The 72,089-nt window shown below is 30.7% G+C and overlaps 6 protein-coding genes across 11 annotated transcripts; 3 read left to right on the top strand and 3 right to left on the bottom strand.

The window, feature by feature from the left end:
- The first annotated feature begins 10,387 nt into the window (after positions 1-10,387).
- On the top strand, positions 10,388-11,074 carry LOC127252822 (uncharacterized). Its single transcript, XM_051277152.1, has 2 exons — positions 10,388-10,952; positions 11,061-11,074. The coding sequence occupies exons 1-2, from the start codon at positions 10,388-10,390 to the stop codon at positions 11,072-11,074; spliced, it is 579 nt and encodes a 192-aa protein (XP_051133109.1).
- Positions 11,075-19,598: 8,524 nt separating this feature from the next.
- LOC127256420 (probable polyamine transporter At1g31830) lies at positions 19,599-22,852 on the top strand. 5 transcript variants are annotated; one of them, XM_051282438.1, is made up of 3 exons: positions 19,599-19,726; positions 20,745-22,172; positions 22,834-22,852. In XM_051282438.1, exons 1-2 carry the CDS (start codon positions 19,724-19,726, stop codon positions 22,164-22,166), a joined length of 1,425 nt encoding a protein of 474 aa, XP_051138395.1. In that variant the 5' UTR covers positions 19,599-19,723; the 3' UTR covers positions 22,167-22,172; positions 22,834-22,852. The 5 variants fall into 5 exon arrangements, with proteins under 5 accessions (XP_051138395.1, XP_051138388.1, XP_051138403.1 ...); XM_051282431.1 differs by lacking the exon at positions 22,834-22,852 and adding an exon at positions 22,523-22,747; XM_051282446.1 differs by lacking the exon at positions 22,834-22,852 and having other exon boundaries at positions 19,726-19,869; positions 20,745-22,367.
- Positions 22,853-23,643: 791 nt separating this feature from the next.
- On the bottom strand, positions 23,644-30,466 carry LOC127253529 (V-type proton ATPase subunit B2). The gene is made up of 15 exons (XM_051278175.1): positions 30,308-30,466; positions 29,534-29,599; positions 28,834-28,889; positions 28,349-28,447; positions 27,912-27,971; positions 26,858-26,973; positions 26,576-26,780; positions 26,166-26,297; positions 25,933-26,070; positions 25,669-25,819; positions 25,498-25,580; positions 24,676-24,723; positions 24,537-24,590; positions 24,366-24,449; positions 23,644-24,258 (listed from the first exon to the last, which is right to left on the bottom strand). The coding sequence occupies exons 2-15, from the start codon at positions 29,589-29,591 to the stop codon at positions 24,073-24,075; spliced, it is 1,470 nt and encodes a 489-aa protein (XP_051134132.1). The 5' UTR covers positions 29,592-29,599; positions 30,308-30,466; the 3' UTR covers positions 23,644-24,072.
- A 24,302-nt stretch (positions 30,467-54,768) lies between these two features.
- On the bottom strand, positions 54,769-60,421 carry LOC127252375 (uncharacterized). The gene is made up of 13 exons (XM_051276531.1): positions 60,100-60,421; positions 59,962-60,028; positions 59,746-59,852; positions 59,472-59,540; positions 59,333-59,387; positions 59,206-59,253; positions 58,965-59,122; positions 58,217-58,455; positions 58,042-58,132; positions 57,109-57,237; positions 56,882-57,035; positions 55,237-55,331; positions 54,769-55,162 (listed from the first exon to the last, which is right to left on the bottom strand). Exons 1-13 carry the CDS (start codon positions 60,253-60,255, stop codon positions 54,977-54,979), a joined length of 1,554 nt encoding a protein of 517 aa, XP_051132488.1. The 5' UTR covers positions 60,256-60,421; the 3' UTR covers positions 54,769-54,976.
- Positions 60,422-60,465: 44 nt separating this feature from the next.
- On the top strand, positions 60,466-62,929 carry LOC127252383 (protein CHAPERONE-LIKE PROTEIN OF POR1, chloroplastic). 2 transcript variants are annotated; one of them, XM_051276547.1, is made up of 3 exons: positions 60,466-61,004; positions 61,757-62,112; positions 62,578-62,929. In XM_051276547.1, exons 1-3 carry the CDS (start codon positions 60,669-60,671, stop codon positions 62,705-62,707), a joined length of 822 nt encoding a protein of 273 aa, XP_051132504.1. In that variant the 5' UTR covers positions 60,466-60,668; the 3' UTR covers positions 62,708-62,929. The 2 variants fall into 2 exon arrangements, with proteins under 2 accessions (XP_051132504.1, XP_051132497.1); XM_051276540.1 differs by having other exon boundaries at positions 60,477-61,004; positions 61,757-62,117.
- A 121-nt stretch (positions 62,930-63,050) lies between these two features.
- LOC127252366 (protein ALTERED PHOSPHATE STARVATION RESPONSE 1-like) lies at positions 63,051-66,928 on the bottom strand. Its single transcript, XM_051276524.1, has 4 exons — positions 65,076-66,928; positions 64,421-64,644; positions 64,120-64,343; positions 63,051-64,037 (listed from the first exon to the last, which is right to left on the bottom strand). The coding sequence occupies exons 1-4, from the start codon at positions 66,028-66,030 to the stop codon at positions 63,203-63,205; spliced, it is 2,238 nt and encodes a 745-aa protein (XP_051132481.1). The 5' UTR covers positions 66,031-66,928; the 3' UTR covers positions 63,051-63,202.
- Between the last annotated feature and the right edge of the window lie 5,161 nt (positions 66,929-72,089).

Genomic DNA, 72,089 nt, shown 5'->3' with positions numbered 1-72,089 from the left:
GAGAGAACTGAGACCGCTTCAAAGAAGAATTGTTCAGACTCAGTTTTTTAGAAACTCTTGTAGAACCAGGATGGGCTCTATGGCCAAAATGGAGCAAACTATGAAAACCGAAGTAGGAATTAAGATTTTGTGTCGGTATGTAGTTCATTTACTAAGAAACTAAATAGTTCAAAGACAAAATGTCCATTGGATAATTGGTAAATATTGTATATTGTTCAAAAAAAAGTTCAAAAGCACACCTATTTATCCTATGCATAATTCATTTCTTTCATTGAGTCATCGTCGTCTCTTCTTTTTATGTAAAGGATTGTCCGGTGTGTGTTTGAAAGAGAAGAGAAGGGAAATGAAGAGTTTTGTGTCCCACATGGGGAACACAAACCATCTCACCCCAATATATCAACTTTTCACTCCATTAAGTGATAAACAACAAATTGGATTGGATATGGACTCAATTGTTTGGGCTTGTGCGTAGGCCTATGCTCAATATATATATATATATTTATATATATCAAAGATGGTCCTTGGGCCGAGGGGATCGTGGGCTTAGCCCAATAAATTAAATTCAATTTTATAATTTCGAATTTAATTTTGAATTTAAATGATAATTGACAAATTCTTGTCAATTATTGGATAAATAGAATTTATTGTGAATTGGTTAAACATGTGCATTAGTGGGATGTAAAAGACTTCCTTCTCGCAACTGAAAATAACACTACCAATAAAACCCTACTCATTCTCAATTTTTCTCTCCTAAAGCTTTCCAAAAACCAAAAAATTCTCTGCAATCAAAATATCTTCCGAAAAATTTCTCTGTTTTCCTAATTTGGTTCGCGGAATCTGTGATTCCGTTCAGTTCGTTCTATCCTGGGAGGCAATTGGTGGCGGCCGAATTCGTTTCAAGGAAATCGCATCTGCGCGAGGCTCAAATTCGATTTGTATTTAACATTGAGTTTCAGTTTTCAAATTTTTTGTTTCTAATTTCGCCATATCTCATATTTGCTATACAAGTCTAACAGATTGTCCCTAAGCGATGTCCCACTTCTAATTCAGAAAAAGAACATTGTCGATGAATACGAGGAAAACATATATGGGGAGAAAGAAAGTATAGTGTATATCATATGTGGAAAAAAAAAAGAAAAAAAAACAGAATTAATATGATATTTTACATGGAACAATAACTTCAAAATTCGTCTTTACATTTATACGAGCGACTGTAAGAAAATCGGTTGCAGATTTCCACCATGGTTGTCACATGTCATTCTCCGACATCAAGTTCCGCACTTCCTTTGTCTTCGCCAACCATCTTTAATTCGATTCAATACCCAAACAGAGTCGATTGTAATTTTATAGGTGAAGGGAGATCTAGAATAGACCCTAGGGCTCAGGTGGAATTAGTTATTAGAGATCCACTTCGTTGCAATTCATAACTCACATGGTGTGTTTACTTGTGGGATTTTATTTTATATTTTATTATTCTAATTTTTTTTTTAAAAAAAATATCAAATCAAACACCTAATTTTTATTTATTATATTGCACTAAAATTAAATTTTACATTCAAAATATCATATGAATACATATTCATATCACATTAAATAATTATTTCTATTCAAAACCGAAACCCAAAACCCAAATCTCACAAGTAAACACACTCAAGTATTTTTCTCCGCCGTCTAATCCGACGATATTTAGGGGAGCAATCTGTCCTCATTGATGGCGCTACAAAACAATAACAAGGAAATCGCGTTCTACATCGCCGCGGAGAATTATTACTTTAAGATTGTCACCTATTTGAGGAATTTATGCGACTTAATAGACGGTAGTAATTAAGGCAAAATCGGATATGGACACCTCCTAGTTCACAGCGGCTAGAGGACACTTAGGTTAGCCATTCTTAATCCCATCTTGCTTTTAATCTTTATATCGTCGTTTGTTCATTTACAGTTTATTAGGGTTTACAAAGGTAATTATTTGTTGGATTTAATGATACTGGTTAAATTTGATCGATTGTTTGTTTCTGAAGACGCTTTGATTACTGGAGGAAATATTGGATGTTGATTGCACTGATTTTTCTCTGTTGGAACCTCCAGCTTTGATTGCACCGTCAATGTCACCTCTGTCATTCACCTCTCTGTCTCTCTCATAAAACCCAACAAACAAATTGTTTAGCACTATATGACTTATGAAATTGGCATTTTTTTTTTTTCAACACACCAGGTACATGCAATGACATTAACATTTTTATCGATCTGTATTATTTGTACAACATCAAAAGACAATTCGAAAAGATGTAGAACGTGCTTTTGGAGTTTTAAAAGCTCAATTTGCAATAATTTGTGGCTCATGTACTATTTGAGATCTAAATATAATTGGAAAAATAATAAAAATTTGTATCATATTAGATAATATGATCGTTAATGTGTACTATTATGATATTTCACAATTTGATCAAGTGGAGACACATGCGAATGAAAATTCGCTTTGATCATACTCACGTGACAGACATATTGATATAACAAAATGTTTATTAAACATGATCCGACTTTGACACCGAAGGACACACAATCAATTAAAATTGGTTTTAGTAAAGCACATTTAAGCTTTTAATTCTTCTTAAAATTGAATTGTATGTTTAAATTTTAATATTTAGTTACTTATTATATTAATTTTATTGGAGGTTGATATTATGGTTATATTCAAAACTATTTTTTTTCCAATAACTTCATGTGTTAATTTTAAATTAATTTAAACTAAATTACCAATAAAATCATACATAAATAAAAAAAAATATATATATATACATATATAGAAAATATTCTAATGTGCATATAATATATTATTTTATAAATTATTATATAAAATTTGTATTAAATAAAATAAAAAATTTATTGACCTGGAATTAAAAAAAAAAAAAAAAAAACTCGGGAAACTCAAATTTTGATTTTACAATGTAAGTCAAAAATTAAATGAATTCTTCATGAATTCTTAAGTTGACGTAGCATTACGTGAAAGAGAGAACATTCGGGAACGCGAAATTAAATTGTTTGTTTATGGTCTAATCCAAATCGGATATCCATGTCTTAGTCTGTGAGTGAGTGACGCCGCATGTGACGTCACTAACTAACACCACGGAGTGCCGACATCGGTTCCTTCGATGCACCGCTGCCTCCCTACCTACGTACCTACGTGTAACCTTATTTGCTTGATATGTCCCTATCAATTTTTTTACACTAAAAAGGACTTGTCTTGTCTTTTTTAATCTCTCCGTTTACACACTGATTTTTTAAAGATTTTTGTAATTTTGTAAATTTGAAAAAATTAATAATAAATTTTATAGTTTATAAAATATATATATATATAATTGATGTGGTTTTTTTAAAATTAATAAATAATATTTTATTCGTCTTATATAATTTTTTTATATTTTTCATTTTCATTTTTTCTAAGTAATTTTTATTTTTTTAAATATGATTATACATTTTAATTATATTTTATACTCTCTCTGTACGGCTCTAAAGATTTTATTTATTTTTTACATTATTGTATTTAATATTAAAAATATTTTTATATTTGTATAATTTTTTGCACAAATATTATTATAATGGTATTACAAAATACTAATAAAAATATTTTTATCATTTTGTATTATATTTTTTCACAATAGTTAATATTCAAAAAGTAATAAATGAGACCGTAGAATCTGACCGATGTGAAAGTAGTATTTTATAATTTTTATAATTTTAATTAAATTATTTAATTATTTTAATATAATTTATAAGTATTTCTATCATATAATTATTTTTACTAATATAGGTAGTAGTTGCAAAGAGGAATATCAAATTAGTTATGTAAACTGGGCCTTTATTTTTATAAATAAAATGAAAATTTAAAACATATACAAGACACTCGAAACTACAGCTATCTTACCCCCAAGTAATTTCTATGGAGTTCTAAAACTGTACAACAGGTAAAAAAAGAAAATTACTACCAAAAAAAAAAAAATTACTAACAAAAAAAAAAGTGAAATTAATTAAAGGCAGGTTTCTTCCCGTAGCGGTGAGTTCTGCGAGTGTAACCCACAGCTGCAGCAGCAATTAAGATTCGCTGCTCCGTAAGGCAGCGGTTGAAGACCACCGAAACGACGTCGTTGAAGCAGTTAAACACTCTGCGAAACTTCTTCTCCAATCTTCTCCACCACAATTGATCATCCTCACGCATAAGCACCATCGACGGTCGCAGATACGCCCAAGCCGCCAGCTGCACCAACGGTTCCTTGATCGGAATCTGTCTCCGCCCGCTCTTCGCCGGAAACGCCGTGCACGGTGGCGATACAGCCATCAGATCCTTCAAGCTCGTGTAATTCATCCCCTGCAAAGCGATTACCTCGATCTCCACCTCTTCGGTGTCGCCGCTGCTAATGGCTGTCGCAAATGGCAAGGATCGACCTCCGATGGGGAAAATTGTAGAACTGTGAGCACTAACTTTGCAGCTTTCCATTAAGGAATTTGAATTCTGATGAATTTTTTGAGATTTGAATTGAGAATTTGAGATCACAGATCAACAGATTGCTGGCTACCAAGAGAAATTTCAGTTTGTGTGTGATTTAACAGAGGGAGGAAGAAAGGGTGCGGTGTAGGGTCCACGCGGATGACACGTGGCTGGAGCACGGGCGCAGGGTACTTTTTTATACTTTTATACCATAGTAAATTATAATCTTCACCGTTAATATTCTGGGTCCCACAAACGTACGGCTTAGAGATCTCCGGCCCCTGGACCGGCTAAACTTAAGTCGTCATCAACCACATTAACCTGCCACGCGCTTTTGGTTAATGATATAATTTATGTTTTGGATAATATACTATTTAAATTAAAATTGAATTAAAAAAAAAAAAATCAATTTCAAACTTAAACAAAACACACCTGGAGTTTTAAAAAATCTTAGAAATTGTAATTAAAAAACTATTTAATTGTAGCATGATGTTTCGTAAAAAGAAATACTATCTCCTTCCGCCTTAGGTTATACTGCCTCCGTCCCAAATACCGTATCTGCAACACTGTAGACACAGTATTTTAGAAGGGGTATAATTAGTAGATAATTAAGAATGTATTAGTGAAAATAATTATCCTATAATATAAATTAAAATTAAGATAAATAATTAGTTTAATTAAAATTAAAAAAATAAAATTAAAAAATTTAAAATGAGATTAAAGTGTGTAATCATTTCCCAAAAAAGGAAAGTGACATGGTATGTGGGACGGACAGAAACGGTATATGGGACGGAGGGAGTATTTATCTTTTGCGTCATTCTATTTAACACATATATATATATTCTAATATTTGAATAATTTTTTGTACATATATTCTTCTATTAGTATTACAAGACACTGATGGAAGTATATTTTTAATTTTTTTTAATTTGTTCTACATTTTGAAATAATAAATTGAGTAATATAAAAATATCAACACGCAAAAAGTAAATGATATTTTTAAAGTCGGACGGAGATAGTATATATTTTCTTTATCGAGATACTTATGTGTTTTTGTTTAATTATATAAATAATTAAATAATTTTATTTATTCACAATTTTATTATTTTTATTTTAATAAATAATAATCAAATTGCTATTATTATTATTTATTTTATTATTTTTAGCATTTTTTAATAATTCTTTCATAATATTTGCTTTATTTTTTTTGTTATCTATTTTATTTTTATATGAAGATAGTATTGTACTCCCTTCGTTCACTTACAATGTTTACATATTTCTATTTTGGAACGTCAAATTACAAAGTTAACATTTCATTAAATACCCCACTTTTTTCCACAAATACCCTTATTTTACATCACATTATTACTTTTACACAAAAAAAATAAGGGCAAAAATGTCATTACACTACTTTTAACTACTCACTATAATTAAAATACTATTATTTCTTAAACACTGCGCCAAAAATAAATGTAAACTTTGTAAGTGGACGGAGAGAGTATTAGTTATTAGTCTCAGGGTTCACCCAATGATGTGTTAAGTATTAAATTTAATTTGTTTTAAGAAAAAAATTGCTATCAATAATAATGACAAATTTTAAAAAATTTTGTGCAAACATTCAAATTTCTGTAATCCCATTTAGTATATAAATATGGACATTTATTAATGTATAATCTAACGAGGTTGTTAGGGTGCTAAATAATAAGATTGTCAGTTGATATATATCAATTATGGTAATATAAGGATAGTTTCGATTGACTTAAAAAATATGTAAAAGGAAAAAATAGTTTATTTTGTATTTGAATAAGTTATTAAATTGTTAAAATTGTACAAAATGACATGTAATATAATTGTATTTTTAATAAATTTTTTATAATTTATTTTTAATATTTTATTAATTATATTTAAATATTTTAAATAAAAATATAAAAAATATATTTTAAAATTTTAGTTATTTATATTTTAAAATTTTTTAATTCAAAAAAATATATAAATTAAAAATAAAATTACAATATAATATTAATTATCATATTTTCATTTTATTTTATAATTATATTTAATAATTTTAGTATAATTAGAAAAATTTATATGATCTTATTTAAATTTGGTATCTCAAATATAATATATAAATTAAAAATATAATAAAATTATATTTTTTATTTTTTTAAATATAATCTATAAATTAATTATTTTTATATTATATTGTAGTACTGTATTTCATATTATTATTATTATTATTATTATTAATAAGGATAAAAAAAATATTTTTTCAACTTCAAAAATTACTTTTGCATTTTTGCAAAAGTTTTCTTAAAAATGGAATTCAAAAGCCGCTGCCAAAAGTCAATTTAAATGGAGCCTTCTTCGGATGATTATTTCAATATATTATATAATTATGAGAATAAATAGTATGATGTTTACTTTTCTTAATTTAAAATAAATTATTTGAATAAATTAATTTTATACCTAGTTAGGATTAATTATTTTTAATTAGTATATTAATAACAGTTTTAATTAATTATAATAAATATGTAATTAAGTTGGATAAATTAATACTATCTTTGTCCACAGAAAGTGTTCTTATTTTCTTTGTAAAAGTCTGTCAAAAACGTGTTCATATTTTATGTATAAATTAATTCTACGGTATAACGACATATTTGAAATTTATATAAAAGTTAAATAGTATTTTGTATTAGTGTGCTATTATTTTTACTATAATAAAAAATATATTACCTCCGTCCAGTTCTAAGGGTCTCATTTATTTTTTGTATGTTGATATTTGAATATTAATAATTATATCAAAAACGTAGTACAAGTTAAGAAAAAATTAAAAAAATACTTCAATTATAGTCTTATAATACTAATAGAAAGACATTTGTACAAAAAATTATACAAATATAAGAATATTTTGAATAGTGAGTACAACGACGCAAAATGTAAATGTGACCTTAGAGGCAGACAGAGGAAGTATATTTTTAGTAGAACTGGTAAAAATGGTGAAGAAAATCACTTTCAATTGAGATTGATGGAGTATATGTTATCACGGATATCATAACATCTCATATGTTAACGTAACACAATATATAATAGATATATATAACTAACCAGACATGTTAATAATATATAAAAACACATGTTATTTTAATAATTATTGTGTGTTAGTGTATTAGAGATAACAATAAGTCAGGTATGGATCGAGTCCAGTTGGATCTGATATCCAGTCTAAATACATATTGTTAGACCCGAGATTCAAATCACATTCGGCTATATCTAGATCCAACTATATTCAAATTCGACTAGAAATATATCCAATAAGACCCGATAAATTTAAAATATTTTTATTTTTTTAAAAAAATAATAATAATAATGCCCTCTCTGCCTCCAACCTTACAAGTTTTGATTCATATATTTTATTGATTACTTCATGAGAACCTGAGAACTAATAGAGTCACCACCCACAAGGCAAAACACCAATTGACTTAAAGTGGGCTTATAAAACCAAATACAAGTCTACAAGTGAAGTTGATCGATTCAAGGCACGACTAGTGGCAAAAGATTTTAAACAAAAGCCGAGTACTTATTATTATGACGTGTTTTCACCTGTGAGTAGATTTCATATGGTGCATATGTTCATCTCTACTGCAACTCAAAATTAGTGAAAAAATTATCAAATGAATGTAAAATCGATCTTTTTAAATAGGTCCTTGCAAGAAGAAATTTGTGTTGAGAAACTGATGAGTTACATAAACATAGGGGAAGAACACAAAATTTATAAATTGAGAAAAAACCCTATATGGTTAAAAACAAGCACCAAGGGCTTGGTACAATTGCATTGACTCCTACTTCGTTGAATCAAGTTTTGTACGATGTCCTTGTGAGCATTCCTTGTACATCAAAAGTACTAATTCAAGGGATATGGTTATTGTGTGTTTGTATGTGGATGATCTCATTACACAGGAACTAATTTTGCATTGATCTTAGAATTCATAAAGTCGTTACATTGCAGACTTGAGATGGCAGATATGGGATTAATGAGCTACTTTCTTAGACTTGAGATAAATCAAATGGAAAATGGAATCTTTATCTCACAACATAGGTATGCATGTGATCTCTTGAACAAATTTTTCATGATGGAGTCGAAGCCAATCTCGACTCCAGTAGCTGACAAAGTGAAGTTATCTAAAGATCCTGAAGGAAAGAAGGTGAACTACTATATTTAAGAGTTTGATTAGAAATTTGAGGTATTTAATTGCTACAAACCCGACATTTCCTTTTGAGTAGGTTTATTGATTCAATACATGGAAGATCAAAAAGTTTCTCATTGTGCTGCTGCAAAATAGATTCTGAGACACGTCAAAGGTACATGCAAAGATGGCCTTCTTATCTTTACTAATAATATTGTTAAGCTTGTCGGATACACAAATAGTGATTGGGTGGGTAATATCGAGACAAGAAAAAACATATTGGGATATGTATTCACCTCGGCTCAGCTGCATTTTCTTGGTCTTCCAAGAAACATCAAATAATAGCACTCTCAATAGCCAATGTTGAATATATCGCAGCAGCAGACTCTGCCACTCAAGAAAATGCTGGAATTTTACAATATAAGCAGGATGTGCGTACAACAAGTCAACAATCTCCTTGTCCAAATACCCAATCCTTCAAGGCCACATCAAACATATTGATATTAAGTATCAATAAAATCATTTTGGTTTGACCATTGGTGTGGTTTACAGCCTCTAAACCTTCTTGTCGCTAGCGATCATTCATAAATAGAAGTTAACTGATTTTGGAATGATGGTGGTTGGGACAACTCTCGGTTGGAATATAGTGGAGATGATCACTCGAGTTTCTTTTGATATTGTGCTATCGGATAAACCTATTTGGAAACCATCCACCTTTGGTAAGTCCTCGATTAAGTCGGCTTGGGAAATCATTGAAAATCACTCTATTTCTTCCTTCATTTTGTTACATTTGGACTGAAAGAAATTATGCAAAGCATAGGGAATCTGATTTTTGCGCTAACAGGATTATTTGGAGGATTCATAACGATTTGCAGGTACTGTCTCGAAGTGGACTCTTCGACAAAACTCATTGGGTTGGCTACAGTGAAGCAACAGAGAAACTTGATATAAATCTGAAAGTAAAACCACGAAGAAATCCAAAGAAAGTCATATGGAAGAAACCAACTGTTGGATAGGTTAAACTGAACACTGATGGTGCAGCATAAAACAATCATGGAAATGTTGGAGCATGAGGTATTTTTAGGGATCACTATGGCAACCCGATTGTTGCATACACTGAATAAATTGGGCAAGATTCCAACAATTTCTCAAAACTCTTGAAAATCCATAAAAGAAAAGAGATCGTAATTGAGAAAATATTAAAATAATTATGAATTGAAATAGACTCAGAGATTTGTATTCAAAAAATCCAAACAACATTTGGTCATTGGCAGTTGCAAGAGCTCATCTCGAATATTAGGATCAACCTAAGGCAGATTCGATAAAAAAAAAATCTCTCATTTTCTAGGAATGCAACAAAGCAGCAGATTTACTAGCGAATCAGGCATGTAACTCAAAAGCTTAACCCATTCTGAATCCGCATGACATACGAGGTATTGTGAAGGCGAGTAATACTACAGATACAGAAGGCATTGGCTAATAACAGAGATTGGTGGCAGTTGTATTTTAAAGTTGTTACTTGCTTTTATTTAATTCCAGAAAGTGTAACCACGTTTTCTTCTTTCACTTGTAATATATATATGTAAAATCTATTCATTTTTCTTACTAACAGTAACACCTTGAACATTCTCTTCTCTGTCTGTTTCTTCTTCTCTCTCTTGATGGTTGGGTTGTTCTTCATGGTATCAGAGCAGGTTCTCCTCTAGCTCTCTCTTCTATGACGTCTGAACTCCTCAACCAAGCTGCTATGCTTGTTGATTCTACAATTCAAAAAATCAGTAACTCTCTCATTCGTGAGGAATTTTTTGTTTTCTTTGGTGACCACCTAGATTTAGCTCTCGTCACTATTCAATTGAGCTCTTCCAACTGGATCGCTTGGAAGGTTGCAGTAAAGGCTGCCTTAAGCTGCAAATTTAAGGAAGGATTTATCGATGGTACTATTACTCCACCGTTAGTGACTGATCCAGGATACAAGTATTGGCGTAGAGGTGATAATTTGGTTTTCATGTGGCTTAAGAATTCTATTGCACCTGAAATTGCCAGATCCTTTGTTCACACTCCTCTGGCTTGTGATTTATGGCTCGAACTTAAAGATTGGTTCTGTCGTGTAAGTGGACCTCAACTTCTTATGCTTAAGAATTCTATTGCACCTGAAATTGCCAGATCCTTTGTTCACACTCCCCTAGCTCGTGATTTATGGCTCGAACTTAAAGATTGGTTTGGTCGTGTAAGTGGACCTCAACTTCTTATGCTTAAGAGGAAGATTGTTAATCTTTCCCAAGGTAACAACATTATCACTGAGTATTTTGGTTCCTTTAGATCTCTTTGGAGTGACTTTCGTGCTTTGCAACATTTTTCTTATTGTGATAACTCTGTGCTGCAACTATTAGGAATTGAAGATTAATGGATGCTATTGGTTCAATTATTAATGGGGTTTAATCATTCTTATGAACATGTCTGCAACCAAATTTTTATGATTGATCTTATGCCCTCTGTGAGTGTTGCGTATGGAATGTTGTGCAACGTAGAGTCACAGTGTGGTGTTCTTGTGTCTAATTCCATCTCTTCTGATTTAGCTATGTCTGCTGTTGTTATTCCTTCTCACCCAACATCTCAGAACTTATTTAAGAAGAAACATTCTAATAGCATCTGTGCTTACTGAAAAAGGCCTGGACACACCAAGGAAACTTGTTTCAAACTTCATGGTGAGCCGGATTTGTATAAAGAGTTCATCAATAAGAAGAAAGGGAAAAGTGTTGTTGCTGTAGTGGTCAATTCAACTTCTAGAAAATAGATTAAATGTGAAGAGCCTTCATCTTTTGTCAATAAATCTGAGATTGAAGATATATTCAAAAGGCTAATGCAGACATCTACTCTTTCTCCAGTTGACTATGTAGCAGGAGCTTATGGTTGCTCAGGTAACTCTTCATTTTTGGAACATCTCTCGGTGTGTGGATCCTTGATACAGGGGGTTCCATCCATTTGTGCTCGTCTATTTCCTTGCTTGTGAATCCTAAGCCTATATTTTCATCCACCAATATTCATCTTCCCAATGCAACTACTAAATCTCCTACTTATTCTGGATCTGTTGTTCTAAATTCCTCTATTACATTATATAATGTTCTTTACATTCCTGGTTTTGTCCTGAACCTTGCGTCTATTAGTAAATTGGTTATTGATTTAGGTTGCCTTGCTAAATTTGATGCCTCTTGTTGTGACTTGCAGGACTTGAGGACTAACTCGACTCTCTTGCATGCCAAGCTTCATCATAATCTCTATATGTTTTACTCGAGCTTATCATCTCAATTTTTATGTTCCACTGCCTACGTTGATCCTTTATTTCATACCTTATTATGGCATGAGAAATTAGGTCATCCATCTTGGAATGTTATGAAACACTTATCTATGGAGCTTACTGTTTTTCCTTCCTCGCCTTATAATGTTTGTTCCACTTCAAAATTTCACAAACCTTGCTTCAATAAAAGTTTTTCTAATGCCAGTAATACTTTTGATCTTATTCAAGTTGATCTATAGGGTCCTTTCTTGTATCCTTGCACCACTAATAATAGTTACATGTTGATATAGTTTATGATTGTTCTAAAGCTACTTGGCTATACTTGTTAAAGCACAAAAGTGAAGTAGTAAGTCTGTTGTCTAAGTTCCTTATTTTAGTTAATACTTAGTTCTCAAAATCAGTGAAAGTTATTCGTAGTGATAATGGATCTAAATTTTGTAACACTGCTTGTGAAGAATTATTTGCTCGGCTTAGGGTAATGCATCAAAGAAGTTGTGTTTAACAAAATGGGAGAATCGAGAGAAAACACAAACATATTACTCAGGTTCTTAGATGTCTGCTTTTTCATTCAGGTTTATCCAAATTTTATTGGAATAAGGTTATTCTTACATCTGTGTATTTGATTAATAGACTGCCCACTCCTATACTCGATTGGAAAACTTCATATGAGATCTTATATAACACCAAATCAGATTTTGATAGACTGCATATCTTTGGTTGTTTATATTTCATGAAAGCTCCTAAATCTCAGTTGGGTAAACTAGATCCTAGAGGATTGGAAGGTGTTTTTCTAGGATACAGTGGGACATACAAAGGTTATAAAGTCCTTGATTTCTCTACTAATAAGATCTATATAACTAGAGATTTGGTGTTCTATGACTCCATACTTTCTTTTTTTGTCCAATGTCTGCCCCCTTGCTCCATCTACTTCTGTTTTAGAGTCAATAATTTCACCCAATATTGATATTAATGATTGTCCCTCTTCAAATTCTTTTCTTGTCTCTGATCCTTCGCCCAAATCCTCTTCATCTATTTCATCTCCAACATCTACTTCAACTCTTTTCACTCATATTTCCATCTCCCCTGTGTCATTGCCCACCAGACCGCAGAGATTAAGAAAAATGCCTTCTAGATTTCGAGATTTTACCTGCACAACTCAAGAGGTGCAACTGTCTGCCTCTACCTCCTTCGAAGAAACCTATTGGGTGTCGACGGGTTTTTCGGGTGAAATATAATCCCGATGGCTCCATTCTAAAGTACAAACCTCGTCTTGTAGCCAAGAGGTATCATCAAAAGTTTGGAGAAGATTATCATTAATCTTTTGCTCCTGTAGCAAAACAAGTTTCAGTCCAATTAATTATTACATTGACTGTCTTCTTCCAGTGGCATTTACATTAATTAGATGTGAATAATGCTTTTCTTCATAAGGATATCACTGAAGAAATTTATATGGTCTGTCTACCTGGATTGCAGGCACCTTCAAATCAGGTTTTTCTACTTAAGAAGTCTATTTATGGCCTCAAGCAGGCCCCGAGGCAGTGGAATACTACCCTCATTGTTTTTCGTTTATCCTTGGGACTGCAACAACTCCATTCGATAATTGTCTCTTTGTGGAGTTCACTGGTTTAGGTCTAGTTATCTTGGTAGTTTATGTTGATGACATTCTAATTGCAGGGAAGATGAACACATAATTATCGATATAAAGCAGGCAATGCATGAGCACTTTACCATAAAGGATCTTGGAGTTGCTTCCTACTACTTGGGTCTTGAATTACGACAGGGTAATGATGGAATTCGTGTTTCTCAATCCAAATTTACTAATGATCTCCTCGAAGAATTTCAGGTGTCTCAAAATTTTCGTGCTCATACTTCTATTGGCACTATAAAGCCGCTGCACCGCGATGGCGTTCTTTTTAGCCAACCTCATCTCTTTTAAAAGTTGGTTGGGAAGTTGATTTTTCTTGGATTTTCTCGCCCAAATTTAAGTTTTGCAGTGCAGCAAATCAGTCAGTTTATGCATGCCCCGACAAAAGACCATTGGCTCACTGCCACTCACATCCTTCAGTACTTGCGCAACACTTCATCGCTTGGTCTTTTCTTTCCAGCCAACAGCCCTTTGGAGCTTACTAGTTATTGTGACTCCAATTGAGGAAATTGTCTTGATACTCATCATTCGTTAAGTAGATACTATATGTTTTTTGGTGGTGCCTTGATTGCATGGAAAACTAAGAAGCAGCAGGTTGTGTCTAAATCATCTACCGAGGCAGAGTATCGAAGCATTGCCGCAGCAACCTCGGAACTCCTTTGGATCCATTATGTTCTTGAGTCGCTTCGTGTCTCGGTTCCTCACCCCATTCCTTTGTACTGTGACAATGAATTTGCCATAAAGTTGGTGTGCAACCCGATTCACCATGAGCGAACAAAGCATATTGACATCTCTTGTCATTTTATCCGTGAGCACTATCAATCAAGTTTTATTCTCCCTACTTTTTATTGGCACTACTGTACAGGTTGCTGATATCTTCACAAAAAGCTTGTGTGCGCCTCTTTTTCTCCGGCATTGTGGCAAGCTCAACTTAGAGGGTTTCTAGGTTTCGCTTGCGGGGGGGATGTAAAGGCAAGTAATACTGCAGATACATAAGGTATTGGCTAATAACAGAGATTAGTAGCAGTTATATTTTAAAGTTGTTACTTGTTTTTATTTAATTCCAGAAAGTGTTATTACGCTTTCTCCTTTCTCTTGTAATATATATATATCTATTCTTTTTTCTTAATAACAGAAACACCTAGAACATTCCCATCTTTGTTCGTTTCTTCTTCTTTCTCTTGATGGTTGGGTTGTTCTTCAAGTATGTTACTTGGAGTTATTCAAATATATAAATGATAAATACCGGGATTTCGATTATAATGAATAAATAAATGTTGTGGTAGGTGTGACATTTATTTGGAGTAATAAATTTGATGGCTGATAGTTTAATGTTCTTGTTTGGTGTTATTTACTTCATAGTGAATCCATCAAGTTGGTTTTGAAAGTTTGTCTAGTGTCTTCAGGTTTGGAGTTCTTTGGCTATCTGCCACCGAGGATTGAGTTCTTTATTATTGTGGGTTGTTGAAGAAAATTAGAGTTGAGGAAGTTTGGGTTCGGCCTGAGTTGTCTGCTTGTTCAATTTGATAGTCGTTGATGGTTTTGAGGTTTTAATGAGTGCCTTGAAGACGTAGTCAATTTTTAATTAAGGTGGTTGACATTGTTTGATTTGAAGGATTTTATTCGTTGATCACTCTTCAGATCATGATCAGTTTGAGTTGGTGTCTCGAGTTGCGTTATGATGATTTGCCACCTCTCGAACTCAGTTGGATCATCAGTGCGGGAAAATTGGTTGGTCGAAGCGGGTCGGAGCTTTGGATCATTTTTTGGGGTGTTGAGTGATCAAGGTTGCTCTGTTGTTTGGTGGAGCTCGAATTTTGATCATCCTAAGTTGTGAGGTGATGGGTTTTGAGTATGGATTGTGTGGTTTTGTATCTACATAAGCCATGATTTGGGCTTTGTATTTTCGATTAGGATGGATTGAAGTTTTCTCCTTTGGGCTTCGCAAGATTGGGCGGTCCAACTGTGCTTTGGGCCGATTGTTGAAGACTCTGGGCTGATAGCTTTTGTTATTTGGGCTTTTTGAATTAGCTTAGGGCTCTAGTTTTATATTGCTAGAATTGTTATTATTATTGTATTTTCGTAACAGGTAGACCATATATTATTTTGGATTATGATATAGACTATTTTGGTTTTTCTAAAAAAATATATCAATAAAATCATAAAGTTGGTAGTTGAAAATCAAATTAGTGTTCAATATTGCTCAAGTGAACATCAAGTTGCATTTGTTTACTAAACCTTTGAAGGCAGAAAATTTTCTCAAGTTAAAGAAGCAAAGAAACGTGGTTAAAATATCATACTTGGTTTAAGGAATTCTATGTTGGTATTAAACCAAGTCAAATTAGTGTTTTCAATAATTTTAGGTGGCTTCGGATCTTCTGTCCGACGGAGCTGCCTGTCGCCCCTGTCGATCCAATAGGAGGGTGACAGGTGGCTCCTTACTTATTTAATTTTTATTTTTATATAAAAATTTAAACTTTTTATAATTTATAAATTTTCCCCTAAATTTCAATATAATTTTTTTTTTCTCTTTGAAACCCTAAATTCCAGTACGATTTGTATTTTTATTGAACAAAACAACGATTTGTTCACTTCTTCCAGCAGTCCATTGTCGTCGCTCGCCGACCAGCCCATCGCCGCCGCTTGTCACCTAGCCTTCTCATCCCAAGTATACAATGTTATTTCTCATTTCTCATCTTCTCCCAAGTACACAGTGATATTTCCCCCTTCCCAAACCGCCCACCATCGGAAATCTTTCGATCGTCGTCCAATCGTCTCATCGAGCTCAGGATGTGTACGATTTTTAAAATTTACGTATCCTTTTATTGATTTAGGGTTTAAACTTTATTGCTTTTGTGCTAATTTTAATGTCGATATATTTGAGATTTTTCAATTTTGGGTGTAGGATTTGTTAATACAGGATTAGATTTTGTTCTTTCAGGCAGTCTATACAATTTTGTGTTGTTTGGAGATAAGTTTGATTTCGAGTGCTTCATTTTGTCTTGGCACAACCCGTGGCATATGAATCAGTATCCCGTTACATATTGCTCTGGGAATTTCAACGCATGAGCGCATAACAAGCCATCAAATTCAAACTTCTTGCAACTAGAAAGAAACAGTATCATCTAAAGAGTTAAAGTTCACAACATGATACCTAGACCTTCTCAAATAAATGACATGATAAACTGTTGTTGTTTCATCCATGCCATTAAGAACCACCGCACAATCATAAGCTTTCCCTAATTCCTTTTGAAAATCCTTAAAAACTTTAGGTGCATACACACTTGCAGTATGTTTCAAGAGTTGAACAGGTAATGAAAAGACCCGAGCACCGTATGTGCTTTAAAATCAGCAATCAACTTCTCATATCGGTGAGATTCAATTAAAATTTTGAACAATTCAAAAATACTCGCAAAGGATTCTTAGAATTCACATACCTTTTGATGCTACTATTCATACTTCTACTACATTCAAAAAATACTCGCAAAGGATTCTTAGAACTCACACTATTCATACTTTCACTACGTTGTGTCGTAGAACCAATACAGCAAGGCTCATTTGTTTTACTCTAAATAACCTCTTCAACCATTCGTTCTCCATTATATCATACTTCTTCAACATTTCATCCCGTTCGTACAGAAATTCATTATCTTTTTCACAATCATAAATACACCTTCCAAAATGATGTGCAAAATCTTTGTATTTTTCAAAAACTCCACTTAAATGTATTGTAGCATTTTGATAGATATGTCAAATACATAATGTGTGACAAGTTTCAGGCCATCTGGTACCTAATGCTTTCGTCATAACATGATTTTGATATGTCAGAATAGTGAAAAACTTTTTTCCACCCATAGTATCTGTGAATGTATCAAACAACCATTCAAATGAAGGAATTGTCTCATCGTATAAAAGTGAAGCACCAAAGATTATTGTCTGTCTATGATAATTGACACCGACAAACAATACAAAAGAACGGCTTTCTCTTTTCTTTCTGTACGTGGTGTCGAAACTCACAATATCTTCAAAATCAAAATAATATGCTTTCATTTTGTTGTATGCCCAAAAGATATCAGTTATCATATCATCTTCATCAATTTAAATAGAATACGAAGCATTCGGATCTTTCTTTTGCATCTCCCGCAAATACTCAAGCACTCCACCGGTATCTCCAATTTTCATATTTTTTGTTCTTTTTTACCGTAAATAATTCTTATAGTCTTTCTCAATAAATCCTAAGCTGTCTCGGCTACCAACTTCTTTAACCATAAGATTATGGGAGAATTTTAGAGTAAGTCCCACATTTTTCCATCTCAATATGCGTAGCATGAATATCATTTATCCTCCTATACGACCTTAATAAATGTGTATCTTGGGGGCCAGTAAGTTAATGTGTATATTGATAAATGAACTGAACAACTTGATATTTTTTATTGGCCGCGGCGCTTTCACATTAATACTTCTTCTATCCTCCTCCCGTTTTTCTTTAGCACTACAAGCTAAAATTCTGGATATGATCTTACCATTTTTATCTTTATGCATTTGTGTCTTTTGATGCCAAAGTCGATATTTTTAGCATAACTTAGATAATATTGTTATGTTGCTTCTATGAATTAAACAACATTCCAATTTGAATTGCTTCGGTCTCTGTTTGAGATTGCGAGCCTAAATTATCAAATTTTATACCTGTAAAGTAAATCCCAATTAAATTAAAAATACCAAATTTCAATCGATTTACAAACAAAAATAATACACAACAATTACACATATAAACCCACATCAGCTAAATTTCAAATCAATTTTTCAAACGAGTAAAATAAAGGCATAAACCCCAAACTTGATACTTAGATGAATGAACTTCAAAAAATAATTTAGCATACTTTTTTGTAACTAGATAGTGGAGATGAGATGGTAATGATGGAAGAACAAAAGAGATTGTGTGACGGTAAAAATAGTGGATTAAGAAGTTCTCAGACGATGTTAAGGCGCAACGATGGCCGGAGGAAGAGGCAGGAGCAGAGACGGGTTGGCTGGCAAGCAGCGGAAACAGACTGGACGGTGAGCGACGGAGATATTTTGCTGAAAAAAGTAACGAATCGTTGTGTCGTTCAATAGAAATAAAGATCGTACTAAAATTTAGGGGTTCAAAAATAAATAAAAATTCTGATGATATTTGAGGACGAATTTATAAATTATAAAATTTTAAGTTTTTATATAGGAAAAATTAAATAAGTAAAGGGGTACATGTCGCTCTACTCGGGGCCACGACTAGCTCCGCCGAACAGAAATCTAAAGCCATTTTAGGTCCTTGTATTTTAATTTATCAGTTTGAGTGATGCTTATATTTTACCAAAAAAAAATTTATATTTTATTTTCTTTTGTTCTTTACTTGCAAGTTCTTTTCAACTCTTTGATATTATTTTGATAAAATAAACTTACAAAATATTGTTTATATAATTATATTATTTAAAATATTTTTGAATCGGGTCCTGATCTAATTAGAATCCATCTTTAAAATCTATATCCGACACAAACTCAATCGAGACATATAGTACTCATTTTTTACTCAATTCAATATCCGAACAATGGAATCTGATCTTAAATAAATGGATTAGGTTCGTATATCCAATGTATTATTGCGACCTGTATCATAGCAAGTTTGATAATTGATCTAGGCTAAATTCAAAATTTTTTATTCAATCAAAAAATCAAATCAAACACCTATTATTTATTTGTTATATTATACAAAATTTTTATCTTATATTGAAAACGCCACATGTTTATATCGTATCAAATAACTATTTCAATTCAAAATTTTATTATTCAAAATCAAAATATTACGGGTAAATACACCTGGTAATTTTTTTTGTTTTTAATATTGAATTCAAACCGTAAAAAACCGTACCAAAACTCACCGGGTGGAATGCCCATGGCCCTGAAAGCGCTATTGTAATCCGACAAATACGTCATTTTCAGAAAAGCGATTTATCGTAATTAATTTGAACAGCTACCGCACTAGGCATTGAGAAGTGAACGTGGCGATCAATGGTGATGGCACGACAGCCGTCTCAGTCACCGCACGGCAGCTCCGTCGCTACTCCTTTCGGCTTTTAATGGTTACTGAGTTTTACCCCTTTGCTAATTGATAAAGTATTTAGTGCACGTGTTGTAATTGATTTATTGATTCACTCAATCGACGGTTTTCGTTTCGTTCGAGCGAATCGTCGAATCCGGGAATGAAAGTGAATATCTTATTCAGGTTTATGTTAGCGACTGCTTTCGTGTTTAATGTTTACGCATCTAAGTTTTCGTGGTTTTTATGGTATTGAGTGAGTGCTGATTTTGGATTTGAGTCGTTTTTATGCGTGATTCATGTGTTCTCATGAGAGTAATCTCCTTTTTGCTATTTCTGAATTGTTGTGGTAAGAGGAATTTCGATTTGGATTCTTGATGAGTGCAGCGGCTTTCGAATCTCGATTTGATGTTCATACGCAGTTGAGATCTTTGGAATCATTCACTAATGTTTGTTTCGAAGGCAATAGATATCATGGAAGTTAGAATTTGCTTTGTGATCTTCAATTTTGTTTGTTTCCTCAAAATGATATATGCGTTAATTGTATCTGTATTAACTCCATTTTAGACTTTGCTTTGTGATCTTCAATTTTGAGCACTTCCTCAAATTAATATATGCATATCTGTATTAACTCCATTGATACTATTTCTTCACACTTGTTCTTGATTTACCTTCGGAAACAACGCCTTTGAGGTCTTCGAAATCAGTTACTAATGTTTGTTTCGAATGGAATAGATATCATGGAAGTTAGAATTTGCTTTGTTATCTTCAATTTCGTTCATTTCCACAAATTAATACAATGCCTTAATTGTATCTGCATTAACTCCATTAACACTATTTCTTCATACTTGTTCTTGATGTACCTTCAGAAACAACTCCTTTGAGGTCTTAGAAATCAGTTACTAATGTTTGTTTCGAATGGAATAGATATCATGGAAGTTAGACTTTGCTTTGTGATCTTCAATTCTGTTCATGTCCTCAAATTAATATAATGCCTTAATTGTATCTGTATTAACTCCATTAACACTATTTCTTCATACTTGTTCTTGATTTACCTACAGAAACGACGCTCCTCAGTAGCTAAGCTAACAAAGCTCAAAATGCGGGAAGCAAATGACGCGGAATATGTAGGTCTAGAGTCAGGAGTATCTCCTAGGTTGGAAAACCTCAATAAGGTATCTATCATACCTCTTGTTTTCCTCATTTTCTATGAGGTTTCAGGAGGGCCATTTGGCGTCGAAGATAGTGTTCAGGCTGCTGGACCCCTTCTGGCCTTGCTCGGCTTTGTGCTTTTTCCATTCATATGGAGCATTCCAGAAGCCTTAATAACAGCTGAATTGGGTACTATGTTTCCGGAAAATGGAGGATATGTAGTTTGGGTTTCAGCAGCCTTGGGTCCATATTGGGGATTTCAGCAAGGATGGATGAAGTGGCTGAGTGGAGTTATTGACAATGCACTCTATCCTGTGCTGTTTCTGGATTATCTGAAATCAGCTGTGCCGGTTTTAGCAGATGGTTTTCCACGAATCACAGCGCTGTTATTTCTAACTTTCGCATTGACTTATCTTAACTACCGAGGGCTAACAATAGTCGGATGGGTTGCTACATTGTTAGGTGTGTTTTCTCTGCTTCCCTTCTTGTTCATGGGAGTCGTTGCAGTTCCTGAACTGGAGCCGTCGAGGTGGTTCGTTGTCGATTTCAATAACATCAACTGGGCGCTATATTTAAACACATTGTTTTGGAATTTAAACTATTGGGATTCGATCAGTACTCTTGCCGGTGAGGTCGGAGATCCCGGAAGAACACTCCCGAAGGCTCTATTATACGCGCTTATCCTCGTTTTCTTGGCGTACTTTTTTCCTCTTCTGATAGGTACTGGAGCAGTTCCACTTGACCGCGACGAGTGGAGCGACGGATATTTCTCGGATATCGGTAAAATCCTCGGAGGGGTGTGGTTGAGATCGTGGATCCAAGTGGCGTCTGCCGTGTCGAATATGGGGATGTTCGTAGCCGAGATGAGCAGCGACTCTTTCCAACTTCTTGGCATGGCGGAACGCGGAATGCTCCCCGAGTGTTTCGCCAAAAGATCGCGCTACGGAACCCCTCTAATCGGTATAATCTTCTCGGCATCGGGTGTGATACTGCTTTCATGGCTCAGCTTTCAAGAGATAGTCGCCGCAGAGAATTACTTATACTGTTTCGGAATGATCATGGAATTCATAGCTTTTGTGAAGCTAAGATTCGACCATCCAACAGCTTCTCGATCATATAAAGTGCCTTTAGGTACTGCTGGGATAATTCTGATGTGCATTCCTCCGACCATACTAATATTGGTCGTATTGGCGCTCGCGTCTTTCAAAGTTATGGCCATTAGCCTCGTCGCGATTTTTGTAGGACTTGTCCTCGAGCCTTGCTTGAAGTACAGCGAGGAGAAGCGATGGTTCAGGTTCTCGAGGGTTCTTGATTATGATCCTACGGAATGACAACAGGTTCGGAATTTACTTACTACTAATTTATGTGCGAGAATTTTATGCGTAGCTTTTGTTTAGATCGGTAGCGTAATTATGGTAGCCAACATTACATTGGTCAGCATGCCGTAGAAACTATGTCGTCTTTATCCTTCGTTGCCTTTGTGTATCAATTTTGAAAAACTTGTTCGAATAAATTTGTTTGTTTTTTCTGTCGTTTTGAGAGTTGAGCATTGTGTGTGTCGTAATTATTATTTGCTACAATATTTTGTGAGATAAAAAATTTATTTGATATAATAGTTTCCTCTTAAAAAAAAATTAATGATAATAAATACTCCGTATCTAAAGCTCCAAAGTGTCTATACAAACAGAGCTAGCCGGAGTCAGGCAGTTTGAATATCCTTTGATGAAACGGGAAGGTTACCGTACTGATTTGGACAAATCGGCTTCATGGAAATTAATTTTTGCCGTTTATATGTTGTATTTATATTATGTTAATACATTATTATTAGTTATATTGTGTGTCGTCTTTCAATGCATAATGTATTGTTGGTTCAGTTATGAATGTTATAATTTAGTGCAATATCAGTTAACATTCGTTTTAATGAAAATTAAAGAACCATTATGCATGCGAATAAGAACAAACGGAAAAAGACAGTGTGAGTTGTCTCGTCGAATCTAGTTTGCAGGTTATATTAGATTCGGTTGGGAGTTTATCCAGAACACACTCGTCAATTCTTACGTTATAACCAAAAAAAGGGAAGAAAAAAAACAACAAAAGACGAGCCATGCATGTCTGCCATTGATGGTGATAGTACAAACTCAGGTACTTCCTTAGGCATTTGTATTCTATAGAAGCTAAACATAAATAAACATGGTAATGTTCTTGCGAAACTAGGGCTTGTGGATTCAAGGTCTAGTTTTAGCCTTGTAAAAGTTCTTTTCGAGTTTAATTTTATTTTTTTAACTTATAGATATATACTCTTACAATATATCACATTTAAATTATTATTCAAATTAAAAATTGCAATCAAAAGAAAATACTATTATAGTCATCGTATTTACTTTTAAAATTTTCAAATTAAATAGATCGATACATTGAAATGCTAATTCAAATCTTAAAAAAAAACAATACACGCACACGCCCAAATAGATATACATGTTAATTGAAAAATTTGAAATACATAATCTAATATATTTTAGATATAAAAGTAATTTTTTAATATAATTTAAAAGAAAAACACCGAAATGTTCGAAAGAGATTTAGAGCCCAAATGGCGGCTGCAGCCTAACATGCGAATTAAATATAATTAATAAATAATTAAAAATATATCAGTGAAAATAATTATAAATTAATATAATTAAAATTAAAAAAAAAATTATAAATTAAATTTTTAAAAATAAAATTAAAATATATAATTTTTTCTAAAAACAAAATATGAAATAAATAAAAATTAACAAAAATGAAAAGGTAGACAGAAAAGTAGGGAAGTAATAACAATAATGTCTAACAGTTATCATAATTATTACTGGCTCTGTCAAAACACCATGATGTTGATTATACATGCACAGAGCAGCACTGGCACAGCCCTAACAGCTCCAAAACCCCCTTGACAAAATAGAAGAATAGCAAATAATAATAATTTAAAATGAATTACAGGATGGATGGATGGATCATCTAACCGAAACCAAAATGTTTAAATATCTGTTGTCTCATTGGTGGACTCGACGTGGGCTCGTCAAGATCTCTCTCTCGACTCTTTATTTTAAAAAAGGTGATATGGAGGAGCAGCTGATAATAACAAATACCAAAAACAAAAACAAACTCATGAAACAAAGAGAGATATATCACACAACCATAATGCCAAAACATAAAACTTCAAACTCTTATGAGTTCACGCAGCTCTGCTCTGCTCTCTCATTAGTTTGTAGAATCCCTGCTGTAGTACTGATCCAGAGTCTTTGCCGGAATACGGTGGAGAAGCTCCCGAGGGAAGATCCGCAGCAGCGTCCATGCCAAATCAAGGGACTGGAAAATGTTGCGGGTGTCGTACGCCCCTTGTGCCACAAATTTCCTCTCGAATTTGTCGAGGAACTCGAGGTATAGCTGCATGCCCAAAAACAGTCGGAATTAAACATCTCAGATTATTATTATTGTTGTTGTTGTTGTACTGTACAATCAACAAAAACCGATATAAGGATTAGGAAACCGACCAGATCTTCTGAGGAAAGTGCTTCTTCTCCGACCACAGCTTTCATTGCTTGAACATCCTTACCAATGGCATAGTTTGCATATAGCTGCGTGCATCGATGAAGTATGATGATCAGAAGAAAGACAAGACAAAAGGGGGCTGAGATTATTTAAGTCTGGTTGTAATAAACTACCTGGTTGGAGACATCAGAGTGATCCCTACGGGTCATGCCCTCGCCAATGGCGCTCTGCAAGACATTCAAGACAACATTAGTAGGGTAGCTTCAATCTGGCCACAGGAGGAACAAGTGTAAATAATATTGTTTGTCTTACTTTCATGAGACGAGACAACGACGGCAACACATTGATTGGAGGATATATCTGTAAACAACATTCAGTCAGCAAAATTTTTGAGGCACTAGAAGGAGCATTTATAGGAATTAAGCTACAATCATTCAAGTCATCTAATAACCGAAGCAAAAAAAGCAATGTGGGACACGGAATTTGCTTTATCCATTTCAATCCAAATTGACATACATCTGGGTATGATGATGCCGTGTCAGAAATTTCACTATATAGAATTGTGATGCACACTCACACTACTCACGCTCTACTAGACCCACAACTACTCAGCTCAATAATACCCTAACTTCGTCCCGTAAGCAGGACGACCTGATGGTGTGGAGGTGGATTCGTGACCGTGAAGTTATGGGTTCAAATCCCGGTCCCTGCAGGTCCATAAAAAAATAAAAAAAACCCTACTTTGCCCCATAAAGGGGTGGCGAAGTAGCGTTAAGGGTGAACTCATGACTGTAAGGTCATGATTTCAAAACCCCTCGACGCCACTTGGTCCGGCTTGCTAGGCATGATTTGCCTACTATGACTTATCTTGCTGACCTAGTTTGCACGCTATTAGGTTTGGCCGAAAATTTATTCAGAGCACACTCAAAAAGTAGCGGGTGCAAATTCCACGTCATAAAAAGCAATAAAAAAGCATTACCCTGACTTCAACCCTAGGATTCGGGCTTTAATCAAACTTCATAAGACAACAATCTTAAATGGTAGAAGTAATCATTTGATTTCAATAAACTTTGCATAAACCTTGGTGTATATGACAAAATCACAGATAACTAGAAAGCATCATCATCTGTTCACCTGTCTATTATGGAGTTGCCTGTCAATGTATATCTGCCCTTCAGTGATATAGCCAGTAAGATCTGGAGTTGGATGCGTAATATCTGACAATTCAAAGCAACAATAGAGTAAGGTTGATTTCAGAACCAGTTTGCTAATATATAAATATATATATATAAATGGTTATGTCACCGTCGTTGGGCATGGTTAGAATAGGAATTTGTGTGATGGACCCCTTCCGTCCTTCAATACGTCCAGCTCGCTCATAGATTGTTGCCAGGTCAGTGTACATATACCCAGGGTATCCACGTCTTCCAGGGACTTCCTCTCGAGCAGCAGACACCTAATGAGATAAATACCCGGTCTTATTCAATCGCAAGAAGATGCAAAGTTGTAGAGATAAAAGGCAGTGCCAGGAAAATACATAAATGTGGAAAGCTCTATGAAAAATATTACCTCACGAAGAGCATCGGCATAAGAACTCATATCAGTTAATATGACAAGAACATGCTTTCCGCATTCATATGCTAAGTATTCTGCAGTCGTCAGAGCAATACGGGGTGTGATGATACGTTCTATTGTTGGGTCATTGGCCTGCCAAACAAGAAGATATTAGCAAAACATGCAAAAGAAACCAAACGTATCGATGAATATTAGCTTTCTCAGCAAAGGTTAATATGTGAACCTACCAAGTTCAGGAAAAGGGTCACTCTCTCCATGGAGCCATTTTCCTCAAAGTCACGTTTGAAGAACTGAGCCGTCTCCATGTTGACACCCATAGCAGCAAAGACAATGGCAAAGTTGTCCTCTTCACCACCACCCTGCAGCAAACAATAAACCAATCACCTCAAATATCAAAAGGCGGACAAGTAAAAGTGCGCCGTGGATTAAGATTCCATAACAAGATAGAAGGATAGTTTCTATCTAAGAAATTGTTTAGATATCTCACAGCCTGATGCATTTAGTCTAAGACTTTAATTAGGAGTCACCATTAAATTCAAACAGTGTACAATGTCATAGTGTAGCAACAAAATAGTACAACAGATGCCAACCTCAAATACGTAAAATCTTGTAGAGAATAGTCATGGTGATTGTATACCTCTAGAAGATTATCAGATTTCTCCAATCTTTTGACCAAACCAGCCTGACGACATATCTGAGCAGCAATTTCATTGTGGGGAAGACCAGCAGCAGAAAAAAGAGGAATTTTCTGTCCTCGAGCAATTGAGTTCATGACATCAATAGTTGAAATTCCAGTCTGTATCATTTCCTCTGGATAGGTTCTCTCACTAGGGTTGATGGAACTCCCTAAACAAACAAGAGTAAATCAAACATGGCCATTGAACAATACACACGGACTATGTCACATTTCTGTTGATACTTGCCAGAAATATCCAAGTAAGCCTCAGGAAGGATCGGAGGGCCATTGTCAATTGGTTTCCCAGAACCGTTAAAAATACGACCAAGCATGTCCAATGAGACAGGCGTCTTTAACACCTGCAATCAAGTTGAACATTTCTTATGAAAGTGGATTTTATGAAAATGAAACTATGCATGGAATCAATTCCATTCAATAAAAGTGATTATAAAGTGGCTCAAGAAAAATAGACAAAGAATTCCTAATTTTCATGAATTTATAAGTGGGTGCCTTGTCCCTATATTATAGATACTCATATTTTATAAGCATAACCCAAATTTTGCATCACACACACTCTCAAACCTACTTCAGAAAACCAGTCACAATATACTAAGTTGTCTCTGATTAACAAGAAAACTCCTAATCCGTCAGTCGCTTGTTCCACGTTTCTTCTCTGAGAAGGAATAAGACTATGAAATGCAAAGCACAAATCCCCGGGTAGAGAAAGCAATGACACAAGTCATTAACTTGGAGGGTTTATGACTGATGTAATGTAGATAATATCTAAGTGGAAGATGTAGTCAACAGTATACAAGTAAAAAGAAAAATCTCAAGAAATGAATCAGAGGCTGGTGCCCCAAAGAATTATAACACTTAACTAATCATGATCCATTGAGAATATCTAATATCCTATGAGAGATGATGTAAGTAGCAATGCAAAAGTAATTCTGACTGTTAATGGGTATATGCAAATAGCAAATTAGACTTGCACTAGCCAAGCAAGTAAGTCAGCTGAGTATCGATTTTTTTTTTGGTGGGAGTACATTTTCAGAGAGGTAGACATTACTATCATATGAAAAAGAAAAGGGCAGAATTATTCTCTTTCTTTTTTAATCTATTAATTGAATTGAACTTAGAATCCATTCATTTCTAGCTAATCTTGATATGAGGATACAACTTACTTCACTAGAGCCCCTATAAAATACCATTGCGTAAACAATTGAGCATGAAACAGCATCAGTGACAAATAATAGTATAACTCCTACTTAAACATGGAAGCGGAAAAAAAATACATCACCTCCCCAGTGAACTGAACTGTCGTATATTTGTTGTCAATTCCAGAAGTTCCTTCAAAAACCTGCCAAAAATGCATGGAAGAAAAAATTATTTTGCATGAGTGTTAAAAAGTACAGAGAATTTGATGAAGAGTAGTCAGAGCGCTGAACCTGCGGAAATTAATATGATATATTATGGGAAAATAGTTAAAACGTTAGAGCACACATTGACATGTCTCTAAAACCTGGAGCTCTAAAATTCTCAATCAAAGGGGCCTAGAACTATATTGGAAAAAAGATGCACTTACTTCAATTAGAGGTTAGAAAAGCTATTATCCCATAATATATGATAATACTGAACTAGTAAATTACTAACAGTAAAATCAGCGGAGGATTGACAGATAGTAGAATGATTGAATCCATCAACAAATCAAGGACGCAAAGTTGTGATGGTGGTCACCTGAACGACAGCCTTTTCTCCATCAACCTCCAAGACCTGTCCACGTCTTGTTGATCCATCTCCCAGGCGAATGTTAACAATTTCCTGGAACTTAGGTCCCTGTAATCATTATAGAAAGATGTTTAAGGGATTCATTTCAGATAAAAATCCATAAAAACTGAGAAGAATCTCAAAACAGTGATACATAGAAAATAAGCAACAACACGGGGCTTGCTTGTTTGTGTTTTCATTTACCTTTTCATACGATGCAAACAACAATACATATTTTTTCTCCAAAAATAAATTAATATCTCACAACATTTTTTCTGTTAAAATATTATATCTAAAACATTTTTCCATTCAATACATCATGTTCAACACTTATTTTCCATTGAAACATTACATCATAAACCTATTTTCCATTTAAATTTTTAATATTCTCAAGACAACCTAAAATACTGAAAATGCCCAAAACAAAAAAAGCAAAACCATGAGTAAACATTCACCTTGACTTTGTCGAGGATAACAAGAGGTCCAGCAACTCCAGAGACGGTTCTATATTCTGCATACGACAATGTGAAAATTGAACCATAATCTTAAAGTACATATAAGGTGGAGAACAATTACAGAAGTAGCAACACCAGATAACTAGATGTTCATGTAATTGTGCTAATTGAAAAAATTAATTCCAAGGATTAACCCTATATAAACAGTACAGTTCATTTATATTGACATTAATAGCTGGATAGTGGATAGGGTTAAGAACAGAGAGCCAAAGTCCTGATATGATAAAGACCAAAAGAAGGTACTAAAACAGAGGCAATAAGCTTTATTCTGTTCGATTCTCTCAGCACATACAAGGAACCTTTGAGACAAAGACAAAAAGATTCTGTATTAAAGGGCATTTTAAGTGCTCACAAATGGAAGGTGCAAAATATATTTTGAAACAAGTAATAAACAAAACATAATAAATAACAAATCTATCATTAAACTCGGAAAACACAGACGATAGTTTAGTCCAATCTAGATTATGAAACTTAAATTGCAAGTATGCAGATATGGGACAGAGAAAAAAAAATAGTAACAAAAGGTAGGTGATTGCCAAAAAATTGAACAATCCATACATGCTGTCATGGAGATATATGTGCATATTCATCAGTATGTTTGATGTGAAAAGAAAAAATTTTAAGTGAATTGAGAACATACCCATCCCAATCTCCAGAGTTCCCTCCTCCATGTCAAGATTGTTCTTCTCTGCACCCATTGTTTAACCTGCAACATCCAAAAAGTTTCCACAACAATACGGAGCTGGTTAATAGTACTAACTCGATAACACTCTAGTTATGCAATTATTTACTACATTGCTCTATAATTTGATCATATTTGATCATTTTTATGTTTAAAAAAAATGATAACAGTATCAATATCTATGGGCAACAAGCCGGATCGAGCTATTTCCTCCAGACAACAAGACCGGTATCAAAACCTAGAACCAGAAATTCCAACGAGGAAGATTTTCCAATAGAAGTCCATAAGCTGTGATTCAGAACCACGCATATCCAATTGACTTTATAGATAACCACAGCAATCATTGATTATAAGCATTCGAGATTCCAAACTGGATCACCATGTACAGAAATCAATCAACAGAAAGTATTAGGATAATCATATTCTCCTTTCCGTCGCCTACTCGCTTACCGCAAATATCCACAGACACATCACACGCCATACAATAATCAACGGTGACAAAAACAAACAGCCAACATTCCATCCAACCAAATCAAAAACAACTAAACCATAAAAACATCCTAACCGGTACAAACAGGTCCAAATCGGTGTTAATATCCGAAAGATGCGACGTCATATACATCGAAATCACAAAGCAAAAACTCAAAATTTATCAAGTCCGAAAAAAAAAAAAAAACAGAAAACAATTGAACGGAAGGAAGATTCCTGAATTGGATCTAGAAAGATGCATACCTTTTCCGAAATTCCCCAATTCTAGTGCGCGAGTCGGAGCGAGGCCAGTTGGAGGAAGAACGATGGATAGTTGGACAGAGGAAAACGTGAACTGAGTGAGATCTGATGGCTGGGATCGAATAATTATATTTTTTTTTTCATTTTTTATTTCAATTTTTTTTTTTTTGTTTTTTATTGGCATATAATGTCAATTATTTGTTATACGTGTCCTCAAGGTATTGATGCGACCACCTTTTTTTCTATATACCGTTTCCACTTACCATTATTTCCTTGTGAGTTAAATGCAAAAGAATAATAATAATAATAATAAATAGGGAAAAAAATTATTTTTGTCCCAATATAATCAAAATTCATTAATTTTGGTTTCAATATAAAAATCTTATTAATTTTAGTTCCAATATAACCAAAATTTATCATTTTTTATCACAATATAACCAAAACTCATCATTTTTTGTCTCAATATAAAATTTTATTAATTTTAGTCACAATATAACCAAAACTCATTATTTTTTGTCCCAATATAATCAAACCTTATTTTTTTTATCATGCAATTTCTTCGAATATAAATATAAAATTTGATTTCTTTATACGTCAACATTTTCTGTCGGTTTATTAACGGTGAGACCAAAAAAGATATGATTTGATTATACTGGACAAAAAATTATAAATTTTGGTTATATTTGGACTAAAATTGATTTATAAAAAATTATATTTGGATAAAAATAATGAATTTTGGTTATATTTGGACTGATGAATTTTGGTTATATTGGAACCAAAATTGATAAGATTTTTATATTGAGACCAAAATTAATGAATTTTGGTTATATTTGGACTAAAAATGATTTTTTTTCCCTTATAAATATTTTGTAGTATAAACTATCTTGACATCAGTCTTTTCCACAGATTTTAAATTTATGTAATTTCCAGTTTTATTAGATAAATTTATATAATTTACATTTTTTTTTACTTTTATATATTATCAAAGTAAAAAAACAAAATACGGTTTTATCAATATACATTATTTTATCTAAGTTTATATATAATTTAATTTTTTCTTTCTATTTTCAAACAAAAATATTTTAAATAATTATTATTGACTTTTCAATTACAAATTTTAGTATTTACAAATATCCAATAGTTTGGTCAAAATATTTTAAAATTTAATATTTTAAAATATTTTTTCGATTTTAAAAAGTCATCTATGTAAATTTAGAAAGTCAACGGAGTCGGTGTAGAGTTTGATAGATTTTATTAATTAATTTAGATGGATTGTTATGGATTTCATTGGATTTTTTTTATGAATTTATATGAATTTTGTAGAATTGTAAAATATTTTTTTATTAATTTATATAATTGTATAAACTTACGTAATCACAAATTTTACAAATATAATATATTTATTATATTTTGTAAAATATAAGTAATATTAATAAATAATATATAATTATTAATGATATAGAAATATTGTAATATATATAATGCTACTATTTTCTATATTATATTTTAAATTTTATAATTTTTATTATATTATCATTCAATATATCAATTTATTTTTATATTTTTGTAAATTTGCATAAAAAATAAAAGTAAAAAGTAAATAAATATAACTAACTGATCAACGAAGAAAATTTATATTAGTTAACTATACTGACAATACAATACAGTGTATTCGATAATTAAAAAAGAAATAATATATATTTATTATGATAATAGTAATTTCCAATATTATATTTATAATATAAAATACATATTTTCAAAAAAAGTTGATAATAATTTATTAATATATTTTATTTTTAAATTATTACTTTTTATTAATATTTAAAATAATATTAATAAATATTCTCATATTATTTATCACTTATATATTATCAACAACAAAAACAACAATAATAAATAATAATATTAAAAATTTTAAAAATTCATCAAAATATTTCCTTACGATGAGAGATTTTCTCATGCACAGATTTTTCTGTCCATTAAAATTCAATGAAATCCACAAACTTTAAAAATATGTGCGATTATTGAATACCTCAAGATTTTTAAGGACTTTTATAAGTTTGGATTGTATACACCCGGTAACAGTTTTTTAAACAGTTTTTCATATTAATTTTATAAAATTAATAGTTTTTTTTAATGGATTTTAACTATTTCTCTATTCATTTTTTATTTTAATTTGTCCCAAAATAAAATATTTATTTTTTAGTAACTCTAATACCTACCTATTGTAATTACCTAACTTACACTATATTACAAATATACTATTACAATAAATTTTTATCTTAAGAATAGTTTAGTCTTTTTATTTTTATTCCTATTTTATTTCAATATAATTAATATTTTTAAAATTTCGTTCAAAAAAACAAACGGATAAATAAATATGAGATGGTTCTTTTCAATTCATTTTTCAACTCGTATTTTTCATTTGTTTCATATTTTATGCTAATTTTTTTTGCTTTTTCATTTTATGTAGAAGCAAAAGACTGAATTCACTATTATTATTGAAGAGACATAGGAAACTATTGATCGGTTTGTTTAGTAATGTTCAATTTTTTTTTATTGTCTTTATTTTTAAATTTTACCTTCCATAATCGATTATAATTTTAATCTATTTTTTGTTTTTGTTGTTTAGATTTGTTTGATTTATTTATTGTTATTTCACAAGGCTAATACTATGTTTTGGGAGAAACTATAATCTAGACGCCGAAACTCATTCGTCCGAAAAAGTAAGTTTTTATTTTTATTTTTTATACTATTTCTACGTAACGTTAGTATTATAGTTTTATATTAATTTTTTTTCTATTTTTTATATGTCAGTGGTTATACACTATTGATATCTAAATACTCCCTTCGTCTTAAATACCGTGTCTGCTACACGGTAGGCACGGTATTTTAAGAGAGATGTAATTAGTAGATAATTAAAAATGTATTAGTGAAAATAATTATCCTATAATATAAATAATTATAAATTAAGATTAAAATAACTAATTAGTTTAATTAAAATTAAAAAAAATAAAATTAAAAAGTTTTAAATGAGATTAAAGTGTATAATCATTTTCCAGAAAAAAAAAAGTGACATGGTATGTAGGACGGACAGAAACGGCAACGTGGACATGGTATCTGGGACGGAGGGAGTAATTTTTTTTCTTTTTATACTTTAATTTCTATTTGCTATTATGTATAAATAATTTTATATGATATATTTTTATATTTTATATTGTCTAATTTATATGTAATTTAATATTACAATTGGTTATAAATATTATCTTATATATATATATATATATATATTTTTTTTTTTTTGTTTTTTTATTGTGTATAAATAATCTAACATAATATCTTTTTATATTTTGTGTGGTCTACTTTAATACCATATTGTTTATATTTTGTAGGATTTAATATATAATGTAGTAATTCTTTTATTGGTAAAATTAATATATTTATTATGATGAATTTTCAAATTATTCAAATATCATTTTCTATTATTTTCATATTAGTTATCTTTTTCTCCTAAATTTTTTTTGATGTTATCGCTTTTAACTTGTATAAATAATTTAATTTATAATTGGATAATACTTTATTTTGTATATTTTACAAATACTATATTCATTGTGATTTTACAAATAATTTTTTTATTGATTTATGTTTAATATATAAATTTATTATTAATATTTACATATAATGTATATAATATTCACTTATATATATTTGAATAATTCTAAACCGTTTTAGTCAATTTCTAAATTTTTAAATGGTTTTTTTAATTAAAAATTATGTAATAATTTAATTAAAATTTTTAATTTCACTTTTGTAATTTAATACGTATTTGATTTTGAAATAGATTTTAATAATTTGGTTGGATATCATAAATTCACAAAAATATATGAGGGTTCATCTGTATTTAAAAAAAAATATACCAAAATACTTGCAACTACAATAAATATATCTATTTACATAATAACGGTTCAGATTATATAAATGCAATCAGAGTAGGCTATTAGCATGTGTCATGAACAACTGCACAAACCCCTAATTTGCAGGAGAGCCATTAGTAAATATTTTAATATATAATATTAATTAAACGGATTATTTATCAAAATAATTAAAAAATTACAAACAAATTATAATCAGACTTTATTAAGAATACTAAACAAATTCCTTTGAGAATTGTAATAGTCATTAAATATTTATAAATTATATAATGATATTAAATTTGTTCAACTAATAAATTACTCACAAATTTACATCCTATTCAATTTTAAAAATTCATCTATTTCAATTGTGCTCTACTTTCAATGAGTTGAAAATTAGATAATTAAATACTAATGTTTTGAAATAGTCATTAAAGGAAAAATCCATAATTTAGAAGTTTTTTTATTCTTATATTTACTTTTTAATATTGTAATTGTATTGTTCTAAAATATATTATGATTTTTAATAAAATATAAAATTTAAAAAAAATATTATGTTATAAGACATTTTTTTTTTAGGGTCCAAACAAATACGGGGCGGCTTTAAATATAATTTTATTATACGAAAATGAGAACACAAGCACAACAACACCCAACAATAATTTTCTCAAAATTAAATATTTTGTCCATAAATATTTTTAAGTGATACCAATAATAAATTGACAATGATATTTATTATTAAAATACATACTAAAAAATGATAAAGTAAATATGCCATCATTTTCGTACTGGTATAGCACTCAGTAGACATCCTTTGTATTTATTTCATAAAAAAAAATAAAAGTCTGCAATCCCTAAGAAACCTCAGTCTGCATGCACCTAAGCAAACGAAAATACGCTAAAAACATAAGGTTATCGGATTCACTTCACATTTTACAATGCTACCTGGATTTAACTTATGCAATGTATGACAATACCACGGCAGACATACAAAGTTATCCCTACCTTCACCATTAATTGACATCATCACATTCTTTTTGTCTCATCATGCTTTATGCTATTTAACGTCACTCTCATAATCAATTGGGATATGCTCCCGGATGTCAAATGTCTTATACAAAGGCATAGAGCTATGTAAATTTCTCATATCCAATTTGCATCTGCATATGAATAATCTCGTGATTGCAAGAAATTTATTTTACAAGTGTGTTGCAAATTGCAAGTGTGGATGCCAAAGTACAATCATGAGCATGGTAGGATGAGTAAATATGTCAAACACAATTCTTGTCGATGCACACCAAAATATTTTTTGTTGCATCCTTCTTTTGGTACTTGAATAATTTCTTGATTGCAATAGAATAATTTTTCAACAATATTAGTAGCACAAATAATTTGTATGCCATTTTTGTTCATGTTTCAACACACGTTATGCATGCTCACATGTGAAAGATTTACAGCAATCGGCACAATATATTTTGTATGTTTTGTTTAAGGCATCATTATTAGATTGTCCCTCTGTCTTCTTTGGTCAGCTTGCTTATAACAACCAACAAATCTTAAAACAACTTTACCAATTTTTTTTCCAATGATTTTTATACTGATTTGAACTTCTTCGCGTATCTGTATCCAATTTTGTTTTCCCATGTAGTATTTAGATATCCTTTTCCAAAACGCAAAATCTTTTTTATCTGTGTTTGTAATGGCATCTTTGCTTGTGTTAAGCCATGCACTGAGAAGAAGTAAATATTCCTCATGACTCCATTTTTTTTTTCATCTCTCTAGTTGGAGTAACGATTTGCACATCATCACCTTGTGTGCAAAATTCATAAATGCCTTCTGAATGTGCATTTCACATTAAACCAGGTGATGGAGGATATGGTAAAACTCCAAATGCTTGAAAATTTAATGGGTAGAAATTTGGTGGAATGAAATAGTAGTGTGAATTATAGAAATTTGAGAGTGCTTAATAATTGAAAATGAGATTTTGGTTTGACGAGTTTTGTGAAGATTCTTTATTTCCAAGTATATTCATGAAACTCGAAAACATAAAAGGATGTTGAGGATTTGAGGAGTTTTAAAAATTTTGATCAATGATTGAAAGCAATGTATGTAGAAATAAAAGAAATAGAGTTGATATGTTACCATATGAATAGAACACTCCTATTTATAATACAAATAATTGTAGCATTAATTGAATTTTCACATCACATCAACTTTTGTCATTGAATTTTTACATCACATTAACTTTATTGTACTAGTTTCTTACATAATTCTTATATTTATCATTGTACTATCAAATCAATAATATTTGATTTTTTTTTATTTAAAGACATATAGATACGAAAAATTGTATCCTAACATTGAATTTTCACATCACATTAATTTTATTGAATTGATTATTATACTAGTTTCTTACACAATTCTTATATTTATCATTGTAGTATCAAAACAATAATATTTAATTTTTTTATTTAAAGACACATAAATACAAAAAATTGTATCATAAAATTGAATTTTCACATCACGTTAATTTTGTTGAATTAATTATTGTACTAATTTCTTACACATTTTGAACTCTTCTTATTTGTAACATCAAATCACACTTATTACTATAACATGTACTACATTCTTGAAAACTGACTATAAATAATCCATCTTCTATTATTTTTACAACATTCTTAATTCTAAAAACAACTTCTAAAAATCTATATTCCATCTCTTTCAAAGAATCATCATTGTTAGAAAAATGTCTAATTCATCTCAATCAAATACTAGTATTGATTCGGATGATGAGGTCGAAGTTATTTCTCATAGGTGGACAATAAACCAAAATATTCAAACAGTTGTGGGGAGATTTTTCAACAATGAAGCGGGAAGTTCTTCTCAAAATCAGAGAAGAATTTATATTGAGAGAAATCGTGAAGAATGTCACAATCTTTTATTTAACGATTACTTCTCCAAAAATTTTGTGTACACAAATGATCAATTTCGTCATAGATTTTTAATGAGAAAGCATGTCTTTTTTCATATTGTCAACCATCTTAGAAATGAAGTGGAATATTTTCAACAACGTCCGGATGCTACGGGAAGGCTTGGTCTATCACCAATAAAAAAATGTACAACAGCCTTATGTATGTTGGCTTACGGCGTTGCTGTTGACAATGTAGATAACTATGTTCGTATTGGAGAAAGCACTACAAGAAAATATTTAATTAAGTTTGTTGAATGAGTTATTTCATTGTTTGATGAATAATATTTAAGAAAGTCAAACACTACCAATCTACAACGACTTCTCTTTGTTGAAGAAGAACGTGGTTTTCTAGGGATGATTGGTAGTATTGATTGCATGCATTGGAAATGGAAAATTGTCCGGTTGCTTGGAAAGACCATTTTTCACTTGGAGATCATGGCAAGCCAACAATCGGTTTAGAGGCGGTGACATCGTATGATCTCTATATTTGGCATTTATTTTTTAGTACACCAAGTACATGCAATGATATTAATGTGTTTGATCAATCTTCGATATTCAACGATGTTTTGAATGGCAGAGCTCTGAAAATAAATTTTGTTGTAACTGGTCACCAATCACTACAAGAAAAAATCATTTTTGTAACAAAACGTTTTTGTCTCTAAATCTACTTTTTCCGTTACTAATGACATTAGAGACGGAATTAGGAATGGAATTACGTTAGCTACGTGAACTTTAGGGACGGAATTCCGTTACAAATATATTATTTTTTTGTAGTGAATATAATATGGGATACTATCTTACGGATGATATTTATCTTCCATGGACAACTTTTATCCAATCAATTCGTCTTCACAAGGTTCTAAGGCAAAATTATTTGCACAACATCAAGAAGCAGCTCGAAAAGATGTAGAACGTGCTTTTGGTGTATTACAAGTTCGATTTGCTATTATTCGTAATCCATCAGTTATTTGGGATATCAATTTAATTGGTAAGATCATAAGGGCATGTATCATCTTACATAATATGATCGTAGAAGATGAAAAGGATACCTACATGCTTTATCCTGATATATCTCAATTTGATCAAGAAGAAAGTGATTGGTCATATTCAATGGACAGACATACTGGTATGACAGAGTATTTAGAAAATCGAATCAGACTTTAAGATCGTGGAACACATTATCAACTAAAATTAGATTTAGTTGAACACATTTGGCAGAAGTATGGTTTTCCAAATAATTAAGTTGTTCGATGTTATTTTAATTTAAATAATTGTATTGTTGTATTTGTAATTATTTTTTTGTTTTTTTATATATAGAATATAATATGCTTACTATATTGAATTTTTATTAAATATAAACAATTATAATTAAATAATAATATTAATATCGATCACAACAATAAGAACATAATAATAATAATAATAAATATTTTTTATTATTTATAAATTAAATTATTAAATAAACAAATATTAATAAATATGTATATTAGAAAAAATTATCATTATTTAAATTATTTTAAAAATAGATAATTCAATAATACGGAGAAAAGAGAAATTAAAATCTGTGCAAATGAGTTTCTTAATTTGATGGGGGTATATAAAATGAAATGAATTTCTCCAATGAAGTGACAGAGAGATGATATAACGTGTAAGAGAGCAAAGAAACCCATGTTGGTTTCAAATATAATATAAATAGAAATATATAATATAAAAGAAATAGAGTTTTTCTTTATTAAATAAAGATGTATAAAAATAAAAATTAAATGCAATGAGTTTGAGATTTAAAAGTAATAGGATAGTCTAGTATTAAGCAATCATTCATTCTTCCGTCGAGCTTAGTTTGCAGAATATTAGGTTTAGCCGAGGATTTATCCAGTGTGCACTTTCAGTTAGCCGTTGCAGGTTCCCAGGTCATAAAAAATAATAATAATAATAGTGGATTTAATCTGATCAAAAATAAAATAAAAAAAATAATGGATTTAAGATTCTAATAAAATATAATCTATAAATTAAATCATATTTTAAACACAAAAAGAATATTAATATTGAAATTTTTAAAATGCATAATAATTACAACAGAAATAGCACAATATTAATTATGAAAGAGTATAAAAGGATGTTTTTCATACTATATATATGCTTGATGTTTTCATTATTTACTTTCCAGTGTTTATAACTCAATTGTACTCATATTCTTATTGTTATATTTTGATAAATCTGTCAAAATCAAAAAGAAAATCAAATAAAATATATCAAAATATAAAATCAAATTAAGAAATTATAAATTTAAAATTAACTAAATGAATAGTCATAATATGAATCAAAATTAAATTAATCACTAAAGGAAAATAACCAAACAAGCATGAATGGTGAATTTCGGAATAACGCCATAATAATTTCAAAATAGCACAATACTAATTATGAAATAGCATAGTAATTATTTTTGCAGAGTATAAAAATAATTTCAGAAGAGTAGAAAAATAATATTACAAGAGCACAATAATTATTTTAAAAAAGATTACAATTAAATGTAGTATACAAATATCTTTGCTACCATTTCTAATCAACCAACTAAATTAGTTATGTTTCTTGTAGAAAAAAAAAATTATTATTGTAAGAACACAAAAATATTTTTAATATTAAAAAATATATACATTGCACACAATGTATCTCAAATCACTGAGATAATTCATTGTATAGAATAAATAATATTAAATATAAAAATGCAAACCGTCTTCAAATCCATCTACCATACATAGTTCGTCTAATGTGCCTTGTAGAACTTAGTTGTAAAATATTAGGTTCGGTCGGAGTTTTACCCAATATATATATATAAATTCAAGCATGGAGAACGCTCTTATAAAAATCAACATAAAATTTTATTTTATTTTAAAGAGATCATCCATTAGAGCACAAAAACAAACTATACAAATAATAAGGTGGTACTTTTTGGATATATATATCATGCCCTTATTATATAATAACAGTGTTCGTATAAAAAATCAATATAATTAATTTTTTTTTGGCAAGAGAACATACTTTAATTAGTTAGAGCACAAGAATTATATAAGAATTTAATAAGATGATATTTTTTGGGTATATATTTCATACTTTGATTATGTAATCATAACATTTTTTCTATAATTATGATAATAACTAGAAAATATGGGTTCAGGAGAAAGACAATTGGTCTCTTACTCGATTTGTCGCTGGTAAACTTTTCAGAAATCCACCTTAATGCTGCACTACCATGGACATGCGATTGCAAAGTTTATGATTTCACCATTAATTTTTGTATATAAAAATCCTATGGTAAAATTCAAATGAAATAGATATAAAATCAAAACTACGCATATAAAATGCTACTAAAAGACCTTGAATATGTGAAAACATAAATCAATTATACATGTGATGGATGAGAAAAAATTGGAAGCGACTTGCAAATAAAGAAAAAAGAGAAATAAAAAATTTACATATTTATTTTTCAATTTAACATTAACTATTAAATTAAATATAGTCCAACAAATTAAGGCTAATCAACATATTTGTTTTACCTATGCTAGGGATGGGAAATGATGCGAGGCAGCTCTAGAGCTGTCTCGGTCCGCTCTTAATGGGGCGGGTACGGATTTAAATATATATGCTTCAAGGCATGTTGATTTTAAGTTTTAAATCTGGTAGAATTCGGGCGGATTACATATTATTTATTATTTTTAAAAAATTAAATATAAATAAAAACTCTAATTTCTAAATCAAATTTGACTTCACGTGTTTTTGCTTGATTAGCCGAAGCTATTCGATCTAAAGGTCAAAGGGTTGAGGATTTCGCCATTAGACTACACCCTCATTTTATTTTGGTATTAAATTGTTAAAATAAATTATATTTTACTTTTTTTAAAAATATATATATATATATAAAAGTTTTTCCAAGTTGACTCCAAACCCGACGGGTTCAGAACGGAACGGATCTTGAAACCTAATATTTTCTAGCCGAGCGAATTTTGAGGCTACAAAACCGTCTCATTGTCATCTCTGTATGTACTCCTCGTGAAACAGTAATAAATCCCTATATATATACATATAAATCATACAATAAGTGTATATGCTTTTAAATTTTCACAATTTTTAATATACATAATTTTTACTAAAAATATGTATTTTATTTCATTAAGCATTTAAAAATAACAAAAAAAAATATTTTAATACTATATACATAATTTATAATAACTAATAACAATTTTTCTTTTTTTTAAAAAAAAAAAACGATAAAATTAAACAACAAAATAATACAACCAATGTATTCAACTACAGTAAGTTATACTCTCATATAAATGTGAGCTAAATGTGAGCATTATTTTTGCATTTTTGGAACTGTACAAATTTATAAAGAAAGTAACATAATATTTTCAGATGAAGAAAATAATATTTTCTTTTGAATGAAATGATATTTATGAATAATAAGTGTTATACACAAAAAATAAAAATAATAATAATAATAAGGATAGCAGGATCTAAGTTAGACACGAAGTCGGGTGGAAAAGGAGAAAATATGCATTTAGGTCGGTTGGTCTGGTCGATTGGTCCGCAGTCAGATAAGCAGGTCGGTTGGTCCACGGTCGGTTGGTCCGGTCGGTTGGTCCGCAGTCGGATAAGCAGGTCGGTCGGTCGGATAGGCAGGTCAAGGTCTGCAGTCGGATGAGATGGTTTGCAGTCGGTTGGTTCGCAGTCGGTTGATCCGCCATCGGTTGAGTCGGCCAATTCGGAGTTTGGACCAAGCGAAGGTCTGTTAATTAGTCGCCTAATTAAGTGAACAGTAGTTCAGTCGCTTGGTTGGGGCGACCATTGAATCGTCTGGAAAGACCAGAGGGTGTTCGCTTAAAGGGGCGACCAAGGAGTCGTTTGATCTAGCGACCAGTTAGTCTCTGGAATGGTCGGTCGGGCCAGTTGAGTTCTGGAACTGGTGGAAGCGTTTGGCGAGACAGTTAAAGACACGTGTCAATAAAGGAGGAATTAGTGGGCGGTTGCTGTAACCAACCAGGTGACGATTCTGAAACGTTTTTTGAAGGAGTATTTAAGAATGTGGATTTTTTATCTTCAATCATCTTCAATCGACAATAAATTAAGATAATTGCTTTTGGGGATCACCACTTTATTTTCCAGTCTGTAGTTTTATTTTTCTATTTTATTTATGTATCCTACAGTGTCTAGAAGTTCCTAATCTCAGGACTAATTATATCAAATTCGAAGATAATATCCTATTTTTAAATTTTACTTTTTATTGTTGAAAAAATACATCAACAATAAGAAAATATATTTTACAAGGGTGTGTTTACGTGTGGAATAGACTTATAATATATAGAATTGTTTGAATGAAGTATAGTTTTACTTTATAAAATAATACGATGTTTATTTGGATTAATTATTATATAAAATTATTTATTTTGCCTAAATTTTTTTTAATTATATGATAAAATTAATAATAAATTAAGTATTAATGAAAAAATAAAATAGTCTTATTAACCTTCATAATACTTTAGTATTATTTAATATTACCTACAATAGAATGATTTATGATAGTTAATTATGGTACTATTATAACGGATTTTACTTTATCATAGATTATAATAATGCATAATAAATATATGATTAAATTAGATAAAATGATATTCTCTTTATTCCTTAACAATTTATATATTTTTTTATTTTTGTACGTCCCACAATAAAATATTTATTTCTTTTTTTAATAATTGTACTATCTACCTAACATTACAAATATCCTTTCAATTTATGATAAATTATACAAATACTATTACTTTTATATCATATAATACTAATAAGATTAGTTTAGTCCTTTTTATCTTTAATTCTACTTACATTCTAATATAATACTAATATTTCTAAAACTCCGTACAAAAAATAAATGGATAGATAGATATGAGACGAAATGAGTATTACACACTATAATCACTTAAAATAAATAATCACCCAAAGTATAGGGATGTTAACGGGGCGGGTTCGGGACGGGTTCTGCGGGCCCCGAGACCCGCCCCGCTAAAAAATATTAGGCTCCGAGACCTGCCCCGCCCCGCTTCCACCCGGCATCAGGACCCGCCCCGTCCCGAACCCTCCGGGTTCGGGGCCAACCCGGCAAACCCATTTTTTTTAAAAACTATATAATAATAAATATTTTTTTAACAATCGAATACTAAAACAAATAGCATTAAAAGCACAAAAAAAAAATCTTAATCCAATCAAATATTGATCCATAAAAATAAGATAAATAAATAAATAATATATCTTTATTATATAAATATACATATATTAGGTATAATAATTTTAAAAAATTATTTGGAGTAAGCGACAAATTGAATTTTATATTTAAAATTATTTAAATAAATAAATAATATATTTTTATTATATAAATGTACAAATATATTAATTATAATAATTTTAAAAAATATTCGGGTTCGGTCCGGATCCGGATTGGGGCGGATTTCTAGTAAAACCCGTAACCCGCCTCGAACACGACCGGATTTAAAATTTTAAATCTACAACCCGCCAACGAAACATATTATTTAGACCCGAACCCGCCCCATCTGGGACGGGTCCGGGGCTAACCCGCCCCATTTGACATCCCTGCCCATGTATACATAGTCTTAATCAGATTAGCATCGTTGACCAAAAAAATTACGAAACGAGAAAGATCGACAAAATTATATATAAGGAGATATAATGCCACATTAATGCATTTGGTTGTTGATTGGAAATTGTAGTCGGATATAATTTATTTATTTAATATTTGATTTATTATTGATTATTTAATATCTAATTATTAAAATAAAATTTAAAATAAATATTTAAATATTTTAAATTTTAATAAAATATGCTTTTTCCATTGGCAAAATTATATATATATATATTTTTGTAAATTTACAAAACAAAAAGAAATTAGAAAAAAAAAAAAAAAAATTCCATAGCATGAAGACGACAAAGTTCATAAGGGAGTGAAATATAATTGTCTCCTCAAGTCTTGAAGAGCCAAAATGCATAATTTGTATATATACATATATTTAAATAATATTATATTATATTTTATATTAATTTTTTATTTAAAATATTTATATTCAATTATTATTTATTTAAGTATATATATATATATATATATATATATAACACGATAATGCAATTTTCTTTTGTTAAGGTTGAAGTTTACATTAAACAAACTATTTTTAAGTTATTAATAAAAATCACTCGTTTTTAAAAAATGATAATTACAATCATAAATTATAATATATATTTTAAATATGAATTTTTTAAAATAAAAATGAATATTTCAAAATGTGTTCGTTTTGATGAATTTATTTGATTTTTACTATTCAGAAAAAAAGTTTTTTTTTTTCAAAAGAAAAACATGAAATATTTTATAAAAGTACATTATAAAAATTATAAAAACTAATGTATGTTTTTATAAATTTTTTTACATGTTAACTATTACTCATGCATGACTTTTTTTAAAAATATATATACTATTATATACAGTTTTTTTATTATAAAATAGCTATGTCCGGTTATAAAAGTCTCATTTATTTTTTGTGTATTGATATTGGAATATTGATTATTATAGCAAAATATAGTACAAATGAAAATTGCAAAAATACCCTAATTAGTGTTTTATAATAATAATAAAATGATATTTATATAAAAAATTATACAAATATAAAAATATTTTTAATATTAAGTACAACGAAGAAGAAAAAAAAAAAGTAAATGTATCCTTTCGCGAAATTGTGTGTTTACGTGGCATTATTGGACTGCCAACAATAGCTTGGCTGCCCAGGATCCACTTATTTAATTAATCAAACAGATATGTATCTTTTTTTTTTCTTTTAAATTCTATATTTATTAAAATATAATTAAAAAAATATATTAATTAAAAAATACTCCTTCTTTAGATGTAAAAGAATTACATTTATTTTTGGCACATATATTAAAAAATATTTTATCATAATGATAGTAAATTCTTAAGTTAAAAGACAATTTGTTCTTTTATCTTTATTTATAATTGAATGATATTTATGTAAATAATTGTAATTGGAAATAATGAGTAGTGGGAGAGGTAGTTATTAAAAAAATATATATAACTCTTCCAAAAATAGAAAGTGTAACTGTTGTAGCAAGACTGGGGAGTAGTAGTCTTCCGTTTCAGCTATCGTATAATACTTTTCATTTTCGTATGTCATAGATATTATGTCAATTTTTCTTTTTTGAAAATGTATTTTATATTTTAATTATATTTTAAATTTTATAATTTATAATTGTTTTAAAAATTTTATTAGACTAATTAGTTATTTTAATCTTAATCTATAATTCTTTGTAATATATGTAATTAAGTTTACTAATATATTCTTAATTATGTACTAATCATACCCCTACTAAATTCTCGTGTCTACAATAACTGTGACACGATATTAGGGACGGAGGGTGTAGTATTTTTTATTAGAGTTGTCAAAACGAATTGATGGGACGGATTAGCCCATAACTTATTGTAACACAAAATAAGCAAATTGTTTGCAGGTTATATGACACCCCGGCCCGCAAGACGAGCATATCGGGATTGTACACTGATATTATAGGTCAACCTGAGTTCTTCCAGTACGTTTATGTCCTCACTCACGCGCACCTTGTGATAACTCTAGAGTTCTTTCAAGTCTTTCGAAAATGAATGTACAAATTGTTGACATAAGTAGTCTATTCAATTCATTTTATCTATATTCAACCTTAGATGGCCTGACACCAGCTTATCCACGGGAGTTGGCCTAGCACCGGCCCAACTCCGGAGTATTATAAGCTAGCTCACGGCGGGGCAATCTAAAAGTTAATTAACCTAACTCAATCAACTTGTAGGTGGTGAGCCAAACATGTCAATTTGTAAACTTTTTACAAATATTAAAATTATTCTTTTAAATTAATATCTAAAAGTTCAAAAAAGAAATGTATCGTAAATTTCAAATAATAAATATTTCAAAATAAATAATATATTAATTAATTAACATAATTCTAATTTCTAACACCCAAAAGCGCAAACATAATATTTGTAAAATGAAAATTAAACAATCATATCATTATTAAAATGCTTTTTATTTTCGTCTTGTTCATTTTCACTAATATACAAAATATTTATTGTAAATTTTGGTCTATGAAGAATATATTGAAACCAATTTTATTTTTGTATCAAACACCAAACACACTCAAATCCAAAATAAGTGGCACATAAAACCTTGGCCAAGCCCGTTGATGTGTTGGCCCGCATATCCGTCCAACCTAACCTGCGACCCATTCCAATGACCCGCATCCTTGGAGCTAGATCATCGCTGTTGAATTTAGGGATTTAATCTCATCTATTGGTTATTTTGTTAACAAATATATATATATATATATATAACTAATGTGAAAAGAGCACTGTCTATACATACATTTCACCATATATTTCTCTCTCTTTTTAGATTTTTTTCTCGTCTCTCTCTACTTTATTCCATTGGCCGTTACTGTTTCATCACCAACAATCCTCCGACGAGCTTATTTCTCCTGTTTTTGTGGGATTTAAAGGTGTTCCTATCCCCCTTGTGTAGAAACAAATCGCACAAGATTCGTCTTCAATTTTGTCTTTGATTTGTGTGGTTCTTTCATTTTTAGCCACTATTTTGTCGAAATCTTTTCTTTGTGGTTGTTATTTTTCAACTATGTCGCATGTATTAGGACCAATATCGTAAGTAGTTGTGAGTTGGGTGTGTTTATATTGATTTTGTTTTTCGTAGGTGATTTGGTGGCCGAGCCTCCCACCACTTTAATACTCTTAGGGTGTGTGGTGTTATTTGGGTGAAATTCGAATCATATGGCTATTTTTGTATTTCTTCGTTGGTTTTTCTTTTATAACATCAAGTGTTCATTCCATTATTTTCATTACAATATTAGACCATTCGCTTGACATGGGTGTCTTATTCCTCATGCAATCATCATCATCGTCATCACACCTCCATCACCATCATTATCAATATTATCTACAAATAAAATATAATTATTAAATCAAAGTAATATAAAAAAATATAACATTTAATAAATTTATTTAAATATTTATAATATAATATAACTTACCGATAGAAAATATATACATACAATTAATTACGTGTGTAAATCAAAATTTAAATTTTATAAGAAACCATACAACTTCTGTACTTTACGAGAATACGACCACCAATAGAAAAAACCTTATTCAGATGCAATTGTTGTAATGAAAATAGATAGAATATCACATACCATCGATGCAAGCTCCGAATGTCAATGACTTTGACCCTTCAAATATTCGAACATATTCATATATTCATATTGATACAAAAGCTTTCAATTCCTACATAAATATTAAGTACAAATTTAACAATTAAATATATGTATAACAAAAAATAAAAATAAAATTTGCGAAACAATAATAATAATAGGATACTTACATTAAAGAGTATTTTATTTTTTTCATTGACTTCTCCAATTTGAGATGTATGCAAATGAGTGGCTGAGTGAGTTGCGTTGGTAGCATTATTGTAACCTTAAAAAAGTTTATATACTTTACTTTCAAGTGTTGCATTTTTTTTTTATATTTCACAAAATCATTTTCAACCTATGACTAAAAAAATTAATCAACGATTGCAATTTTATCCGAGGGTCAAGAACAAATATAATCATTGCCCGTATGTACATGCAGTTCACATATTAGAAGTTAAACAAATCTTATATTAAATATTCACTAAAACTTCTTTTAAGTTTAGCATTTTCATTTAAATACAACTTATTAATATCATAAATATAAGTGTTTCTAGATATAATAAAAAGAGTGAGAAATGTATATTTTAAAAGATCTTTGATACCATCATATTCGACAAAAGAAAAAAGATATATTATACTTGACAACTGCAATAGCAAAAAAGTTACACACAATATTTAGATTAACTTTTTTACTTTTCAACTTCCTATCAACATCAACCATCATTTGATGAGTGTCATAATATTTCAACTTTTTTAATGTTTCCGCGTGGCGTCTCAATGTAGAAATTTCATATTTTTTTTCCATTTTTATGTATTTTCTTGCAAAGAGTATCTTCTTGATTTTATACATTGATTTTAAATTTTTATCCGGATTATATTTTAAATGTAATACTTTATAAATAAAATAATATTCTCTCTATCCTGAATTTGGTGTCACAAACATTGTACATTCAATAATTTAGGAATGACAAAATTAGTAAATATAAATGTAATATTAAGAAATGTACTTAAAAAGGTAAGAAGTATAATACAAAAAGTAAAATAAATCTACAATTGTCAAATCACAAGTACATACTGCCATATAATTATTCCCCCAGCAGGACATATATACACATGTAAATATTTTTCTCCCCTACCTAAGAATGAGGCCCCTCTATTAGATACAATCATACACACATTCACACACATTCATACGGACATAAATTCATTCCCATAAACATACATACATTCACTCAAAGATAAAAGCTGGAAATAAAAATTACAGTTCCCTCCCAAATGTAGTCAATGAAAATTTTTTATTTTTTCCCTCTCACCAATGGTTGAATATATTCGCGAATACCCAACCAAAATACAGAATCTTCTAATCTCACTTCACATTTTATTTCTGAAAGTAGACAACATTAAATTGCAGTATTCAATACAAGAAGTTGCCCAAACCTATTTAATAAAAAAAAAATAACAGCAACAACAATACGTATCGTACCTGAATGTCGAAGAAATTCCTCACCAACACCGAGTTGAACAAGTTAGTGCAGTTTCTTCTTGCAAGATCCAATGAAAGATGAGAGCTAACGCGAGGGGGCATCACGGAAGCAACAAAATTATTCAAGTGCAACCTACGAACAATTTTCAGGCATTGAAAAGCTGCAAAACAACAAATGGAGAATGATGAAACTGTTATTTTAACCAAAAGAGAAAAGATGATCAGACGAGATAAAATTACACAAAATATGAATGAAATAGAGAACCTATCATTGATGCAAAGGTCTTTGATATGCGATCCACACTCTTCGAGTGAGTTGAAATAGAGAACCTATCATTGATGCCACCGTGTCTCTCGGTCGAATCCAATTGCGCGGCAGAAAAATAGTAAGGATTCGAGCTCACCGGAAACTGGGGCAGCGGCAGACTGTTTCTTGCCAAACGAAACTGCGATGCAAGAGTAACCACAATTAGGCAACGGGAGCACGAAGAAGATGATTGATTTAGAGGAATTGTACGCTTTTGATGGAGCAACGATTCTGGCGATCTGAGACCATCTGCAACAAAGATACCCACTTTTGGGGTATAGGAAGTCTGCCCCTTTAGCCTCCGCCTCTCCAGTACCAACAAATCAACGAATGCCACTTGTCTTTTTGTATTCTTTTTTTATTAAATTTTTATTATACAAAATTGCATTTTAGTCATCGTTAAGTAATATAATTGTCGATTAAAACAAATTAAAATTGAAACAGACATACGATGACGGATTCTGCCAACAACACGAGAGGACGTCGAAATAAACCAATACAGAGAGAAATTTCAAAACTGTGTCACGTCTAATAAAGAGAATAGTTAATGTATTTTAATTTGTTTTAATCAACAATTATATTACTTAACGTGGACTAAAATGCAATTTTGTATAATAAAACTTTAATAATAATAATAAAATACAAAAAGACATGTGGCATTCGTTGATTTGTTGATACATGAGGGGCAGGCTACCTGAAGCCCACTTTTGAATATCTTTACTATTTTTTATCACGACACTTTCTCTCTCTACACATCAGCGAAAATATCATATTTTATTTTATACTCACAATAAGGACTCAATTTAATTTTTAATTATTATTATCATTATTAGTAGCCAATATTTTGATTTATTAAAAATTTATGTAAACAAAAAATTATATTATTTATTATTTATTTATATCAAATATTTTTTTAAAAAAAATATAATTTTATATTATTTAATTATGTAAAATATATAATTATATTTTATTCAATAAATTAAATTATTTTGTTAATATTGATTTGTTTAAATAGAATATAATAATATTTGTATTTATATATTTTAAAATTTAAATTGCTAAAACATATTCAATATTAATATCATTTTGTAGAATACAAAATTTTATAAATTATAAAAATATATTTAATATCAATCAATAAAATAATTTATAAACATATCTAATATATATCATATATATTTGTCATATATTCCAATTAAAATGGGACACATGGAAAAAAACCAAACACCAAAGCTTGGCAGAAAATATCTCCTTTTTTTTATATATATATATAAAAAAAAAAAAAGGTTGAGGTGCCTAGGGATGTCAAATGGGGGGTTAGCCCCGGACCCGCCCGGACTCGTTTTTAATGGGGCGGGTTCGGATCTAAATAATATATTTCGGAGCGGATTTTGAATTTAAAATTTTAAATCCGATCGGGTTCGAGGCGGGTTACGAATTTTACTAAAAATCCGCCTCAACCCGGATCCAGACACGAACCCGAATATTTTTAGTGTATTTAAATTATGTTTAAAGTGTATATATATATATATATTTTTTTTCCAAAAATAAAATTTGTTATAATACATGGAACATACGAAATGAATGTAGACACAATATGAAAACGTGCATTTTTATATAAAAATGCAAAATTTATACAGTAAATAAATTAAATCAAAACAGTATAACATTATTGGACACCTAATATCTTGGGTGTGCATTTGGTAAAAAAAATAAAAATTGCAAAAAAATGATAATAAATACTCATAGAATAGTAGAAAATATGAATTGAACTGAAATAATGAAAATTAATTATTATGTGTTTGTTTGGAAATCCACTATTCATTCTTTTTTTTTCGCAAAAAATATCAAATCAAACACCAATTTTTTATTTTTTATATTATACTAAAAAATCAATTTTACATTCAAAATATCGCATCAATATCTATTTATATCACATTATACAATTATTCAAATTCAAAATTTTTAGTATTCAAATCTCAACTCAAAATCCAAACTCCCAAACAAACACACCCTTGAGAAGAGACACAAAGAGACGCAATATATTGCAATAGAAAATAAAATAATAAACTGATGAGAAGAAAACAATGAATAAGTGAGGATGTCAGTGAAATAAGAATATGTGAAGAAATATTACCATACTCATAAAAAATTAAATAGTAAAAGAAATAACAAATAAATACGAGTTTTTCAATTTTTATTTTATTTTTCTATTTAGCTGTACATAGGAAAAAAAAAATGATTATTTCTCAATTTGAATTTATCTAATTCAAATAAATAAGAAAAATGGGGGGTATTTGGGTGTGTTTCTTTTGATTTGGTTAGAGAAATTTTTATTTGAATTTTATATTAAAAAAAATGTATGATTGAGATTTTTTGTTTGAGATTTTTTTCGAGTAAACGTAGAGTCTAATGGGGTGTTTGAGAAAGAGTTTTTTAAGAGCTTTTAGCTTATTAAATAATTTTTAACTGTTTAACCAGTCAAAAAGTGTTTGGTAAATTAGCTTTTTGAAAAGGTTTTTTTGGACCCAAAGAGTTAATTTATCCAGTGTTTTAAAGAGTTTCTTCACTTTAATTTTGTTTATTCTTTATTTACTCTAAAAAATTATTTATTTATTTCATACAATAAATATATTTTTACCTCAATATTTATTATCTATTTTTAATATATTTAATTTATTAAATTATAATTTTATTTTGTAAATTTAAAATAATAATAGTTATTAATTATTACATATAAATTATTTTATTTGTAAAATATATATAGAGAGAGAAAATTGCAAAAAATATCCCACACGTATGAGGATTATCACTTTTGTTTTGTATTTATCTCGTTGGTAAAATATATCTCACATATTTGCAAAAGTCGTTATTTATGTCATTTTGCCGCATGTGATGTTCACACTACGTGCAGCCAAATGATAGAAATAAGGACTTTTGTAAACATGTAAGATATATTCTATGAGCGAAATAAATATAGAACAAAAGTGATAATGGATATACATGTGGATATTTTTTGCAATTTTCTCAATAAATATATTAAAATTAAATTAAATAGATAAGGCAAATTTATTTATATATTTTTTATTATATAAATTTTATATTAAGAATTAATAAACAATAATTAACATAATAAATATATTATATATAAAAAAAAGTATTATTTTATATTTTACACAATTTTAATAAAAAATAATTATTGTTTTTAATAATATTTTTTTTCAAATCTAAAATGTAAAATAAATATATTTTATAATTTTTAATAATTAATAACCAAAATTTTCATAAATTTTAAATCAAAATTAACAAAATTAAATATTTTAAAAATAATATATCAATATCTTTAATGACTATTAAACAGTTTTTTACCAAGCATTTTAATACAAACAGCTAATTAGCTAATTGAATCAGCTAACAGCTCATTGCCAAAAACAACCCCAAATAATAAAAAATTAAATTTGTCGTGTGTTGATTTCTTTATCATTATTTGGAGGCCAAGCAATCATTCATTTTTATTGTAAAATAATAATAATAATAATAATTTAAAAATTTCCACAACGATTTAAAAATATATTCTTTCAGTTCCGAATATAAGTGTAGATACGAATTTAGAAAAATATATAATTAGTAAATAATAAAAAATTAATTGTAATATAATACAAATAATTATAAATTAAAATTAGTATAACTAATTACTCTAATTAAAATTTTAAATTTAAAATATAATTAAAATGTTTAATTTTACTTTTTTTATTTTTAAGTGACAAAATGTGAAATAATTAGTAAATAATAAAAAATTAATTGTAATATAATACAAATAATTATAAATTAAAATTAGTATAACTAATTACTTTAATTTAAATTTTAAAATTTTAAATTTAAAATATAATTAAAATGTTTAATTTTTTTTATTTTTTTTTTTAAGTGACAAAATGTGAAAAAGATCAAAATGAAACATATGATTAAATATGAGACATGAGTATCTCTTAAGTAGGATCAAGAGATTTATTTTTTCTATTTACCTATTTGAATAAAAAAGAAAAAAGGGAAAGGAGCTTTATAGAATAGGCTATCGTTTAAATATGTGTTATGCACGAAATTATTATAATTAAATTTAATTGTTATATTATTTTTATTTAATTTTATAAATATTTGAAATAAATAAAAATATATATATCTTTAATTAAAAATACATAAAAATCTACAAAATTCTCAAGCATACAAACGGAATAAAAATGCAGTTTTCAAAACCATGCAACGAAGTTGGGAATAAAGCGAGTTTTAATGGCAAAAAGATCCAAATCTTTTAGAGAATTAAGACCTGACCCCTAGGTTGGACTCAACAAATCTTTTGATAAAGCGAGTTTCTTTTTTGTTTTTCATAAAAAAGAGATATATATCTTTTTATTTATTATATTATTTAAAATTTAATGTTACATTCAAAATAATATTTAAACAATTATTCATATATGCCAAATAATTTTTATTAAAATTTTACTATTTTTAAAATATATTAAAATGATAGTTGTTTCGTTTGATAGTTTAATGTTGATAGAATTTATACCAATTTAATTTTTTACCATTTTTAAAATACATTAGGAAGATGTTTCGATAAGATATTTATGTATCGAAAATACTTAAACACGACCAACAACATATAACAATAATCCTCCATTTAGAATAAACTTAAGTTGTGTGAATAATATATTTTATGAAATCTAATTATATATTTACTATAATGGATTAAAATATGATTTAAAACAAAAATTAGACAGAAGAAGTATATGATAAAATTTACGTAATTTTGTATTAATCAAATAAAGTAAATATCATATTAATTAATATCATAATTATATAATCTATTGAAATAATCCTATGTGTTATAATATAATCATTCAAAAGTAAATGTACCATCAGCATATAAAGTATATAAAAACAACATATTTTTTAAATATAATTGACACCACGCTATAAAAATCGACACATCATATGTTGTATTTATTTGCGCTAAATGCTGACAGTTTATATTTTATGTGTTGTCACTACAATACTTATTAATTTTAAATCAGAACTCTAATAAGTCGCATTGGGAATGATCTAAAATTATATATATATATGTATGGGGAGGTTACGCTGTTGATTTATATATAAATATACACATAGGGGGAGGTTACGGTGCACCCATAAAATACAAAAATAACACAAGTTTTTATTAATTGTTTATTTCTAATTACACGTGTGTTGTACAAGTATATGTATGTGCTGAAATGAAGCTGTGTGGGACAATATCATCTGCTTTATTTATATTATATGAATATAAATAATGTATTATCACTAAGATTACCGGATGCTGCTATATGTGTTGTTAATTCATAAGTTTTGTTTGTATTTTATTAATATAAATAATGTACTCCCTCCGTCCCAATATGTTTACCATTTTTGTCCATTTCAAAACAATAGTCTCATTTTCATAAATAATCATATCACTGTAAAATAACCTTACTTTTTCATTATTACTACACAATTGCCATTACTTTTTACACTAATACAATCACAAGGACAAAAAAATCTTTTACCCGTATTTTTTACCCACTATCAATATAATATCAATATTACTTAAATCCCGTGTCAAACATAACCCAGACTATAGTTCTGGAATGGAGGGAGTATATTTTTACAAGATGAATTAATGAAGGAAATAGTTTGACAAGGGAAACTGTGAAATAATCTCCTGCAGATTTCTGTTGAAGTCCCTTAATGTCTGAATGTGCATTTCATCATCTTCAACAGCAACTATTCTTGCAAGACCTCCTTCTTGCAAACAGTCCACCACTCTGTTTGCAGCCTCAACCCCAGAAACATAAGCTTTCTCCTGTTGCAAGAACATTCATTATTATCAGTAACCAATTTTCAACAATCGGCGCGGCCCGGCAGTTCTTTTCTTACCTCAGCCCACGAACCGTGCCGGTTCACTATCCAATCGCCGGCCATGAACAAATTTGAGAACGACGTCTTTCCTTGCATCGCGTACTTGTACGTCCCTAAACCATAGTTGTCGATTTCGAATAACATTAAATGACGGTCAACCGCTACAATGATATAGCATGATGACCATTATTTAAAATTTAAATGAAAAAAAATGTATGAAAAGTTTATAAATTAATCTCATAACTATCATTAATACCAATAAAATATCGAAATATGTATACTTCATCCGTCCGGTTAAAACAGATACCTTTTGTCATTTTTGTATATCTCACAATAAGATATATATTTCTCTTTTTAGTAAATTTGACACACTTCGGTATTATAAAGATCCCCAAACTTACACTTATTTACATCAATACTATTACATTAAATTAAAACATAAAGGGCAAAAAGTTCATTTAGAAAAAAATAGTCAACTACTCTCTAAATAATACTAATCTGTCAGCTAAATTTGTGTTCACTTTTTTCTTTTTTTTTTATCTGTTACTTAAAAATATTATCGTTTTTTGTACATTAAAAAAATAACCAAAAGTACACACTTCTATTAAAACCCATGTCCAAAAATTTGATCAAATTTTTAGATGACGGAAAAAATAATATTTCTTAATCTTTGTGCAAAAACTAAATATATATATATTGTGACAGAACAAAGAAAGCATAATAATAGTTCATAAAGAGTTATATAAGCAAAAACAATTAGAACAGTTTTACTTTTGATAAATAAATAATTGAAGTTACACTAACACATAATTTTCTCTCTCATTTTCACTCTCATCATTGCATCTATTGTTTAGATATTTTCCATTTTCATGTATTTTTTCCTATACATAGCCTTATATGTAAAAATAAACATAGGGTGTGTTTGTTTGGAGGATTGGATTTACACTATTCATCTAATTTTTTTCCTCCAAAAAATCAAATTAAACACCTATTTTTTATTTTTTATATTATACTAAAAATCAATTTTACATTCAAAACATCACATCAACACCTATTTATATCCCATCATACAACTATTCAAATTCAAAATTTTTACTATTCAAATCCCAACTCAAAATCCAAACCCCTAAACAAACACACCCCATAAGAGTCTCTACCCCTCCACGACACCACTGTTACTAACCGAGGCAGATTTAGAATTTTTTTTTAACGGTGGCACAATAAATAAATTAAAAAATTATATATATTAAAATAATAATATTAATAAAAATAAATTATTATTAATGATATAAAAATATGATATTATAATACTATTATATATATTCAAAATATAAATTAATCATTTTTATTAGAATGAATTTTAATTATTTGGGTGCCGATAATATTCTAAAATTTAAATAGTCCACTAGATAGTAATGATATTCAAATTTTAAATTGAGACACTCAAATTTTTTTTAGTGGTGCCACAATTATTAAATTATAAAAATAAAAATAAAAATTCTTTTGTTATAATAAAATCACTTGTGGCACTCGCCCCTGATTACCAAACTATTGACAACTATGACCTAAACGTAGACACAAGTCATTCGAAAGTGCCTACAGTTATGTTTACTTCGAGTGATTAAGATGATCAGAGGTAAGTATAATTGTATAAAAACTTTACCCGGGGCGAAACGAGGGAGGTATTTTGGGAACCTTCCGATTTCTCTATCAACGACGGAAGCACCTCCGATGTTCTTCGCGCATTTTGAAAGCCAAGACATCACTTTTTCGACAAGTATCTCGTCCTTGAGAGGCAACAAGTCGTTGACATTATACTGCACTTGATCATCCAACGGTATTCGTTAAGTGTCCTGGAAACAAGTACATTACGAGAAGTTGTATTCTTACCAAATCGGCCTGAATGATCGTCGATGCGCTGTCTTTATGTTCGTCGTATATCCTGTTCAAATCGTGAAAGGTCCATCCGTACGCACCGTCGAGTCCAGAAGCAACATTGCTTGCATACGGAATGCTAACCTACCCATTCGTCACACAAAAAAAGTGTTGCCACGTTAGAAAATTTCATTGCCGCTAGAGCTTTTAAAAGAACCGGATAGTTTGCGGATAGCTCGATTGAGCCCGTTACTGATAATATAATTAAATTATTTTATATATTAATATAATTTATTTTTTTATTATATCCAAGTTTATATTTATTTATGAAATTTTGAATGTTTTATTCTAATAATTTGTGAATAATATTAGATATATTTAATTTATAATATCATGCGTAAAATTCCAATCAAACTCAAACTCAAACTTGCGTTGTCGAGTCAAACATGTACCGATATCATGTTTGAGTCGAGCTTGAACAATAGATACTCAAGCTCGCTCGACTTATTTAATAGGTCTAATTGACACAAAATAAGACTCTTTTTATATACACTTTTGGGACTTTTCGCATTATTCATCAACAGTTACTTTATCAAAAACATATAAATTACTCCCTCGTCCTATCAATTTTTTCCATTTTGGTCTATCTCATAACAAAGTATATATATATTTTTTTAGTAACGGTACTATCTAACATTAGAAATACCTCTTACAATATATTACGTAAAATGTCATTATTTTATATCATACAATAATAATAAGATTATTTTTAGCATTTTCTTTCAATTTGTATTACATATCACTATTATACTAATATTAAAAAATCTACGTGCAAAAAACAATCGAATACATATGTAAGGGACGAAGGGAGTACATCAAATATCCAATTTTTTCCTATTCCCAAAATTTTCTAAAACTTCAAAACTTTCGAAAGGGGCATTGGCATACCTTCCTATCGAGCCAGAGCTTGACCGTAACCAAATCTACGGTGTGCAATTTCATCGCCTTCAAAAACTCTTCCCTAGCAGACAATACTGCACTAAAAAGCCACAACAACTTCTTACAACCAAAGGATCGTAAAATTCACGGCGTTCGCATGTATCCAAAGAGGTGTAATACATACCTGCCCTGGACAATTTCTTGCAGGGTTGAGATTCCGACAGCCAAAACCACGGCATCTGTCTTAAAACTCTCTTTCCCACATATTACTTCAGAAACGCACCCCGTTTCGTCGTCAAGTACTAACTCCGTCACTTTTCGACCTTCCAAGAATCTGCAGCCTCGGCTTCTCATCGTCTCTATCCACGGCTGGAAAATTTTCTCTCTAACGAGCCCACGACACAGCACAAAATCGAAATTTTTCTGTGCCGGGGTCCAATACAAAAATAATTGAGCTATTAGAACATCCGTTACAGACATTGTCTCTAATTCATTATCTCTTTCATCTAGGTCATATTCATTTCAACACTTAAAAATTACATTTTTTTATCACTTTTATAGACCCACACTAATTTATTTATTTCTATAAAATGTTATACAGAATATATATTATTTATTTATTTATACATATTTCTATATATTTTTATTGTCTAATAATATTTTTATATAATATTTTATTTTGATTTTTAAATATTAATCTATATAAATTTTATATACTGAAACATACATAATTTACTATTTCAAAACTTTAAATTTATTCGAAAATGCAATAAAGGCAATAAATACTAAATAACTATATCTCTTCTAAAAGATAATGAGAAAGGTAATTATTTGTTATAGTAAAAACTGAAAACATAATCATAAAGGTAATAAAGAAGGTGTTACGGCTGCTAAGGAGGCGACGACATCTTATAATCTTAAATATACCGAACCTGATTCGCCAGGACGTAATAATATAACATTCCGAGAGCTGCAGCAGCACTACACTGCTCTGATGGAGCAAATAATCCGACTTGAAGCAACGGGTCGAAAATATCCTGGAAGAGCTGATCCGAGCATCCAAACTGTTTGCAAATCTCTCTTGCAGTGACTAAACATTTCGAAAACATTACATAAACATATACATTCGCTAAAAACCTTAAAACAGTGCAAAAGTTCATGTGTTTTTCTTACTCGAGTCGTATTTTCGCCACGCATCATCAGTATTGTCGAAATCAATCACTGCAGGAAAAATTAGTTAGGAACTCATTTGGCTCTAAGTATGTTTAGCAATTCAGACAAAGAATTTGTACTGACGTACGCGCGGCCATTAGTGGAAGCGATGTAAGCCGATCGATGGAGGGGAGTCGAGCAAACTACAAGGGAAACAATGGATTTCAATACCGTTTGTCCGATAATAAGGTTGTATTAAAATGAGCTGCTGTCCAAGAAAGACATGCTTTGGTGTTCAATAATGTTCCGAATGGCGTCGGAAGCTGTGGCAATTCTCCGAATATCGGATACTCAACCTGAAAATAACCCATAAATGTTAAGAATAAGAAATTGAAATTCTTTTTTCAATCATACTGGCAATATTGACAATGTTAGAAGTAATATTTTGAATGGAAAATAAATTTGCAGTATAATAAAAAAATAAAAAATAAAAAGTAATTGTTTGACAACATTACGTATTTATAAATAGGAACATAAATGAAAGAGTGCAATCATTCGAACCTCTAGACCCTTGTCCGAATACTGAGCAGATTTCGCCCAATTTGTGAAGGGTTCAACACCAAGCTCATCAATTAGGTTAAATATATTTCTGTAAGGATACCAGAAACCTAACAACATCATCAAAGAAACAGATTCAGCAAACAAATTATGTTCAAACCTTAAAACACATGTAAGAAAACCCAACTGGATCATCATCCACAATGCACATTAAATTACCACGAATAGGTACATTCGTTTTAGGGCCAAGTTCATATCCACCTTCAAGAACAGTAACATCAAATCCCTAAATTCAAACCCAATAATCAGGCAATTGTCCAACAAACAAGAATCAAAATTCCCATCAATTTACAGTACCTGTTTACAGAGATGATGAGCAGCCCCAAGCCCGGCCCAGCCCGAACCCACAACAACTACTTTCTTCCTGCTCTCCCGTTGCGTCAGCGACGCCGTCGGAAAAACGGGCCGGGCCCGCCAACAGGCCAGAGCTGTCCCTCCAGCAAATGATGACATCTTCCTAAATCGAGCTTGAAATTCAACGGCTGTCGTCGCCCGTTTGATCTTTTACGGACCATCTCTGCCCGTCTCTGACCACTTGCGATTTTTTTAAGGTTACGTGTTCTTATGACGAAAACAAAACAGTCGTCTCCCCACAGCCACAAAAAATTGCAGGAAAAAAATCATAACTATGGTGTTTTTTTATGCGATATTTTTCCTCTCAGAAATTGCTGATTCCAGAAGAAAGCTAAGCGTAACGAAAACCCTAATTTGAGTGCCAATTATTACTTCTTCCACGTCGAAATTCTATTTTCCACACCAAAGATTCGACGAAATTCCAAAAAGGGACACGTCATCATCGCCATTTCTTTCCTTTATTGCCTTCTGCCTCTCTGAAGCTGCAGTTTTTGCTCAGACACTCAATTCGTATGGCTACGCCGCTTTCCGTTCGGCCCAGCCGTACCGTCGTCTACTCGACCCGGTTCGGTCCAGCATCCGTCCGGCGTCCGGTCCAGGAATCGATAGTTAAGGCGGCTGCTGCATCGGGGCGGCAAGGTTCATGGAGCGTGCTGTGCACTCGCCGTGTAATTGTCGCGCCGCTGCGCGCCGGCTCCCGAGCCGACGACTCTGTGCCGTCGGAGATGTCCGTGGAGAATGCTCTCAAAGTACTCGGCGTGTCCGAGGGTGCGTCTTTCGACGATATTCTACGAGCGAAGAATTCGATTATTGCCAATTGTAAAGATGACGAACAAGCAATTACTCAGGTGCTTTGTTCTGCCTTCTTTGGGTAATCTGCTGAAATTATGACTTTTTGGCGTTCTAGAAGTGAGGAATTGGCGGATTGTCGTTTTTTTGTTAGCGATTTAGTAGGTTTTCTGAAGCCTGATGAATTATTGATGTAAATTTGAGAGTCCTCTTAGGTAATTGATACTGAATGTCATGGATTAAGATCGTTGATATGCAGCCTGAATTAAGAGCAGTATGTTTGTAGGCATTGGCTTCTGGAAACGTAAGCAGTAGGTATAATGATTCTGTTTTAAAATCTTACCTTATTCATGAATTGCTTCCTTGGCGATTGCTGTTGGCAAATCCTTGGTGGAGCTAACAGTGAATTTGGTGAATCAGGGCAAAGCATCTTTTCGCTCTTTTCTGCATCAACATTTCATCATCCTGACAATAGGTAGACAGAGAAATACCTTGCATGAGAAATTTATTGTTATCGACAGTCTTTTACCAATAATCTCTTTAGAAACACTGCCCAAACTCTGAGCTTATGAATTAATTGTAGGTTCTATGGGTATGAAGATTGCACTTTGTTCTTATTGTCTACTTAGAAACACTGATGTATTGTCTACTTTGTTCTTTGTGGAAAAATGGTTAATGATGCATTGGCTACAATTTTTGGAAGTGTGAGTGCTATAACCTACAAAGGGTGCCAATAAATTGATTAGTTGTTCCTTCTGGCTTTTCGGTTATTGGCTTCTTGCTTGCATTAAATACTGCTTCTGATGTACAGGCGGAGGCTGCATACGATATGCTTCTAATGCAGAGCTTATCACAAAGGAGAGCAGGGAAAGTTGTAAATAGCAACATCCGATATGCTGATGTTAAACCTGTTAATGCTCCGAAAATGTGGTCAATGCCCAAGTGGTTGGAGAATTCTGTCAAAAACCCACCTGTCTCAACGGAAGCGCCCACAACTAGTGAGTTGGGTGTACAAGCTGGTGTGTATGGAGCTCTAATGGCCTTAACATATGTAAATGGAGCTTCAACACCTTCGGCAGCACCATATGCTGGTGCAGATGTTCCTGGCCTTATTTTAGCCACCAGCTTCGGGGCATCCTTATACTTCATGACAAAAAAAAATGTCAAGTTAGGTAAAAGTTTCAACCTCTTTTCATTTGAGTTTTGAGCAGCACATATGAAACTTGATGGTCTGAATGCACATCAATATTACCATGTTTGAAGCCATAGCTAGTAGCTTGATTCCGATACCCTTAGGATATTAGAAGCAAGCCACCTTATAAAAAACTGCATTTCCGTAATTATAATTTTGCATGCCTCAAAATATGTTTCTTCTTACTTATTCGAGGACAAATATGATCCCGGCGTATTATTTATTTGGTGCATAAAGAGCATGCATGCAAACATTACAACTGCAATATTCGAGTTACTCTTGCTAAATATGTCATTTTCATTGCTTGATTCATGATCCCCAGAATTTTTCTTACTGCACTTTCTTGAAATGTTTGAAACCACAGGAGAATATGATTCTTATTATTATTATCATCATGGTTGCCATGGCTGATTCAAAACAAATGAGCTTTACTTCTGCAGGGAAGGCAACAGTCATATCAATCGGAGGGCTCATGGCTGGTGCTGTGGTGGGTTCAGCGGTCGAGAGCTGGTTGCAGGTCGACATTGTCCCGTTAATGGGAATACACACGCCAGCCACCGTAGTGAGTGAATTTATACTCTTCTCACAGTTCTTAACTTCCTTGTACTTGAGATAGAATTAGATTATTATCCAAGTCTAGGAGATCGTCTTTGATCCACCTTAAACACGCTTATCTATTCTAGTATATGCAATTTACATATCATTTGTACAAAGGCAATATGTTTTAGACCCCATGCAATGAAAAACACTCTTTTCAAAAACTCTATCCTCAAAATCCAGTTGTTGAGTATACATGGTGGTGTAAAGCATTTGATCATTATTTGTTAGTTTGTTTTTCATTCTTTAAGCTTAAGGTTGTCATGATAATCATGTTTCCGAAGCTGACATGGTTGTTGTAGTTAGCAATTGTCCTGAGAAGTTTATATCTGCTAGCAACTAAAAAAATTCATAGACAAAGCATTGTCTCAGCGAGCTGCTTCGACACAATCCAATACAACATCATCTAAAATTTAAAAAACCTACAACATGAAAAAAAGAACATTCCCCAAAGTAATGTTGTCTGTCTCACCTGCTTCCATTGTCTTGAGCCTTTGTACCCTCACTATACACAACATTTTCCAAACTCTCAGCATTCTGAATACTGCTGAGATCATTATACATTCTTAGAGCTGCCCTGGAGAACTCTGTCATGGACTCGAACACTCCACAAAATCCTGTCTGGAAACCATTCAAAGTGATTCTGTGTGTTTCTTCCATGCAGTTATGATGCTTTTCCTTCTCCAACATAACCCTTGTTCTGAAACTGTCCAACATATCCTTACAATCAATCATTGATTCAGCCTGATGCTCCATCTCCACCTCTGTGTTTTTGTCGGTCAGCCTAAACTCAACCCTCCTCTCGGCCTTGTGGAATGAGACCGTTTTCTTATCTAATTCTTTCGACAGATTATCAACTTTCTTCTTCTGCTGTTGTTCCTCTCCTTGCTGAAACCACAAGGATCTAACATCCTTTGCACAGCTTTTTATAGCATATGCAACCGCCTTATCTGGTAATTTATTCATGGAATCCAACCAGTCCCGACATAATGTCAACAGCACAGGACCATTTGGTCGACATGGTGGCTGAGAAGTTCTACTCCTGGAATAATATTCCACTTCAGGAGCAACAAACTTCAACAGCCAACCAGAAAGGGCTTCAATGAATCCCCTCTGTGCTGCAACATATTCTACGAAACACGAGCGCCAGTTCAAAAGCTCGGTTTCTAACTGTAGTGTAGCGAGCCTGTGAGACTCATTGCAGAATTTCCCATAAGATGGGCAAGTAAATGTTTTCACTTCAAATATAATCTTGTTCTGAATTTCGTGCGACTCCAGCATAACCTTCCAAGTTCTTGTCATGCTGCATTGAACAGAAAGAGAGTCAAGTGCAACATCGACATATTCTTTCTCTTCTGTTGCATTTTAGGTGAGCTAATATTTACCCTTGAAGTAATTCTCTTATCTGAGGCTCAAGTTCTTCGTCTCTCAGCTTGTCAATGTTGTTTGAAATGGTTTCAGCACTGCGGATCGCCACTAGAATCCTGCTATACAAATCTTTGACAGCTGCCCTCGTTTTATCCGCTGTGACCCCTTCATCGCCTCGAACATCATGATTTCTAAGCTGAGTGCATTTCCTTTCATAAATTCTTCGAATGCTATCTCCTTCCTATAGAAAGAATAGCACATATTCTTATATAAAATCAACATTTAATAATTTATAAACAATGTATCTTCCTCCCACACCTTCACTTCTTCGTAGAGCTTCTTTTCCCATGCATACAGTCTACCAAGAGTCAAGGAGTGGCTTCCTGAATTCATCCCCCCATAATCATCGAACAGTTCGTTGCTAAACTCTGTCCATGCTGTCGAGGAGCTTTTCGAACCTGATGCCACTAAACTCTTGCATGAAGATGACCGGGAAGGGGCAGACCGCCTCACAATAGCTTGGATCAACTTTGTTGAGCTTTCTGCACCAGAAATCAGTGTGAAAAAAGAAAAAAAAATACTAACATATGCAATTCCATGAGAACAAAACTCAGAATTATGCAAAGTAAAAGCTTCAAAGCTTAGCTCTGTTTACGCAAAAACTTTTTGAAATTTTTGTAATTATTTATCAACAGTAACTTCTTTCTCACAACACATCTCGTAAAACATAACTTTTTAATACTCCAAATTTTTCAAATCTCTAAAACCATCTGTCCAAATCGAGACTTGACACAAATCAAAAGGCAGAAATAATAACACCAACAAATAAATAACAATACCTTGGGAACCTAGAAATAAAATGCAATGCCCACCAAAAAAATAATCCAAGAAAAGTCCCTTCTAATCTTTATTACAGCAGTTTAATAGTAAAAATAGAAGTTACACATCTGTTCTTGAAAAGAAAAGAAATCACCTTTAATTTCCTCAAGATTAGACTGCAAGTGAACCCTGTTGCACTCAAGCATCCTGGAAACCTCTTTCCCGGAATCATAAGCTCTGATAAAATGGTCTTCAATGTCCTTCAAAGCCTCCAGCAATTCCCTCCCCCTAACTGGTGTGTCAATCACACTAAGTCCCTTGGTTATTATTTTCTCCTCCCCACTATTCTGCACTGTATTCAAAGCCTGTGATGCAGCATTTTCTTGCTCTACATTATTACTGACTGTTTCTTCTGCCACAACAGTAGAAGATGTGTTCTTTTTCCCCTCCTGCAATTTCACTGCCCTTTCTTCTTCTTCTTCAACCTCATTTTCATCTTCAAGGTCTGGAATCCCTTCTTCATCCCTAACAGCCCTCAAATCCTCCTCAGAAATCCTGTTGTAAACACTGAGAATATCAGGCCTAGGCACACTCTCAAAAGGGTTGAAAAAATCCCAACCAAAATCCATCTGTTGTGACACTGCTCCCTGAGGCATGTCCATGTAGAAGTACCCACAAAGTGGCTCCTCTTTCCCATTCGTCTTCTCCACACACTCTTCTTCTTCTTCTTCTTCTTCTTCTTCTTCTTCTTCAGAGGAATCTGAACTTGTGGAAGAAGTGCAGGACTCACAAGGGATGGCCTGTTTGGTGGGCTCAGAAGGAGCCTGCTGCAGAAACAAAGGATTTGAAACCACAGTTTCTTTAGGGGTAGAGCGTGGTGGTGAAGAAGAGGGAGGAAATGTGATGTAGAATGGAGAGTGGGGCTTGGAATGTCTAGCAACAAAGAGGTTTATAGCTGCTGAAACTCCAAACAAAGACTGACAGTATCTGTAATGGGCATCAGCCAAAGCATACCTTCTCTCCACAGCCATCTTCAGCTGATGCTTTCTCTCTCTACATATAGACACAACTTCTTCTTCCTCTTCTAATCTTGAGGCCACACACCCCATTTTTTCTTTACTTGTTTTTGATTCTGTGTTGGGCTCCAAATGAGGGAGGAGTTTTTGTGGGGAAGAGGGAGAAATTAAAGGATGGTCAAGATAAAGATGCAATTTTTTTTCTTGGCTTTTAGTGGGGGGATTTGGATTTTGGCACCTGAGGATGAGAGTGAAGTTTCTTTAAGCTTTTTGAATAAGGCCAGCCCATGCCATGCTTAATTGTAAAAAATTAAAAAGAGGGATTTTGTCCGAGGAGACAAATTTTGCTTTATGCAACACAACCAACCCAACCCCATTTCTCTCCCTTTCACCTCAATCCCACTTTCAGATACTAAGAATCAAAGCTTTGCATCCACATAAAAGGCAAGAACAGACTATTCAAACACACAAGGGAGAGTGAAGAGAGACTGAAAGAGAAGAGTCTGATGAAAGGAGATGTTTTTTTTACAGAATGAGGAAATGAACCTGAGCACTGTGTTAAGAATGCTTTGTTGTTCTCTTTTTACACTGATCTCTCTCTCTATTCTCTCTCTCTCTCTCTCTCTCTCTCTCTCTCTCTCTCTCTGCTTCTGCAAAAGGAAGAGAGGGAACAATGGTGGTTATATAATTTGACCCTTTTGGCCAAATGCAAATGCAAATCACCCACAGAGAGACAACAACCAGAACAATGGGTGGAACTGACAAACAAACAAAAATCAACCAAGAATTAAAAACACCAGGCTAGTTGAAGAAGAAGGAATCAGAATTCGGGGTGGAAATGGGGCAAGGCAAGAAATGGAGAGAGGGAGGGGGCTCGAGGAAGAGAGAGAGAGAGAGAGAAATTATATATATAGAGAAAATGGTATTGGAGCCTGGAGGGCATTCTTGTGCTTTGTAAAAAATTATGGTGGAGAGACTGCCTCTGCCCTCACCCCTCTGCCTACCTGCCTGCCTGTACCACTCTTCTCTAACTTACCCTATAACTAAACTAATAAATATATATATATATATATAGTTCCTCCTACTAAACTAATAAATGTATATAATTATCATATAATAACGGACGATAAAAATATAAAATACTATTTCCTCCGTCGCACATATCATGTTCACGTTGCCGTTTCTATCCGTCTCACTTTCTTTTTTTGAAAAATGATTGGACACTTTAATCTCATTTTAAATTTTTAAATTTTATTTTTTTAAATTATAATTAAACTAATTGGTTATTTTAATCTTAATTTATAATTATTTATATTATCAGATAATTATTTTCACTAATACATTATTAATTATCTACTAATTACACTCTTCCTGAAATATCGTATCTACAATGTAGCATACACGATATGTAAAACAGAGGGAGTACTACAAAAGCAAAGGTGTGGAAAACAGTGGGATATAGATATACATTCAATGAATTATATGCTTCCTTCCAAAGAGTAATGTTTATTTTTTTTACATAGATATTTTAATATTAATATTATATTAAATTTTAGTAAAAAATACGAAAATATTCTTATTAGTATTGTGTAATATAAAACATTTATGTAATATATTTGAAATTAGAAGGATATTTATTATGTTAGGTAAGTAGTACAATTATTAAATTTAAAAATAATATCTTATTTTAAAATGAACGAAAATAAAAAATAAAATATTTTGATATATATTTTTTTTATATTTTTTTTCATCCATATTTATGGAGTATCTTATTTATCATTTGAGAATGGCTTAAATAGCACATTTATATTTATAGTCCCACCTAAATTAATAAATGCATTACCTTCCTTTAATTATTAAATTTTTTTTATTATTTTTACTTATTTAAATACTTTAAATATTTTTTTTTATCATTTTTATTTGTTTCACTTTAAAATATTATTTTTTATTTTAATAAAAATAATTATATCTTAACATTTACTTAAATTATAAACATATCATAAATATAAATGTTAAAATCTCTTATATACTTTGACTAATCAATAAAATATTACTCTCTCCGTCCCGGCTACGGTGTTCCTTTTACTATAGATACCGAAATTTGAGAGAGTATACTTAGGGTGTGTTTGTTTGAAGGATTTTGGTGGATTTCCACTATTCATCCAATTTTTTCCCCCCAAAAACATCAAATCAAACACCTATTCTTTATTTTTTATATTATACTAAAAATCAATTTTACATTTAAAACATCACATCAAACCCTATTTATATCACATCATACAACTATTCAAATTCAAAATTTTTACTATTCAAATTCCAACTCAAAATCCAAACCCTCAAACAAACACACCCTAAGTAAATAATTAAGAATGTATTAGTGAATATAATATCGTATAATAAAAATAATTTTTTATTAAGATTAAGATAACTAATTAGTTTAATTAAAATTAAAATTTATCTACTACAAAATCCAAATGGCTCATTTGGAATGGGACGGAGGGAGTAGTATTTTATACTACATGATTGATGTATAATATTGCATATTACGTAATTAGTTAAATTAATTTATATTTGTTAAATACATTTTGATTTAATAAATTTTATCAAAAATATAAATATATCAATTATGACAGACGAACATAAAAAAAAAAAAAAATATATATCAATTAAGATAAGTGAGTATATATTAATTGGATATAAAGGGAAGGGGATTAAGGCTCGTTTAAATTGAAATCTTGAAAATATTAAATAATTAATTCTCCTTCGTCCATTAAAATTAGTTCATTTAGGTTCAGCACAAAAATTAAAAAAAAAATTAAATAAATATTTTATTGAAAAAGTGATAAGTAGTTGATACTATTTTTGAAATTTTAGTTAAAAGGTAAAGTAAATGGAGAGAAAGAGTGTTGAATAGAAGTAATGATTAAATGTTGATTTGTTAGCTTTGTCAAAATTAGTAATAAGATAAATTTAGTGGACGGACTACAAAAAAAAAGTAAAATCAAATTTGGCGGACGGGGGAGTATTTGATATTATATTTTATTAAAAATAAATATATTTAACAGTAATATTTTCTTAAAAAAAATATTTATAAATAGTACTCACTCCGTCCCACCTACTATATTCATATTGTTATTTGTGTTCGTTTTACATCTCATATTACTTTTTTAAAAAATAATTATACATTTTAATCTCATTTTAAATTTTAATTAGGCTAACTAATTATATAAATTTTAATCTATAATTATTGGGGTTTTGGATTTTGAGTTAAGATTTGAATAGTAAAAAATTTGAATTTAAATAGTTGTATGATGTGATATAAATAGGTATTGATGTAATGTTTTGAATGTAAAATTAATTTTTAATATAATATAAAAAATAAAAAAATAAATATTTGATTTAATATTTTTAAAAAAATTAGATAAATAGTGTGTTTAGAGAAAAAATCTTTAAATAAACACATCCTATTTATACTTATTTTAAATTTTCGTATATATAGTAATTATGAAAAGAAAAAAAGTAGTAAAAATTTAAAAAATAACAGCATAAATATTGAAGATAAAAATAGAATAAATAAAAGGTTAAAAATTGTATTGACAAGGAGATGACTTCTGCTGACTGCTGCTGACGTTACGAGTTCAAACTTTCACTTGCCACAAATGGTTCATCTAGTGTGAATTTTTCATTGGGCCTGATTTATAGAGTATTAAATTCGACCAGAAGTTTATCTAGCGTGCACTTTCGGATAATAGCTGCGAATTTCCACGTATTAAAAAAAAAAAAAAGGAGTCAAATTTGTGTTCCTGGCTGCCATTGCCAATGCAATGTAGAGATTGGCAATGTAGAGTGAGAGAGATATAATATTTATATATATCGAGAGAGAGAGATAGATAGAGTGAGAGAGAGATAGATATAATATATATAATATAGAGAGAGAAGCAGGCAAAACTCACCAGTCAAGACTGCATCCTCTCAGATTTCACTGGTAGATTTTTGTCCCCGCATGTACGTGTGTTATTTATTGCCTCTCACTCTCTCTCTCTCTCTCTCTCTAGAATCGAGGTTGCATTGTATTGATAGAACAATCCACACCATTCACGATGGGGTCCCGCCTTGTATCAAAGGTGTGGATCACTTCAGGAGCTGAGCTCCCGGGAGTGGGGAAGCTGAGTCCTAGTAAGAATGAAGTTGAATAAATAAATATTTTTATATATATATAATGAAGGAATATTGGTGTTATAGCTTCTTAATGCAATGTGTTTTTTTTTTTTTTTTTTAATTTGATATTAAAATAATATTTAATAAGATATTTTATAAAAAAAAATAAGTATTTTTTTTAAAAATACAGAATTTAAATAATAAAATTTGAAAAAATTTATCAAAAGAAATATACACGTATTACTTGCTAATTTTCCAAACAGTTTCAAAATAAGGCTTTGTTTAAATAAAAGTTTTTTAAAATTTTTGAAATTTTGAAAATTTGAAAAAAAATAAAAATTTAATATTTTATGTAATGTTTTGTAAAAAAAATATATTTGATTTGATATTTTTTTAAAAATAAATAATATCAAATTAGTTAAAACGTGTTATGTAAACAGAGCCACTACATTAGAAAATATTTATCATATAGCACATGTTACATAAAATAAGAGTATTTTATATTTAAAATGTATAATTTTTAAATATTTGATTGATACTTTTTGTACTCTTTCTAAGGGCATATTTATTTTTTTTTTTTGTAATTGTACTTAATATTAAAAATATCTTTATATTTGTATAAATATTATTTTATTAATATTATAAGACACTAATGAAAATATTTTTGAAATTTTTTCTTAATTTATAATATATTTTGATATAATAATTAATATTCAAATATCAATACGCAAAAAGTAAATAAAACTCTTATCAGCAGACGGAGGTAATATTATTTATTAATATTTTCTTGACTTTTAAATTAATGTTATTTACAAATCAGCATAATGTCTTACGATCTATATGAATATTTAATGTGTTATTTGTTCATATATTTTTTTAATATAAATAATGTGTTATTCGGACTTTTGATCCAGATCGGCCTTGGACATGGGCTATCCAAACCCACACCCAGGAGCCAAATTCTTTGGCTCCTTTAGGGGCCCAATTTTATTTTTTTTTATAAATATATATTGTTACTTTAAAATATTTTCAAGCATTCGGAGGTGATTAGTGCCTGTACTAAGAGGAGTAGATGGACCAACTTAAACAACTTCAATTCAACGGAAATTTGTGTAAGAATAAGGACACATTTAATGTGAATGATGAATATATTAAAGAAATTAGTGAAAGTTTCCTGAATAAGTGAAAAGTTGAAATTGAAGAATGATGGAATTATGGACAAAGAAATAACTGAGGAGTGGATGAAGTAGAGATTATCCTAATTTATATATTAATATATATTACCTAGGATGAGAGGAAGAGAAGACTACTCAGCCTTCCAACGACCAAATAATTTTATTTTATTTTATTTTTTTTGCTTTCATTTTATTCATGTTTATTAGATTAAATTCATGTTCTATTTTTGAGACGTTCACATCCACGCAATTTTCATTCTTATTTTTCAATCTGGCCTCCTGCTTTTCATTTAATTTGTTTTTCGCCTACTTTGCTTCATATATTGCAATATTTTTCAATTCAACTCGCACTGTATTCGGTCCATCGCCGGACCATAATTCTACGAATATTTTTAATCGGAGGTGTTGCGATTCAATATCCGGCTGCGAGATAGCACAGATCATTTCTTGAGCAGACCGAAAAATCCAATTTATGTCGATCTTGACTGTCTTAATCAATTGGGCCATCATCGACGAATTTCAGCGATAACATATATATGTTTATTTATATGTATAATAATATTTATAAATATATGTATAATATAAAATTTTATATTATTATTTTTTATTTGTATTCAAATTTAAAGTTTTTATTTAAATACTCCCTCCGTCCCGCGAAAGATGAATTATTTTGTTATGGACACAGTATTGTAGGCAGTCTAAATTAGTAAATTATGATAATATTTTATTATTTTTTATATGAATAATGTTGTTGGTATTTTAAATATTTTAGAATTATTGCTCAATAAAATATATATAATATGAATATCATTTTGTAGA

The sequence above is a fragment of the Andrographis paniculata genome, unplaced genomic scaffold, assembly GCF_009805555.1.
Source record: "Andrographis paniculata isolate CXL003 unplaced genomic scaffold, ASM980555v1 Contig12END, whole genome shotgun sequence".
Lineage (NCBI taxonomy): Eukaryota > Viridiplantae > Streptophyta > Magnoliopsida > Lamiales > Acanthaceae > Andrographis > Andrographis paniculata.
Note: the sequence above shows the minus strand (reverse complement) of the source record. Positions and strands in the feature narration are given on the sequence as shown.

What these genes read in the sequence shown, in the direction of transcription:
- LOC127252366 (XM_051276524.1), bottom strand. Translation starts at nt 66,030, where the DNA reads ATGGGGTGTGTGGCCTCAAGATTAGAAGAGGAAGAAGAAGTTGTGTCT. An exon ending in TAATCTTGAGGAAATTAAAG is followed by an intron (nt 64,645 to 65,075) that starts GTGATTTCTTTT and finishes TTTCTGGTGCAG; the next exon opens with AAAGCTCAACAAAGTTGATC. An exon ending in ATAAGAGAATTACTTCAAGG is followed by an intron (nt 64,038 to 64,119) that starts GTAAATATTAGC and finishes TGTTCAATGCAG; the next exon opens with CATGACAAGAACTTGGAAGG.
- LOC127252822 (XM_051277152.1), top strand. Translation starts at nt 10,388, where the DNA reads ATGACGTCTGAACTCCTCAACCAAGCTGCTATGCTTGTTGATTCTACA.
- LOC127252375 (XM_051276531.1), bottom strand. Translation starts at nt 60,255, where the DNA reads ATGTCATCATTTGCTGGAGGGACAGCTCTGGCCTGTTGGCGGGCCCGG. An exon ending in ATTCGGACAAGGGTCTAGAG is followed by an intron (nt 59,541 to 59,745) that starts GTTCGAATGATT and finishes GGTTATTTTCAG; the next exon opens with GTTGAGTATCCGATATTCGG. An exon ending in CAAGAAATTGTCCAGGGCAG is followed by an intron (nt 58,133 to 58,216) that starts GTATGTATTACA and finishes GTGGCTTTTTAG; the next exon opens with TGCAGTATTGTCTGCTAGGG.
- LOC127252383 (XM_051276540.1), top strand. Translation starts at nt 60,669, where the DNA reads ATGGCTACGCCGCTTTCCGTTCGGCCCAGCCGTACCGTCGTCTACTCG. An exon ending in ACGAACAAGCAATTACTCAG is followed by an intron (nt 61,005 to 61,756) that starts GTGCTTTGTTCT and finishes TCTGATGTACAG; the next exon opens with GCGGAGGCTGCATACGATAT. An exon ending in AAAAAAAAATGTCAAGTTAG is followed by an intron (nt 62,118 to 62,577) that starts GTAAAAGTTTCA and finishes TTACTTCTGCAG; the next exon opens with GGAAGGCAACAGTCATATCA.
- LOC127253529 (XM_051278175.1), bottom strand. Translation starts at nt 29,591, where the DNA reads ATGGGTGCAGAGAAGAACAATCTTGACATGGAGGAGGGAACTCTGGAG. An exon ending in AATCTGATAATCTTCTAGAG is followed by an intron (nt 26,298 to 26,575) that starts GTATACAATCAC and finishes TGTTTGCTGCAG; the next exon opens with GGTGGTGGTGAAGAGGACAA. An exon ending in ATGCCGATGCTCTTCGTGAG is followed by an intron (nt 25,820 to 25,932) that starts GTAATATTTTTC and finishes TTATCTCATTAG; the next exon opens with GTGTCTGCTGCTCGAGAGGA.